Raw genomic sequence first — 63349 nt, 5'->3', positions numbered from 1 at the left:
TTTTCTTTTTTTAAGAAAATTGAGTTATAGTTGACGTATAACATTGCGATAGTTTCAGGCGGAAGCATTTCTTATGAGCTATCAGGCGATGCCGATGCTGCTGGTCTAGGGACCCACTTAGGGTAGCAAGGGTCTAATAAATACACTTAATTGCTCAACTCTGGCCTTCCATTTGTTCGCTCACCTGCTGTTTGTCTATTTGCCCTCCTCCCTCCCCCCTCTTTCTTTCCCTCCCTCCCGCCCTTCTCCTCATTCCCTCACTTACTCATCCCTTACGCCACTGTCCTCCTCCATCCCTTTCCCCCATTGCTGGCCACTTGTCTTCCAGGGCAAAGCCACCAGGCAGGGGATGCACTCTCCACCAGTGACGGCCACCTTCCCAAAGTGACTCCTGTTTGGAAAAGACTTACCTTCACTCCTTTCCCCCTTTGACTCTTTGGAGCAAAAGACGGTCCTAGAATGGCAGCTGTTAGGCTCAGGAGGCACCCTGGGCCCCCGACTTCTTGGAAGGCCGGGCTCCCTTTGAGATCCAAATGGCCTTTGTTGGCATTGACAGCCCTGGTCTCATCATGTGGTGGCTGTGCTGGGGAGAACCGAGCCCTGGTGGCTTTACTGCGGGTGCCGGATGGCAGGCACGGGCTGCCCGGCTTCCTTCCTGAACTCTGCGGCAGGCTCTGCACGGATACTGACCCCTCAGGTGTACTAGCCCAGCCAGACCCTGGCAGATGACAAAGGCTTCAAGGCCTGTATAATTACAGCCTCTCTGGAGCAGTGGTTCTTGACCTTGACGACACACTGTAATCACGGGGGGGGGGGGGGGGTTGCTTTAAAAAGTTCTGAGGTCTGGGTCCACCCCCAGAAGTTCTGATTTAAATGCTCCAGGGTGGGGGTCGCCTGGCTGGCTCAGTCAGTAGAGCATGTGACGCTTGATCTTGGGGTCAGTTTGAGCCCCACGTTGGGTGTAGAGCTTACTTAGAAACAAAACATTTGGGACGCCTGGGTGGCTCAGCCGGTTAAGCGTTTGCCGTTGGCTTGGGTCATGACCTCAGGGTCCTGGGACTGAGTCCTGAGCCTGGCTCCTTGTTCGGGCAGCAGCCTGCTTCTCCCTCTGCCTGCCGCTCCCCCTGCTTGTGCTCTCTCTCTCTCAAATAAATAAAATCTTTAAAAAAGAATTTTTAAAGATAAAGAAATGTTCTACGGTGGGGTCTGGGCAGTGGGGAAAGGGGTAAAAGCTGCCCAGGTGATTCCAAGAGGCAAAGCAAGGTGGGGAAGCACCACCGGCCTGCTTCCCAGCTGCTTCCGGGAGGGGAGCTGGCAGGAAGCGCAAGGAAGAAAGGAAACGCTGAGCACCTCCGTGCGCCTGCGCACTCCGCCCTCCCGCCCTCACGCATCGTCCTGCGCTGACAGCTTGGGTGACGCCTTAGCTGTGGTGAGGCCTAGAATGGACACAGCCACCCTGGACGCCTCTAAGGTCCCTCGAGCCGTGCCATGCAAGCCGTATGGGTGTCTGAGACCACAGGAGACATCAGTAATACTGATCCTGGCTTCAAATTTTGATATTTTGTTCATCATGGATTTTTTTTTTTTTTTGCCTTTATTAAAACAAAACACAACAAAAAAACATTGCATTGATTTCTCTTGATTACTGAGCTCTTTGAGTCCTCCTAATTTTTGTGCCTGAGATTCGGGCCTCGCTGGCCTGACCCTAGCCCTGGCCCTGACTCCAGGCAGGGAGGTGGGAATGAGGACCACTGGCTCTGACTGTCAGAGCTTAGAGGCCCTTGGAGGCATCTGTGGTTTACAAAGGTTTTAAAAGTTCTGTTCAGACAAAAGTTTATGGGAGACCCTGATGTGTAAAAGGGGAAAAGCTGATCTGCCATGACTGAAGTCCGAAGGGTCCTCGGGGGCCGCAGCTAAACCCTCCCCTACATCGAGGTGGCCTCTGAGACCCACCAATCAGCTCTGCAGCTCTAAAGATGGTAGTTACAAAGACCCGGGTAGATCCATGCCCCTCACCCATAGCTAAAGAAACTGAGGCCTAGAGGGGGTGGTGTGCTAGGAAGCTGATGAAGGGAGGGAGGGAGGGAGGGAGGGAGAGAGGAAGGAAGGAAGGAAGGAAGGGAGGGAGGGAGGGAGGGAGGGAGGGAGGGAGAGATGCTCTGATCTGTCACTTGTTGCCAGAGGAAATAAAGGCCTTGATGTGTAGCAGTGGTCAATTTCCTGGGTATAACTACTCCCCCACGTACCACCATGATGTCACTGAGGCAGAGCTGGGAAGAGATGGGAGCACCCGTTTCTGTAAGCTGCGAGTCAGCTGCAGGGAAAAAGACTCGGCCCAGAGTGTGGGGATAGAGGTGGCATAAGAACTCAGTTCACGTGGCTCCCAGCCGTGGGCTCTGCCTACTGGCCCCAGTGGTGCGGTCCTTGGCAAGGCCATCCTGGACCTTCCCGGGACTTCTCCATCTCTAGTCATTCGTCCTAAGGTCATGACATGCAGCCTGTGGGACCGCGCCAGACAGAGATCTCAACATCAGGATCCCGCTGCCTTCCAGGGGGCACCTCTGCTTCTCCAGTGCCCAGCACGCGCCACCAGACTTCGAGTCCGGTGCAAGCTACCCGCAGGACAGCAGGAGGCGGGCCTAATCTGCTCTCACCTTCTCCTCCTGGGAAGACTTTCACAGAAGGAGTGAGTGTAGTATTTGAAGTAATGCATAGGTAGAATTTTATTACTAAATACCATGCGAGTATACAAAATGCATAATTGAATAACAGCTAAAAAAAAAATAGTCCAAGAATGTGCAATACACATTTTTTGAAATGATAAAAATGTATCCATGAAAAATATAAAATGTGGCACGTATATACAATATATACTTTTTTATATATAACATAAATGCAAACTGTAAATAAGAAATGTGCACATCAGCAAGCAGGCACAGAAGTTGTCGTTTTTACAGCAGCCACTTTGTTCCAATCAATCAGCTCGATTATTTACATCTTGTATTGAGGAAATTCGTGTGAAAGAGAGTGTTTCCACTTTGGAAACATTTAAAAATTGTTTACACTGAAAATCAAAAGAGTTGTCCAGCTAATTGACCAAAGGGTCTGAAGTTGATAGAAGAATCCAGAATGAAAGCTGGACAAGAGTCAAGGCAGCTGTGGGAAAGAAGGTCCACTTCCTTCTTTCAGATCACTATTCCCATCTGAATAGTCAACCAGGAGATGGACTGAGAGAACAGTGTCTTCTGAGGAGGAGACAGGCTGTGGGGACGTTAGCCAAGATGGCGCTGTCTCTGGCTGGGCCGGCGCTGGCAGGAAATCCAGCGTGGATTCAAGCACGAGTTGCGGTTCAGGTCAGGACACTTCCCAGGTCCCTTCCTGACCTTGGCATCTGTGGGTTTGCAATGTGAGGGCCTCTTCCCTCAGAGAGGACATTCAAGTAATAGCACTGAGGCATGAGGAGAGGTTGTGTGTGGCTTGGGGCCACTTCCCAGACGGCTCTTTGCCTGGAGCCGACCCCAGGGGGCCCAAGGGGGTGGATGCTTGGGCCTTACAGCTCCTTAAGGATGATCTGAATCTTGCCATCAAGCTCCCCCATGTCCAGCAGGAAGGCGACGTGGTTGCTGTAGTGCTGAATGATGTTGTTGTCCATGTTGACCAAGATTCTGGAAAAGAAGAGGAGATGTGTCTAGAACGTGGCAGGCCCCTCGTTTTCAGGGCCTCTGGGTGACAAGGATGATAGTACTGGTTACTACCTATTGGGTGCCCCCAACATTTCAGGCACCTCATGGACTTTCTCCTGACCGTCATAACAACAAAGGTGGGTACTCACTGTCCCACTTGACAGTAGAGGGCACGATCCCCAAGTGGCCAAGCCACTCCTCCAACCGTGGCCCCTACTGCACCGGACTGACTGGGGAAAACGCAGGGCTCCTTCTTCCCCAGGCCAGGCAGGACTTGGACCCGAAGTGAGAGTTCACGCACAGGAGGTGTGGCGGGGGGACCAGCGAGGTTTGGGTTCAGTAGGAGGCTGCGATGTGTTGCTCAGGTGTGCCTGCCTGAGCCACAGGCAGGTGCCACACGACTCCCCTCTCAGTTGAAACCTCACAGGTGGTGCAGGAGACGTCAGGGGCTCAGCCCCCTCTCCCCCCACTCTTCAGGCAGGGACCTGGGCCAACCCGGGAGGGACCGGACCTCCGTGCCGTGGCCCTCCGCAGAGCGTCAAAGCCACGGTGTAGGCCAGAGGGCGCCCCGCGAGCAGCTGCTTCCCTGAAGAAGAGCCCCCCGGGCCTGACCACGACAGCTTTCCCTTCGCAATGGAGGTGGGCGTCTTCATCCAGCCACCCCACCAGCGTTGACCGAGGCCTCTCCATGTGCAGGGTCTCGCTCCGAACAAAAACGAGGGCCGCACAGAGATCTAGACCCTGCCCTCCGGAGTCTGGAATCTAGCAGCGCCTGAGAAAAGACTCTTAGAACCCTATTACTCCAGTCGGTGGACGGGGAAGCTGAGGTTCAAAGAAGCGGAGTCATTTGCCTGAGGTCACACAGTTAATAGACGACAGAGGGGGACTTGCATCCAGACTTTGTCTCTTTCCACCGCGCCGTTGTTTTAAGAAAGAAAAGCAAAAAGACCCTATAAATACAAGTTAGGAAGTGGCACCTGTGAGAAAGGCAAACGCCAGGCCTGGGGGAGAGTTCAGATGGGGGTGCGGTTATTTCAAGTGGGGCAGGAGTGGGGGGCTGCGGGTCTCAGACTACTGCTCCTGGCAGGTAGCCGTCCGCTTTCCGGGGGACCCCCCCCCCACCCCGAGGAGCCGGTAGCCCTGTCCCTGCCATCCCCCTGGTCCGGAGGATGGAGACCTTGGCGAAGCAGTGACCCTAAGCCTCTGGCCTACATCCTGCCATCTGTGTAGCAGCATTAGGACTGGGCTGCTTTCTGGAAGGAGGGCTCGGCTCAGGCTCCCAAGCCGGGGTGCTGACGGCCATAGTCTAATTACAGGTTCCCACTTCCTCAGATCCTGTCAGCCTTTCCTTCATCTCACAGAGGGATCTCTGTCTGGGGGCTGCAGGCTGGGCCAGAGGGGGGAGCGCCTGGTCAGCGGCCAGGTTTGTTTGGTTTCTGGTAGTGGTGTTTCCGGGTGCTTCTAGGTGCTGGGCACCGAGTGCCTTACCTGCATGAACTCGAAGGCTGCCTCCCACCCACAGCCCCAGCAGGGCTCCCAGCGGGCCCAGAGTGCACACCTCCACATGTCCCAGACAGGCCCCCAGACCTCTCCCTCTCAGAGGTCAGTGACCGGGGCCCTAGAGGCAGGGCTTGCTGGGAACCGCTGCCCCAGAACGTGGGCCTCTTGTCACTTGCCAGCTTCTAGCTGTCTTCTGTCCTGGTTTGCCCGAAACCCTTGGCCAGCTGCCAGCAAAACAAGGTATTTGTTCATCTTTCAAGCACTCAGTGGTGCTTGTAAAGCTGATCGTATCTACCTTTGTCCACAGGACTTTCAGGACGGTTCTGTGAAAATAAACTAGGCCACGGTTGAGAATTTTCTGTTCCTCGGAGGAGGAGCGTCTGACATGGAGGGAGGGCACAGATGAACCTGGCCTCTCCTCTCCCAAAAGGTTTTTTTGCGGACTCCTCTCATTTAAGCATCTCAGATGATCCTAGGCCTGAGGTCTTCGTGGTGCGGGTGTGTATGGAGTGTAGGATGCCTCCGAAGGGCCACTGAGGGATGCCCTGGGCTACGGGGCCAAGCAAGTAAAAGGCCTGGCCACAGCCTTTATTTGCACGTTGCTTAGTGGTCAGAGGAACAAGCAGGAGGCAAGATAAAATACTGGGTGTGTGCACAGGCTGGGATTCCTTCTGCTGGTTACTAACTGTGACCCTGGGACTACTCTGAACGTCTGTTTCCTCATCTGTAGAAATACAGAAAATCATACCAAACTCAAGGCTTCAATGAGTTGATGCCTGGGAGTTATTTAGCCCAGCGCCTGGCACATAGAAAGTACTCCAGACATGGAAGCTACTACAATTAGGGTTTAAATAGCTGGCTGGGGCTTAAGGGGAAGACTTAAACTCTGCCAGCGGGCTGGGGCGTCCTTGTATGAGTACCCCTGCCCCCAAATCACACACACACATTTCCTAGCCCCTCGGCCCAGCCTGCGGCGGGCTCCGTCAGGGAGGCCGGCTGCAGGGGGGCCGCAGCCAGGGGGCACGGGCGCTGGCACCGAAGGGGACGTGGGGCCGGGCTTGTCTGGGCAAAGCAGAGCCTGCCCTCTGCAAGGGGGTGGATTCCGCTCCAGAGAGCATGTGAGCCCCAGTTTGAAACCGAAACTTGGAAAGAAAAAACACAAAACCCCTATCCACTCATACAACCAAAACCAAACGGGTCCTTTCCCAGGGGCTGCAGGGCTGCACACCTTCCCCCCCCCCCCGCCCCCTGCCCTTCTGTGGGAGGCTGGGTGGGAACCAAAGAGGAGGGAGGGCGGGAGGCCAGCCCCTAGGCCTGCCTGGATGGGGCCTTGGCCTGGGTACAAAACCCGCCTGTCTGTGCAAAGCCTTCGGAAAAGGAAAGCCCGCAGAAAGTAGCCACGGGGCAATGCGCAAATACCTTCCAGGGGCCACCAGAAAGTGTAGCTGGAGTTACACTGCCCAGAGCAGGATGGGGTCTGAGCTGCAGGCAGGGGGCTGGCAGTGCGTCCTCTGGGCAGGGAAGGGGGCTGACCATTCCTCACTGCCCGGAGGCCTCACGCTGGGCTGGTTCAAGGACTTGGTTAGCAAGGGCTGTGAGGGTCCAGCTCACTGGCTCTGACCAGGGGACTAAAACCTGGGGGGAGGGGGGCAGCAGTCACCATGTGGCCCTCCGTCTCCCCCCTGCCAACGGCTCTCCTGGGCAGGAAGTAAAGGGTGCTGTGGTGTTTAGCAGTAATCCCCAGGAACCCACAGTAGATGCCACACGGCCCGGCCCTCTGGAAGGCAAAGCTTCCCTCCCTCCTGCCTCATCCAGACCTGAAGGCGGAGGCCCGCGGAGCATCCCTGGCGGCTCCCGCAAAACCACGCCCAATCGCCACACCCTTTCCAGACTCTCCGCCAGCCGCTCCCTCCTTGGGCCCCTGACCCAACCAGTAGCGACGCTCTTGGGCCCTTCCGAGTCTGCACCTTTCCTCTGCTGTTCCTGGCCCCGAATATTGCTTAGCAGCTCTGAGCCTCAGTTCCCCTATCTGTGAGGCGTGGGTCGTGCTGTCCACCTCATAGCGCGGCGGTGAGAGTTAAGTGGGATACGCGTAGCCCAACATCTGACACACGGTATGCGGACGAGGGGATGGTAGTCGCGATCGCCAGCTCTATGATCAAGTGACTGGGCTATCCCGTGGCCCCAGGACTTGGACCTGGGTCTTCTGATCTCTGGGCCTGCCCTGGCCCTCCACCTGTGGTCTCTACAAAGACCCTTCTGTCTGTCTGCCCCTCCTTTCCTTCCCGGGGCTGGTCAATGTCTGGTCTCGGCAGGTGGCCTTGCCTGACTGGGGGCTTTCAGCCCAACTCCGCAGCCAGCCCATTGGGAGCTCCCTGAGCCAACATTTCGGAGGGAAAGGGGCAGCGAAGGGGGGTGGGGGGGAGAGCTGGACTGAGTACTTACCCCCGCTTACATTTCTTGTAGACTTTGTAAATGTTCTCTTCGGGGAAGCCATACTTCTCAGAGATCTGGAAGAGAACAGTAGCGGGTTGTTGTCTGCTGCCCAGACTGGGTCTATTCCAGCCTTTTATACTCTGACTTTTTATTTCCTGATTATAAAATATACGTCCCTACTGTGGAAAAATACAAAGAAGAAAATGACAATTGTCTATAATCCTGTTTCCCAGAGGAACACATCTGGGTGCACTCTTTCCCGTCTGTTGGCCACGGGTGCAGATTTCTTATATGCCACATGGATAGATTATAGAACTTTTCCACGTCACATCGCATGTTATAAGCCTTCCCGCATCACAACAAACCCTTGACAGACTGCACGTTTAGTGGCCGTGATAGACCCCAAAGAGCACCCACCAGGTCCCCAACCCCCCGCCTAAAGCCAGACCACACAGTGCCAGTGCCGAGGGCCCCTCGCTCAGCAGCTGTCGACTCTGGGCAAACTAGCGGCAGAGATGGTCATGCGCCTACCTCGTCGGGCAGGCACAAAACTGGCCCGTGTGAAACACTCGGGGCAGTTCCTGGAGTGGAGAAGACCTCCATAAGTGGTCATTGTTATTCTTTCAGAAGGGGAGCACTGGGGATGCCCTGCCCTGTTGTAAGGGGGGTCATCCAGATAGTGCCCCCTCCGGGCCGGAATTATTAACCCCACCGGACGGGTGAGGACACCGAGCTCCACGAAGATAAACCACGCACCCAGGGCCCAGCCAGATCCTGGGTTTCCTGCCCCATCACATCCCAGAACGTTGGTGCTCCTTCTGCAGACAAGGAACCTGCAGCTCGGGGGCCCGCGAGTGGCCTGCCTGAGCTCAGACAGCCAGAGCCAGCTCACTTCTCCCCAGACAGCCGGAAGTTTCCTCTGGGGCAGACAGACTTGCTCTGGTCCCAGCTCTACCACCTGGAGCGCAGACTCTGAGCAAGTCACCTTACTTTGCCGAGCCTCAGCGTCCTCGTTTGTAAAATGGAGCGAGCATGGGATGTCCTTACAGTGTGGTTCTGCACAGGAACTGAGAAGATGATGTGAAGGGCTCAGCCCAGTGTCTGTGCCCTGGAGCTCAGTCAGATGTTGCTGGCTGGTGTTACTGGCTGCCTTGAAGCAGCAGCAAGCCTCAGACCAAGGGCTTCAGGCTGAGGTGGTCCTCTCTGGGCCTTTTAAGAAGAGGACCAGGTTCGGCTTGTCAGTTATTCTCTGTCCTGACAGAGACCCCTCCAAGCCAGAAAAGTTCTTAGACTATTTATTTTGATGTGATATGGTTGGAAGCTATCAGAAAGAAGATCTCAATTCAATCTAAAGAAGAACTTAGGAACTTTCTAACCATAAGTCGTACAAAGACAGCATAGGCTGCCCTGTGTGGTGGTGAGCTCTCCATCCCTGGAAGTATACAAGTCAAAAGTGGGTACCCGCTTGGAAGAGCTACTGGGAAGAGAGCTCAAATACCAGATGGGCACCCTTTCAGGTACGGTCCAACCCAAAGACTCTGAGTCTATGTTCAAGTGTCATTAATGGCGTTTTGTGAGGCCAGCTTCTGGGGCTGGCGCCAATCAAGCAGGGCCGACGATCTGTGAAGGGACCAGAGGGTACAGCAGAGTGGAGAGGGCTTGGGCTGGACTGCTGCTCTGTCACTTCTAGCCACTTTGGCAAGTCGCCTGACTGCTGGGAGGCCTTTTCCTCATGGAAATGAACAGATAATAATAGTACCCACTTTTCGGGGGTGTTAGGAGAATATGGTGAGCTAGCAAACGTCGCATGCCTGACAAAATGCCTGGCACGTAGTGGGTCTTCAGTAAAAGGTAGTTGGTGTTACCATCGGGTTCATTTTCCCTTCCCCAGCCCGCCATCTTGGAACCCTCTGGCTGTCCTGTGTGGTTCAACCTTTAAGCCCAGCTGGCCCTGGGGGAGGCTCGTGTTGGCTCAGTTTTTAGCTGAGCCACAAAGCTGCTGTGGGTTTCGTTCAAGGCTGCTTCACCCGCTCTCTGGCAGTTGGGGGGGGGGTGGAGATCTCCTTGCCCAGACACCACCTTTCGCCACCCCCGCCAGCGCCCCGCAGCCAACCACAAGCTGGGGGAATGAGGCCCCCCGGAAAAGAAAAAAGAGTGTCTCTGGGGCCTGGCGTTTTTGGGTTTCATTCCCATTAAAACAGAAACAGGTTTGCAAAGCCAACAAAAAGCTCTGGCCTGTCAGACAGCAGCCATCAGATTAAGGAGGATTTATGGTGTGTGTGACTCCCAGGGTGGAGCCAGGGTTCTGGCTGGGAGATAACATCACAGAGGCACGCCCCCACCAGCCAGGCCAGGAGGCCCCCCCCAAATGGGGTGGGACAGGTGGACCATCGGAAAGCCGAGGTTCCAGCATATTCTTCCTCAGAGCCTTCCTGTGGGAAATCAGAACTGTGGCGTGAGGGGTGGGGGACAGGAACACAGAGTGGGGTCTGGCCAGGGCTGGCAGGGGGGTGGTCACAGCGCCTCTTACCGCATTCCTCAGCCCCTTCAGGTCCGGGGTCTTCAACATGAGAGCATCGAACACCTCCTCGGTCTCCCTCCGCACGTACAACAGGACTGAGGGGCACAGGGGTGGGTTTGGGTGGTTAGGGGGGACAAATGAGCCTGGGAATACCTCAGGGGCTGAGGGAATCTTCAAAAATATTATTTTTTCAAAGATTTTATGTATTTATTCGAGAGAGAGAGAAAGCACAGAGGGAGGGGCAGAGGGAGAAGCAGGCTCCCCGCTGAGCAGGGAGCCCGATGGGGGGCTCCATCCCAGGACCCTGAGATCATGACCTGAGCTGAAGGCAGATGCTTCACCGACTGAGCCGCCTGGCTGCCCCTCAAAATATTACTTTTAACATAAAGTTTATTTCTGCAGAAAGGGCAAATCCTTGCTGTGGGTGTGTTCCCAGATGGAGAATACCACCCAGCTCTGCAGGTCCCACTCAGACTGTGCTGATTTGGGCTGGTTCGAATCCCTGCTCTACCGCCTGCCAGCTAGGTGACCTTGAAGACATTTTTTCCATCACTGAGCCTCACTTTATCCAAATGGGAAATGGCGGTGGCTCCACCCTCTATTTCACAGCGTTGTCGGGGAATTAACGACATGACATTTTAAATACCAAGTGCGGTACAAGGCTCAATTCAAGGTTGCCGGAAGCTTTTGATCCTAGCTGCTGGTTGGTTTCTTCTTGATAATCAGCTACAGCCCCCAGAGGTTTGGACATGTCCCCCTCTCCCAGGAAGTCACAGATTTAGGCTGTCCAAGCCAGAAAGCCAGGCATGGAAACCCAAGTCTGCTCCCACCCGCCGCAGAGAAGGTGGGGGGCTTGCCCAACATAAGGAGCCTGTTGCCTTGGCCAGCTGCCGCAGGATGGCCATGTCCAACAAGGCCAGAGGAGGCAGAAGCCCTCCAGCTCCACGGACCTCTCCCCAGACACCCTGGGCGCCCCCAGGCCTCCCGCCCCACCCTCAAGCCTTGGTCCAACTCCAGCTCTGAGGACTAAAGCAGCCCCTTGTGCCCTCTCTGCTGGGACAGGTGTCACCCTAGCCGCCTGGGCCTGGGTAGGTGTTTGAGGCTTTGGGCCGGCCTCCCAGGGAGCTGGGGGCCTCACAGAGGGCTCAGACAATGGAGGGGCCGTGAGGAAATGTACCTCTCTGAAGATCGTCGTCTTTGGCCTTTTTGGAGGGCAGAGGCTCAAACTCCTCAGCGAAGGGTGAGCAGGTGCGCTTCAGAGGCAGCCTGGTGGGGGGAGGGAAGAGAGGGAGGGGCTCGTGAGGAACCCAGGGCATCCCAGAGTCCGAAGGGACCCCAGGGGTGCAGAGCATCCCATGAGGACAGGCCCCAGGCGGTGGGGGGGCAGTCAAAGCAGCAGTTCTAGAGTTGGGACTGCCTGCGCTCAAATCCCACCTGCTAGCTGGGTGACTTGGGGGGGGGGTCCTTAGTCCCCCAGGTCCCCATCTGTATGGGGTGACAAAATAATGACAACTACTTCATAAAGTTGCGAGGCTGCAGGAGAGCACGCCAACTGCTTCTAGCGCCGCGTGCGGTGCGCGGCAGGGCCTCAGTGAACGTGGACTGTTGTTTCACCCTCGACATGATTCTGTTTTGGAAGAATCCACTTGGGTGGGAGGCGGGGAGAGGGGGCAGGGCTGTGGGACTTGGAGTAAGGCCGGCTTGGGTTCCAGCCGGTGCTACCACGCAAGCGCGGTGCGAGCTTGGCCAAGTCACTTCACTTCTCTGAGCCCCTGCTTCGTCATAGGTCAAGTAGACCAATAACCCCTGCCTGCCTGACCCCCTGGGGCTGTGGTGAAGGGATAAGAGACCTAATTTGGCATGGAAGCCCCCCATGAAAAGTAGCCCTTGTTTATGGGGGGTGGACACTGAGATCAACAACAGAGCTTTCCCTTTTACACGCCACCCTCTCATCCCGGCCTCAGGCCCATGCTTCCCCTCGGACAGACCTCTAGGCTGACAGAAGGAAGGACGTCAGGAGGGGCCAAGGCGCCGGGCCCCGCCCTCGCCTCCTGGCGTCTGGGGGTGTGTGTGGACCCCCTGGTCAGTCCTGCAGCACAGCGTCCCCTCCCTGCTCTCCAAATCTGCACTACCATCTCAGAGGCTTCTTCTTTCCCTTTTTACAAGCATGTGTCTCGCCAGAGATTCGCCAACTTTTCACATAAAACAAACCCATAAAAACGTGGGCAGTTTCAGTGAGAAAGGAGCATGAATCTAGCTTGGGGGCTGGGGGCAGAGTCTCAGGGCTGCTTCCTCGGTGCCCAGGCCCTGGCTTGGGGGGCAGCACAAGCAGTAGGGGGCCAGGCAGGGGGGTTGAGGAGGCCCCTAGCTGCTTCTCTCCGTACCTGCTGGAGCTGCTCTGACCCGCCGAGGGCACTGCCTGCAATGAAGAGGAGAGACATTTTCCATCACAGGCAGGAAGATGAGAGGGGCCCTCCCCTGCTGGAGGCTTTCTGGGGGGAGGGGGTCTAATTTGAGGGGGGGAGATGCGGTTGCGATGCATTTCCAGCCCGTTCTGCTCAGATTAAGTTCTTAAGTGTGCTGAGATCTTCAGTCGAAAGGCAGCATCCAGCCCAGGTAGAATGAGTCAGGGACTCAGCGGACACAGGAGGTGCTGAAGAAATATGGCTAACTCCATGAGCCCCCCCGAGCCCCAGCTCGCCCAGAAGGGCCAGGACTGCACACCGTCCTGCAGCTGGGAGCTGGGAAGTGGGAGCAGAGGCACAAGGGGAAAGGGGGGTGGGGGGCACTCTTTGGAACCCTCCTGTGGTTCCTGACACTGTGCTTCTGGCGCAGTCATCACCAGGACCATGACGGGGGGCGCCCAGGACTGCCCGAGAGGGTGGAGAGCCTCTAACACACCCAGTAGGAGGCAGAGTCAGGATTCAGGCCTGGCCCCCCACCAACCCAAGCTCACAGGTGCAAGCCCGGGGGCCTCCCTCTTCCCCACAGAGCAGCTGTCAACCTGGCCACAGGGCCCTTAATCCCAAGAGAGCAGTCATCTCTCAACTTGGGGCCTCTGGCTAGAGAGAGACACTGGGGTCACGCAGCCGCCTAACTACGGGGCCACAGAACCGCTTCGGGGCGGGGGGCAGTGAAGGGAGAATGGCGGACACAGGAAGGGCTTCACGTGTGCGCCACGGGCCGCAGCAGTACTGGCTGCTCTTTCGGTTCCATAATCTCTTATTGTTTGAAGTCAAAGCACTGAACATATCTTGGACAGCAAGAGCAATTTCTGCAAACATTCCCACCTACACGGGGTTGGGGGAGCACCTCGATGGAAGGAAATAGTCAAATTGTTTAATATGGAAGCAAACTACTAGACAGGCTCTGGAAGCCCGATACCACTGACTTGCCGTGTGGCCTTATCAGGAAGGGAGGGAACAACAGTGTCTACCCCGCCTGAGAGGGGTGTAGCTAGGGTTCATGGGCTCAGCTTCTAAAGCCAAGGTGCCTGGGTCCAAACCCTGGCTCTGCCCGTACTGTGTGGTTTGGTCTCTTTGCCTCAAGTCCACCCCACGAATCCGGGAGAACGACAGTATCCGTCTGGTAGGGCGGTAGGGAGGGTGAGAGGCGGTGGCACGTGGGAAGCATTGAGAGCTGTGCCTGGCGCTTAGTGGCCGCTCACAAGCGTGGCCATGACCACCATGATCCACCCAGCTTGGATGCGGCCGCCATCTAATTTGGGGCTCAGAAATTAGAAAGCTCCATGCGTGCTCCAAGCATGAACGCTTCAGTGGTTATGAAGTCCATTGCTTCACCGACCTTCCTCTCTTCAGGAGACAAGGTCACTAACGTTGTATGAACATGTGTATATTTTTCAATCCCGTGGGAGTCAATAGAAGTATTCTCATTTTGATGTAAAAAATATCGGGAACTACCCACGTCTAAACTGGCCCGTAGTGGCCGAGTGGCAGACTGCTCCCCGCTGGTCAGTTCTGATCAGACCCCACCCAGGGGCCGAGACCCTCGCTGGCCCGAGACCCTCACCCCTCCGGGACGCTGCAGGCCAGAGAAATGCACGTTGGGGATGAACAGCACCGGTGGGGTCTCCAGGTCAGCCTCGGGCCGCAGGTACGTGGTCTCGTTGCCCCTGAAGCCAGACAGCAGGCAGCCCTTGATGCCTGATGGGAAAAGGATGGCACTGCGTCTGGGGCCCCGCTGTTCATGCCCCCAGCCTCTGCCCTCCAGTGTCCTTCTGCCCTTCACCCTCGGCCCCCCAGCCCCTGGCCCTTCCCCACTGACCACTGCTGCTGGAGTCAGGGCACTTGACCTTCCTTCGGATCTGCTTCCGCTCATCATCGCGCATTTTCCTTTCTGCTCCCTGCGGGGAGGAAGGCGAAGGGGGTCACCAAGGGTCTTGGGAGGGGCTGGCCGCCTTGCATCTTATCTGTGGGCCAGGCTTCGGGGGCTGCCAGACTTCTAGGGCTGCTTTCTTCCCAGAATGAGACCAGGAAATGGGAAAGTAGCGGCACCCAGCCCGCCGGGCCGAGGCCAGCCCAGCCCTGGCTGAGGTCAGTCCAGGCCATGAGAGACAGGCAGACGTGGAGAGAGAGGAACAGACAGAGAAACAGAGAAGAGGGAAATGGAGTCAGAGAGGGACGAGAAGAAAGAGAAACATGAGAGAGACAAGACACAGAAAGAGACGTGGAGAGATCTTTAGAGAGATCTAGAAGGAGATCTTCAGAAAGAGACAGAGAGGGGAGACAGAAGTGCAGAGACAGAGGAAAAGAGACACAGAGGCCAGGACAGACAATGACGAGCACACGGAGGAGCGAGAGACACAGAGGGAGACAGACACGCCCCGCCTGGCTGGGGGGATGCACTGGTCAGGGCTGGCCCTTCTCCCTCCCAGGGCCCCGCAGAGAGTCTTCGCCCCAACCCCCAGCTACCTTGTCACAAAAGATCTTGATCTGGCAGACGGCTCGGTGCACCAGGCGCTCGGCACCCGAGCCGCAGTCATAGGTGTCGATCTGCAGGTTTAGGGGGACGCCCTTCACCCCCTTCTGTGAGGAGAAGTCTGTGCTGAGGCAGTTGATACCGATGAACACCTGCGGACAGACAGGGGAGCTGGAGAAACAGCCTGCCCTGGGCGCCAGCCCTGCTGTTCCACCAGCGCCCTGCACACTGAGCCTACAGCGCGCCTGGGGAGCGGCACCCCTGGAAGGCGCCCCATCACCATGTCCGTTACAGACTGAACCAGTGCTCCGGGCGGCGAGCCAGCTTCCCCCGGTGACACAGGGCGTGTGGGGGAGCCCAGGCTGGAGCCCAAGCTCTTCAGCAGTGGGCGAGGCAGTTCCCACTAGACTGCCAAGGGCCGCCCCAAGGATCAAGGCCCTGGGAGGGAGATTAGGGGTCCTTCAGGGGCTTTCATGAAAGTCCAGAGCCTCGTTTTTCTGCCACCCAGAGTGAGGAGGTAGAGAAGGGCTATAGACCACTCCCCCCAGCTCCGGAAGCCCACCTTCCTGCTGGCCCTGAGCCACAGGGGTGAGGCCCTGCCCCTCTGCACCCTTGGCCACCAGCTCCAGCCTCTCTGGACTTGTCACCCCCATTTTACAGCCAAGGAAACAGAGGCTTTAAGCAGAGGGGTGACCTGCTGATGTTCCCACATGCCAGCAGAATGAGCCTGGACATGGGGCCACCCAGACTCGGGGTGGGAAGCTGGGCTCTGCCACCCACTGGCCACGTGGCTTTACACAAGTGCTCTAACCTCACAGAGCCTCAGTTTCCTTATCTGCAAAATGGGGATAATTAAACCTACCTCACGCGGCTGTGAGGGCGCGTGGAGCACCTAGTGGGCTTGGCATGTAGGGACCTGTTATGATGAGTGGGACAGCTGGAGTCTCAGCCCCAAGCCTAGGCCCAACCGATGGCAGTCGGGGTGAGTCTCGGCTGGGACTCCCTGGCAGGCTCACCTGGTGATTGTCTACCTGATTGACTCCTCCACGGGGTGCCAGGGCCAGACCCCACTCCAGACTGGCCACTGTTCCTTGGGACATTTCCCTCGGAAATGATCCTGACCTGCACAGGTAGGGGTGGGGTGCGGTGCCTGAGCAGACCCCCTTCCCTCCTTGGCTGTGGGGGCCAGGCCCCCGGGCGCATGCCAGACATACCTCCCCCTCCGCCAACTCGGCCCTAATGCAGCTCCCACCCGGCTCACACCTGAGAAAGACCCACGCCCGGGGGCTTAAGGGGCTGTGAGAAAATCCCAACCGAAACCCACCTCTCCCTTCCTACGAAACTCTTTCCCCGCCTCCCTGCACTGGAGGCCCCAGCTCCTCCTCCAGCCCCTGGCATCTGTTTGAATAATAATAATAATCCCTCACTTTTGTGCCTCCCTTTGTGTTTTCAGAGCCCTTCAGCTCTATTTTCTCCAGGCAGCCTGGACCGCCCTGTGAGGCAAACTCCCCAGCTTGTCCAGGCCAGAAATGCCCTTGCCGTGAGCTGGACCCAACCCTGGTCTGAGAGGGTAGGCCTGGCCCAAGGAGGTAAAGGACAGACCCAAGGTCACCCAGCCCCCAGCTCTCAGACTAGCACCGTTTCCGCAATGCTGGCTCTCCAAACAGAAAACCAAGGCACAGAGAGACCCAGAAGCACACGGCCAGTTGGCCTTGGGCACTAAGGGGTTGGGATGAAAAGAATCACCAGAGGCTCCACTTTCAGGCCTCTCCGATGGGTCTGGCACTGTGCCATCTCCGAGACACCCATGATCCCAGGGAATCTTCACCACAACCCCAGGAGGCAGACTATCGTTCCCTTCTTGTGGACGCAGGAAGTGATGTTACTGGGTTTTCAGCCTCCCCTAGCCGACCCCAAAACATTCCTTCTGCAACCCTGACCGGCCAGCAAGTCAGGAAACCTGGCGTCATTGGCGGCTGGCTGTGTGACCTCGCACGAGGCTCGGTTTTCCCATCTGGTGAATGGGCGGATGGCATTAATAAAGACAGTCCCCACTGCTGAGCCGGGTTGGGCTCTACTCTTTACTAACCGCACGTGATCCTCACGTGTACCCCTCAGTCGGTGCTCTCATTGCACCCCAATTTTACAGCCAGGGCACTGGTCCAAGGTCACAGGGCTGGAACATAGGCCTAGCCTTTCTGGAAGCCTGTGCTTCTCCTCCACTGTCTCCTGCCTCCTCCATGGGCGCTCCCATCAGAGCAGCTGCCCCAATCCTAGATCCCCACCTGGGGACCTCCGAGGGACCCAGCCCCGTCACAGCCATGCACTGACCTTGGCCTCCTCGTTGACATTCCACACGAAGGACAGGGCGTTGTAGGCCACCTCCTCGATGTGCTGCACGGTGTTGAAGTTCTCTTTGCAGTCAGCTGGAACCGCGGGAGACCAGAAGGAGAGTCAGAGGAAAGGGATCTGGGGACATGCTGCTGAAGAGGTATTTAGGAGCCGGGCCTAATTCCCAGCAGGGGTTTGTCCCCTCCCCTCCAAGAACCATGCTTTAATTTGGGGGGTGGGGAACCTGATGGTCGTGCCCTGGGTTACAGATGGGAAAACTGAGGTCCAGCTGAGGAAGCAGATGTGCCCAAACCCCACAGAGGACCCCTAAGTTGGCCAACTAGGCCAGGGCCCTCATCACTTTGGGGTGGAGTTTCCAGTTTTCAGTGGGATTGGGACTTAGGGGGTCGCCCAGGTACAGTCGTCCTAGAAGGAGGAAGAGCAGTGCCGGTGATGGTAAGGGCAGTAGCAAGCGTAGCCACGCTGGGACTCCTCACGCCGAGCTATAGGTCGGACGGCGAGCCGAGCGGACCGTGGGACAGCCACCACTTAACGCGTCAGTACGGGGGCCCTCAGTTAATCCTCACAAGGACGCTATGAATACTCAGTTTACACATGGAAAGAAAATGAAGCTCAGAGAACTTTGGATCTTTGGCCAGGGTCCCACAGCTTAAAAATTTAAAAAGGCACAGCAAGGACTGGAGCTCAGCTTTGGCCCCTGGACACAGGCTCCTACCCACTTGCTATGTGACCTCTCAGACAAGTCATGGGACGGTGCCTAGTGATACCATGTCCTTCAGTGCGTGCGTCTCTTAGGCAGAAGGAGTGGCACCGGAGGCAGGCAGGGCAGCTGGCCTTACTCCGTTTAACAGCTGAAGAAACTGAGGCCCAGAAAGGGGAGGTGACACAGGTCACCCAGTCAGGAAAAGAGTGCTGGAGCCTGAACCTGGAGGCCCAAGGATGGGCAGTGCCTCCCACACAATCCCGGCCTGGGACAGGGATAAGGTGGCACCCCGTGTCCCTTCCCCCGGCCCCCTCCCTGCCGGCAGACAGAGCCCCAGGGTCCCTGCTCCCAAAGCAGAACTGCCCTGCACTGTCCTTCCAACCTTCCAAACCATGACAGCCCACAGCCTGGCTCTCTGTTGACTTAGGCATTTGTGTCTCAATGGGCTGAGCCCCCCCCCTGGGGACACGCAGGCCAGCATCCCAGGGGTCTATTTATCAGACACTGCTGGGGTCTCTAGGGCACTGTTTACCCCAAAGCAACACAGAAAAGAGGCCCCTGCTTCCAGCCCACAGATGCAAATCCCTGCAAACCCTGCAGTGTAGGACCTGGAGACAGGGGCCAGGCAGGCGGCTGGCTGAGAGCTAAGTCCTGCAGAGATCACGGAGGGCTGGGGAAAGGGGGCAGGGCAAGAAAGGCCTGATTGCGGATGCACGTGTGTGTGTGTGTGTGTGTGTGTGTGTGTGTGTGTGTGTGAGAGAGAGAGAGAGAGACAGAGACAGAGACAGAGACAGAGACAGAGAGACAGACAGAGAGACTGGGAGGGGGCCGGGGCGGGGGGGACTCTCACCCACGTCGATGACGCGCTGCTTGGCAGTGGGTTGCCGGGAATGCCAATGCTTCCAGAAGCGCAGCTGCTCCACTGGCACCTTCTCGTTGTCAAAGACAACCATCACCACACTCTGCAAGCACAGCGGCCCCATGACCCCCAGCCTCGGGAGAGGCCCAGGCAGTCGCAGTCCCTTGACAGAGCCCTGGTCCGGGCCCCCTGCCCTTTTGCGTCTGTGTCCCCCACTCCACGGCAGTGGCACCCTCTCCCTAGGGTCCCTGGGCCCAGCCATCCCAGCCCCTTCCCGAGCTGCTCCAGGGACGACGCACCTTGACTTTGTTGGAGGACAAGGCCAGGCCTTTGCCACCTGCTGGGGTCCGCAAGGTGATGGGGTAGAACTGGCCCTTGTTGAGGTAGGCCATCGGCGACTCCCCCGACTTGATGTGGATGGCTTTGGGGGAGCCCAGGGTGTACTCAAAGTCACTGCAGGGAGGAGATGGGGAGGACAGTGAGGCTGAGCTCCCAGGCAGGAGTATCCCAGAGGGCAGTGTGGCCGGAGGCCTGAGGCTGTGCTGTGGGTTTACTGTGGGGCTTTGGGGAATCATTCTACATCTCTGGGCCTCAGTTTCCTCATTTTTGGAGTTTCTATTTAATGGTTTCATTGAGCCACAATCCTTCTGAATAACAAATAATGGAAACCGGAGAGACCCCTGAGGGGTGCCGAAGCCACAGGGGAGATGAAGGGCAGCAGAACCGCAGTTTTTAACGGGGCTCTCAGCTCTGAGCCCCCTGTCACAGCCCAAGAAAGAAACATAGAAATCAATCTCTCTCTTTTCATGTGCCTTCACTCCCCTCTTTTCATTCACTGACAATGCCTGCTCTGGGGACAGTGTGAGGCTCTGTCGTAGCCTACTGTCCAAGTGGCCAAGGTTCCAGAGGGGCTGACTTACCTCTTGGGGCTGGGATAGTCCTCTGGACATGGGGGTTCTGGGGACGTTTTCAGGATATCTGGGAAGAGCAGCGACTGCAGAGAAACACAATTGAGAGAGAATAAATGGCCACATTCAGGCTGCTGGGGCCTCATCCCAGAGCTGTCCCATAGAGCCGTGCAGGTTAGGCAGTGTACAACCGGGACAACAGTACATGGCAGACCTGCCTCTGCTCTAGGACTTTTTATCCCAAGGATTCCAAACCTCTGACCTCCACTGTCTTCTCTCCTTCTGCACATGCATGCACATATCCAGGGATGCTGTGAGGGGTACGGGAGTGGGCCCTCACCTCCTGTGGGTCATCTTTGAAGGTGCTGTCAGGCTGCCAGCGCTGTGTGGGTGGCACCCCGTGAATGCTCTCAAACAAGGAGTTGAGGGAGCTGTTATCATACATATCACTGGTGGGCAGCAGGTAGCTGTCCACAGAGCCAGCTTCCAGCTTGCTGGGGCCTGGGGGGAGGGGAGCTGCCTTGCCGGAAGTGGGCCCGGCCCCCTCCAAGCTCATCAGGTTATTCTTCTTGAGCACATCTGGGTACTCTGGGGTTCCAGACACATTCTCGGTCAGGAATTTCATGAGATGCGTGGGACTTTCAAGGGGAGCGAGGTCCATCTCATATTCCATGCCATGGTAGTACCTGGGGGGAGAGGGGGGCTGAGTGAGTGCACCTCTTCTCTCTGAGGGGCAAGGGGACCCTCAGCTGGACTGGAGGGTGACCATCACGCTGACACACTGACCTTCTTTAATCCCCTGGAATGTTAGATCTTCTCGACGTGCATGAAGCAAGACCCAGTAACAGGCCGGTTTGTCACAGGGGTGAGCAGGGGGGAGGGTGTCAAGAATGGAACAAGGTACAGGCTCGGGGGCGAGGGCAGAAACCCGTGCTTCATCTCTTATAGTACTTGGTAACTTTAAAAACTGGAAGTTCGTGTATTTCTTACCCAGAGCCCATGTCCCCACCTTAAAACAACTGCACTGAGTCATCCACACAGTGTGCGTCGTCGGGGGGACGTGGCTATCGGTTAACACTATGTTGAGAAAAAGGTCTGGAAGGATACACACCAAACTGTTAAGGGGGGCAGGGGAGTAGGATTACAGGAAACTTCTACTTTCTACTTTCTACATTTCTATAGAGTTGGAATATTTTATAACGAACGGGTATTACTTTTGTAATCAGAAAAGCTAACAACATTTTTAAAAACTTAGTTTTCAGAAAAGTCCCATGCACAACCCTACTGTTCCTAGCATGGAGGGGCCCTGAGCCAGCTGCATGAGCCCTAATGCCTGCCTTAGCAGCTTGGATTTTCTAGAAGGCAGAGGGAAGCCCAGAAGGTTTCCTAGCAGAGGCCCTATCTGGTGGGTGGGGAGGGGCGGAGGGGGGGCGGGGTGGGGTGGGGAGAAAGGGCAGGGTCCCTCTAGTGCCCACCTGGCTGTGAGCGTGGCCTGGGCTGCCTCCAGGAGGAAGGGAACATCAGTGCCCCGAGGCGCTAATGTCAGGCAGAAGCCCAAGAGAGCTAGAGGAAAGAAGTACCGGAAGCCAGGAGTCCCCTCCCCCAGGCCAGGTCTCCCTCCCCGTGAGGCTGCAGGGAGGAGGGTTTTGGAGCTAGGACAGAAAAGCTGCCTTTAGGGCTCTTCCTGGACCTTGACTTTGAAGTTTGTTTTCGGTAAACTCCTGCCCACATGGCCCGCAGGCTTTGGGTGCCCACGAGCCTCTCTGGTGGAGCAGGGTCTCCTTTTGACTCGGTGGGCCCTAGTCAGTTGTCCTCACAGACTCCTTCCTCTATAGAAAAGATTTCAAAATACCTTTTACAATTGCATTAGCATAAAGATAGGTGTAATCCAGGTTGGATTATATTCATTGTTTTTTTCTGATTTTAAAATAAATTCTAACACTTCCATGGGCCCCCTGAGAGTCCCGTGGGCCCTAGGCACCGAGCCTTCTGTGCCTGATGGTTAAGGGCCCAGAGATGGAGGTGAGGACGAGGAAAGGGGCTGAGATGGTGGTTGGGCAGACCTACCTCTTTCCTTGGTCGTTCCGGCCCCCAGTGCTGGAGGACAGGATCCGCTTCTCCTTAGGGCCCTAAGTGGAGAGGAAAGAGGGATTTATGCATTTATGGCAAGATCAACCCCCTCTGGTGGACTTGGTCAGAGAGAGGAGCTACCTTGGTCCCTGGGAGAAAACCTGCCAGTCCTTGGGAGTGGGCAGGCCATCATTTAGTCTGAGCCCCAAGTTAGAGAGTGAGAAGTACCCCAAGATTAGCAGTCAGGCATCATGGAATTTGGAGTCAGGCCGATCGGGCTTAAGTTCTAACTTTACCACTTAAAAGTGCTGTGTGACTCTGAATGAATGACTACACCTTTCTGAGGCTCAGTTTCTTCGTGTGGCAAGTGGGGGATGACAATACCTACGTCAAGAGTATTTGAAGATTAACTAGTAAAAATAATGCTTGCTGGTTTTTATTTTTTTAAAAAGATTTATTTATTAATTAGAGAGAGAAAGGGAGAGAGAGAGAGAGAAGGGGGTTGGGGAGAGACAGAAGAGGAGGGAGAGAGAGAATCTCTAGCTGAGTGAGGAACCCGACAGAGGGCTCCAACCCACAACCCCGAGATTGTGACCTGAGCTGAAATCAAGAGTCAGATGCTTAACTGACTGAGCCACGCAGCTGCCCCTTGCTGGTTTCTATTTTTAAGATTTTATGCGTAAGTAATCTCTACACCCAACATGGGGCTCAAACACACAACCCCGAGATCAAGAGTTGCATTTTCTATTGACTGAGTCAGCGAGGCCCCCCTTGCTTGATGTTTTTTGGTCTAGGACTTCTTGTGTGCAAGGCCCCGTACTAAGTGCCTTCTATGTGATTTCTAATTTAACCCCTATACCACTACGTGATAGCTACTAATGTCATCGCCATTATATGGAGGAGGAAACTGAGGCCTGGAGAGGCTCAGTTGTCTCAATGGTTAGGAGCATAGAGTCTGGATCCCGATTTCTTGGGTTCAATTCCCAGATATGTCACATACTGGCTGTGTGACCTGGGGGGCAAGTCCCTTAACCTCTCTGCAGCTCACTGTCCTCATCTGTACAAGGATAATAATAGTAACACCAACACAGGACATTGTTGTGAGTGCTCAGACCAGCACCGAGCACCTGCAGAACACTAGCTAAGTGTGACTGGTCATAATTATAATGTTGTTGCATCTTAGAGCACCCAGGTCATTTCGACCTCTGGTTAATGAAGCCAGAACCAGGTTTCCAACCCAGCCAATGACTCCAATGCCTGGCCTCTTACACCCCATGGGAGAGTGTGCGGGAAGGCGCCTGGCACAGAGCCTGGCATTCAGTAAGAAACCATACTCTGTTACCTTTAGAAGTAGATTGCCCAAAACCGCACTGTCAGTTTGTGGCCAGATCAGGTCTCAAACTCCCAACCGAGTGCTCCCTACGCATCGTGAGACCCTGTTCTGACTATCCATGGGACTGTTCTACACCCAGAGTGTTCTGAAATGGGGAGGTAGGGCATGTGTTTTCACTAAAACCACGACAGGTGTCACTTCCAGGACCTGTCCCCACCATTCTGGCCCTGGGAATGGCCCTTTGCCTGGGAATATGGTACTGGATTTTACATTATGGTCCAACCTCAAGCTGTAAATCCCAGGTTAGGGATTAAATCCAGGCCTAGGATTCTGGCTCCCACCAAGTCTCCAGTCTGAGGCAGGCAATTCAAATTTCTTCTCCATCAGCCTGGGTCAAACACTCTCAGCATGCTATTGGTCTGCTGGGGAGGAAGTAAGGTAGGGTAACCACACCACTCCAGGGTGAGAACCAAAGCCAGAAAGAAAAATTTGGGCCTTTTCGTATGTGAGACCACACTTCCTATCCTTGGCCTGTGAGTTTACACGGAGAGTGTGCCTCCCCCTTGGGGTAAGGTAGATAAAATATTGCTTGGGTCAGTAAATTTGAGGGCTTATTTACAAAGTGGCTTTAAATCTTCAAGTTCAAAGCCAGTTATCTCAATAATTGGCTGTTTATGTTTCCCATTCTCAAATCTGGGCAAGTCTCTTGGAGCAATCACCCAGCCCAGGGAGACCAGGAAAGTTTGCGATGGTGTGACAATTCAGACAGAAAGGTAGGGGCTGCTTGGAGTACTGGCTTGAGAAAGATTCTTCAGCCTTCTGTACCCCGGCGAGAACACAGGCTGGAATTCATGAGCAACAGGCAAGGGAAGGGAGGCCTCTGGCGCTGTATTACGTGTCTGTGATTGCCCACTGGTCAGATGGGGAGGGCTTAATTCCTGTTCTCAGGCGCTGACGGTCTCCCAGCGTCAAGGCCAAGGCCCTGGAAACAATTAGAGAACCATAAGGACCTTCTGGCAGGAGGTGTTACATTCCAGCAAGGGTAGGAAGGATAGTCAGACACTCCGGAGAGCGACAGATGATACGACAGCACAGCCTCCAAGAGAAAGCGGCCTTGGGAAGAAAAGGAAAGGATCAAGAGCAGAAGGTACGTTCTAGGTGGGGGGGTTGGGAAAGGTGGGTGGCGATGACGGAGTAACTGGGATGACCTAAGGGACAGGGCCAGAAAGAAGATGGCAGGCTGGGGGTGCTGCTGGGAGCGGCTGTGTGTGGCCGACGCATCGATCCATTCCATCAGTACGCACTGGGTGCTGAGTATGTGGCAAGCAGTATGGGGGAGGACTGAGTAATGGTCACCGCATGGTTCCTGCCCTCCAAGAGCTCAGTCGTGGGGGGGATGAAGACATAAATGCATGGCCAGCAAGTTTCTAAAGACAGAGGCGAGGATAATGATAGTAGCTGCTGAGGGTACCCGGAGGCACAGAATGGGAAACCCAAGACAGATTTTCCCCTTCTCAGCGAAGGAATGGGGTGAGACCCCATTGAAGCTGAGACCCGGAGCTGAGAGGAGGGTTTACCCAGGGGAAAGGAGAGGGGCTCAGGCAGAGGGAACAGTGTGTGGGAAGAACCAGGGGAGAGAAAATACAATGGCTGTGGGGCCAGGGGTGGGCTGCCGGCGGCCATGAGGCCTGAGAGCACAGGCGTGCGTTCCGTCAGAGGGGGACAGGCCCAGCGGGGGCAAACGTACCATGTAGTAGTCGTAGAGGAAGCTCAGGGCTGCAACACTGTCATCGTCACCATTGACCCTCATCATGGCCTTTGTGGCGGCCATCAACGGGTTTTCCAGGTACGTCTTCCAGGCCTCGTCCTCACTCGTGTAGGGGAACTTCTGGAAGTTGACCGGGTCATTCTTAAGCAGTCGCACAGACCTGAAACTGGAAGGCAAGCAGGGAAGGTCAGATTTAGGCTGTCCCAGGGGAAGGTCCATGTATGGTCAGCCTCAGGCCAATGCCCAGGAATTCAGAGTTACCAGTCTTGAAAACTTGAAACCACTTCTTCTGCCTCCCTTTGGGCAGCTTGGGGCAGTAGAACACACCCGAACTCAAGTATGATTTTGGTCTACACCAAACGTTGTCATGTAGAGGCTGTCGACCTGGGCCCTCGGTCCCCTCATCTACGACACCAAGACCCTATTCTGAACCTTGCAAAGCTTCGCAGAGGGTTCAATAAAATGCTTCCACGTAGATACTTATTCCAGGGGATTTAGCACACATGACAAGCTGCAAGGAACAAAATTTCCAGATAAGGCAGCACAAGAAGTTCCGCTCCAGACCGTGAAAGACACAGAAGGCTGGCCATCGTTTTAAGGTAGGGAGTGTGGCGAGGAAGCCTGTGGGCAGAGCCTGGTCTTGGGAACTGGCATTTCAGACCAGCATGGACTATGGAGGGCCAGGCAGATGTCCAGATGCCAGGAACTTGGGCGGGGGGGGAATGCTGAAGGGCACATGGACCAGGCAGAACCAGGCCTGTGCTGAGAACTCAGACACATACAAAGCAGGCGGCCCAAGAGACAAGCGACACAGGCTCCAAGGCAAGAGATCATGAGAGGCTTTTCGGAGGAAGAAGACGTTTTAGTTGGGGGCACTCAGTACTGGGGATTATATCAGGCAGAAATGTGAAGGGGGGCCATCAGGATAGGGATGTAACACAGAATAATGATGATGTCATTATTAAAAGTAATATCTAATCTTCATTGAGCATCGGCCGTGTATTAGATACTGAGCCAAGCATTTTCCATGAATTCTCTCACTGAATTCTCACAACGACCAAGTAAGGCAGGTACTAGGCTTGTCCGCCTTTTACAGACAAGGAAGCTGAAGCTCGGAGAAGTTAAGGGACTCGCTCACGCTCCTGGTGAGTGGCCCCGAGGGCGATCAAGCTCCAGCAGGATGATGCTGTGATACAGGATAGCGTTCTCAAACTTGAGCTGCATCAGAATGACCTGGAAGGCTTGAGAACACGGATTTCTGGGCTCCACCCTTGGCGTTTCTGATTCAGTAAGTCTGGGGTAGCTGGAATTGGCATTTGTAACAAGTTTCCCAGTAATGCTGATGCTGGTAGTCTGGGGACCACCCTTTGAGAATCACTGGTGTAAAACACGCTCTTGATGGCCAGCAGAGGCACAGAGGTGGGAAAGTTCCAGTGTGTTCATTTTAGAGCAGAGTGTGTGAAGGAGAGTGTGTGAAGCTGAGAAGACGGGAGCGGCTAGACTGGGACAAGAGAACCCCGGTGATGAAGCGGGCACTTCATGGCCCGATGCCCCCCCTTCCTAAGGGAGCCTTCTAGACTCTCTCATGTTAGGGACACAGGAACGATGCCAGCTGCCGTTTACCAGAATATGTATGAATGCTTTCCATCCCTAAGCTCTGCTCCTTATAAGAACACTAAGAGGTAAGGATCACTGGCTTTACTTTACAGATGAGGGAGCCTGAGACTTGGAGAGGGTAAGAAAATGCCCAAGATCACCCAGCTAGTCCATGACACAACCAGGATTTAAACCCAGGCTTGTCTAGTACCAAAGCCATGTGCTTTCCACTGAGCCGCACTGTTTCACCATAATGCAAGAAGGGGTGGCATTTCGGGCTCTGTGGCAGACTCCTGGATGGGCAAGGAAGTGCCCCCCTGCTGGCCTGCAGCTCAGGCCTCCATTCCCAGACAGAGTGGGAATAGCAGCTAGACCACACCCAGGCAGGCAGTGGGCGGCTCTGTTGCCAGGGGCTTCACCGGGGGCCCTGTGCCCCCCCATCTCCCTGGGTCCCGGGGTGCGGGACATCGGCTCTGGGAGGGAGGCAGAGAGAGCTGTCACACAGGAAAAGAGAAATGATAGAAACCTTCCTGCTCTAGGGGTGCGGAAAGGGAGGCACACCCCGAGTTTCTACTGCAATAAATCAAGGGCAGCAAGACGGAGACGTGAGGAGGAGGCCCCTCCTCGCTGCCTCCTGGCCCTGGGGTTAGAAGAACTTACAGAGCAGGCCCAGGGTAGCTGGCCCAGCCCCTCCCAGCCCAGGCCAAAGGAAACTCCCCGACTCGGGTCGTGGGAGAAGCCGGGAAAGGCCAGGCAGACCTCCTCCCTCTAGGTCAGTTGGGATCCCCAGTCCTGAGCACTGTTCCTCGTTTGTAAAATGAGTCTCATAAAAGCACCCACCACGTAGGATTCTGAGGATTGAGGGCATCGCCACAGGAAAAATGATGAGAACTGACCCTGCCATGTAACAAATGCCTAATACAGGAGAGCCACTGTGGGCTCTGGACCCAGCTTGCAGCCACACACCGACGGGCTGCGAAGTGGTTTCGGACGTGGTCAATGGCAGATCTGGGCCTAGAGCCCCAGTCTGCTGACTCTGGTGGAATGACCATTATCAGCTTTGATGAGCTATTAGTTAGGTCTTACCCTACTGAAAAATGAAAGTTTCGTAGACAATGACAAGGTCCCATGAGGAAGAAAAGGTCAGTGTTTGTTGTTCATCTGGGAGGCTTTTCTGGCCTCCGAGGGTTTCCAATCCATCCTGCTGGGATCCTGAGCCTGAGTCCTTGCTACATAGTGGCTGTCGGACCTTCCGTGTTGACCATTGGCAGACACAATGCCAACTGTTTTTCTGCACTATCTCATCACCTCTGGGCCATAGCCCTGAGAGATAGGTCTTGGGGAAATTGAGGCTCACACAGGTAATATTACCGCTCAAGATCTCTCAGCTGGTAGGTGGTGGAAACTCAACTTGAACCTGGACCTGTTGGACTCGAAGATGTTTTTTTACTCCATGCTAGTCCCCTTTCAGGATGCCTTTCTTATTCTGGAAATTCCCCTCCTCTCGATTACATTGAACCAATGGTCCACTGACAGAGAGGCAGGGATTTTCCACCCACGCAAGGCAGGACAGACTGAGTAAGAAAGCGAGAGGACTGGAAGTTTCTGGCCAGGAGCTGGGAGCCCTAGTGTCCTGGTCCCCATGCCTGCTCATGCTACCGATCAACTTCATGTTCCAAAGTTAAGCATTTGGCTTCCAGAAAGTCTTGACTATGGATAAGATTAGCATTGACTCGTGTGCCAAAGCCTGAAATCCAAGAACTTCTGGTACCCTGTTCTCTTAATGCTGGAATTCAGGACTGAGGGCCTGGTGGGTGAGAGATGTGAAGAGTTCCAAGGACTGAGCCCTACTTATGGGTGACAGAGCCAGAACAAGGAGGGGAGACCAAGTGATCCTAGCCAAGGGCCTCCACAAACTGTCTGTTGATGCCCCTGTCCAAGGCAGAACTTCTCAACTACCAGAAGGAAGAAGGAGAATGGGGGGGGGAGGGGATGGCAAGAGGACTTAGCTATGTCCTCATCTGTTAAATGGGTCTATTGAGTGTCTTCTCTGCGCCCAGTCAGGAACTCTTCTAGGCCCTGGGGAATCAGCCAAGAACAAGACAGATAAGGCTCGGCTCCCATGGAACTTACAGTTTAATTGGGGAAGACAGACCATAAACAAGGAGGTAAATGCGTTAATTTTAGTCAGTGATAAGTGCTGTGAAGAAAATTAAAACACAGTCAGGGGATGGAGTCACCGGGGCTGGCTACTTTAGAGAGGGGCTAATCGCAGAGGCTGTTAGGAGAATTAAGCGCATTAACGTAGGAAATGGGCTTAGCCTCGAGCCAGCCAGAGAATAATCACTTAGTAAATAATAGCCATCATCATCAGCATCATCATGACCACCATCATCTCCGAAGCCCCAAATGACAGTCAAGGGGAGACTCTGCCCAAGGTTCTGAAATTAACATCCTCCCTAAGCCTCCCGTCTATGAACACGGTTCTATATCAAAAACAGAAAAGAGACAGTGTAATAACCCCTTGCCTTGACTTTCACGTTCATTATCTCACGGGGCCGCCCAACATACATCATGTGTTATTATCTCTACTTTACAGACCAGGAAATAGACAACAGAGATGTTCGGGGACCTGTTCCAGGCGACTGGCCAAGTGAGTTACCAAGCCAGACCCCTGGGATCTAACTCCACAACCGGTCACTTTTCCACTGACCACTAGTTTCCAAAAAGAAGAGAAGAGGGGCGCCTGGGTGGCACAGCGGTTAAGCGTCTGCCTTCGGCTCAGGGTGTGATCCCGGCGTTATGGGATCGAGCCCCACATCAGGCTCCTCCGCTATGAGCCTGCTTCTTCCTCTCCCATTCCCCCAGCTTGTGTTCCCACTCTCGCTGGCTGTCTCTATCTCTGTCAAATAAATAAATAAAATCTTTAAAAAAAAAAAAAGAGAAGAAAAACCCAATAAACAGGGGTGGCATCCATCCCTCATTTTAACAACTATTTGTCAAGCAACTATTATGTGCCAGGCCTTGTCCTGGGCCAACAAGACGAGAAGGTCATCCCCGCTGTCATACCGGTTACATTTTAGTGGCAGCAAGACAGACATGACCACAAAAACAAACAAACAGCTCATGTCCGATAGGCGAAGAAAGCTATGAAGGAAAGGAAGCAGGAGCCTGACCTGCCTGAACTTTGGGGAGTGACTGGGTGTGGTCAAGAAGAGGGCTGCAGGGGGAAAGGGAGCAGGGAGACAGGTAGGGAGGACCTCAGATCTTCCAGAGGAGAGGGGCCGCAGGATCCAAGGCATAAGCCTAGGACAGCTCCCAGAGCTTGCCCACCTACTGTGTGCCAGGGTTTTTGCATACGTTGCCTCGTTTGAGGAAGGCCAGCCCCCTGAGGAGGAAACTCAAGTCAGAGCTTTGATAATCCCTCACATTTGCATGGCGTGTTGTATTTTTCAACATGCTTCTCATACGTTTGTCATCACCTCTGATCCTGCAACGCCCCTGTAAAGTAGGGAGGGAACGTATGACTCTCCCCTATGTGATAGCAGGAAAAATTGAGCCACAGAGAGGGCCACTGGCTTGGCTAAGGCCAACCAGCTAGTATCTCATGACATCAAGCTTAGAACAGAGGTCTCTGGTTTCTAGCGTCAAGAATCTTCTCAAGGCTGCCTCCTCAGAGCCTCCCTGGCCCAGCTTCTCCTCCCTTTGGGAGAGAGTTGAATACAAGATCCAGAGAGAGGAGCTCGGGCATCTAGCTGATAAGCCTCCCTTCCCGAGGCCCCTGTCTCTAGCGTGTGGGGTTGTGCAGACCGCCCATGCAGGGGCTCTCCTGTGGGTGGGCCCACAGCATGGGAGGGGTGTGGTACCAGCTGTTCCACACCCAGCCAGACTCTTGGCCTCCTGACTCTACCATGCATCATTCTGGGCACCAGGATGGAGGAAGCCCAGGGTGGTAAAGTGGGTTTCATCCCAAGTCCTGTTAGACTCTCGATGCTCACAGCTTTCTGGCTAAGCGCCACTTGAAACTCTCAATGAGACTAAGTAAATGTGTCTCAGCCATTAGTTGAGGACTTTTGGGTTCAATTTAGGGTGCGAAGGGACTTTCAAACTCTAGTTTCTCAGAGAAGGTGTAACTTCGCCTAAGGACACTCAGCATGGAGCAGGATTGAGATTCGAGTCCTTTAGCTTCCTATCTGGTACTAAGTTGAATCACTGCCCTATCTCTAAGGCTCGTCAATAATTCAGAGATGTAAAAGGAAGGACGCGTACTCAATGTTGCTGAAGGGAGAAGGAAACTCACGGGGGGGGGGGGGGGCGGGGGGGAGCTCAAGCCCCAGCAAAGGAGGTGCCTGGCAGAGGATAGGTCTAGTGAGCTGGGTCTCACTTCCCTCCAGCCTGAGGAGGAAGAGTTCCAGGGGCCACCTGGGCTGGGTGTTGACACCCAGATACACCCAATAAGTTGCCAAACCCTGTCATGAGCCACCCAGCGTCCTCAGCAGCGATCAATCACACTCACTAATTACCCACAGGGAGGCCCTGCCACAGCCGCTCGCGGAAGAATCATTTTTCAGTCAGCCCCATGCAAGGTGTTCCCTAGGCATGACAGGGGCGCTCCGGGGTTCTCGTGCTTGCCAGTGGCCCATCTGGTTTCTGGATGTCCAGGTTGTGAAATGTGCCTTGTCGCAGGCTGGGGGCTCTTTGGGGGCCTCCACGGAAACATGGTAGAGTCCATTCTAGGGCATGGCTCGTAGGGCCTCTACTTCGAATGAGGTCATGTGATCTCACGTCTACCAGGTGCACCCCAGAGCTTCACAGACCTGGTGCCAGTTTCAGCTCTGCTACTTACAAGCTGTGTGACTTTATGCAACTCGACCTCTCTGTGCCCCAGCTTTCTTCCCTGTAAAAGAGGGAAAGATGGGAGGACTAACCTCACATAATTCTTAGGATAGCTGCTACGCACTTGAGGGCTTACCAAGCACCAGATGCTGGCCCACGAATTTCTAGTCATTGTTTTACTTCATCTTTACAGCTTTGTGAGGTATTACTGTTGGAAAATGCAATGAGATAATGCAGGTAATCTGCAGAGTGCCAGCACATAATAACGTGAACCATTATTATTATTATTATTACTAAAACTCACTTTGTAGGGTAGCCCCCAGCGAATTGCATGACAACTCACAGCCTCACCTTCTCCCACCTGTAAATGGGACATCTTTTCCAAGCAGCAGCAGGAGACCTGAAGCTTGGAGATTCCCAGATAAGAGGGACAAAGCATTCATCATCTGGCTTGGGGGCGGGGGAGCAGGGGGAGAGCAGTCAGGCCCCAGCCAATGCTTCTAGTTGCATGTAAATTAATTATGTGCCATTTTCTAATTATACCAGAAACTCACTTTCTCCTCTTTGAAAAATTCTGCCCTCTACGGGAATTCTCCTTTACGCTATACTCTTCTTTTGGTTTCCTATCCAATTTTCCTGGGGGGGGGGGGGGGTTTGTTTTGTTTTGTTTCTCTTTCAACTGAGATGTGAAAGAAATTGAAATCCACCTGTAAACCCGGGGTGCCACATCCCTTCATTCATTCACTCACTGATTCATTCAACAAACATTCACTAAGGGTTACTCTATTAATACGCCCTGTGCTGGGTACTAGGACATGAACGTAAATACCACGCTGTCCCTGCCCTCAAGAGTTTTCAATTCTTGCAGCCCAGGTGTTCCACCCACCAAGGAAATAACACCAAATATTGGTGAGATAATTTCCCTTTAGGACATTCGCTAGGTCAGTTGCTCTGACTTTTTACAAGATGAAAGGAATGGAGAGAGGCAGCCAGCCAGGATTATCTTGCTCCATTTTGCAAACGCTGAGCTCCTGAGAGGGGAAGGAAGACAGGGGAAGAAGGGAAAGGAACTGTTATTTAAAAGCATCAGGCCCCTGGCGCCTGGGTGGCTCAGTGGGTTAAGCATCTGCCTTCAGCTCAGGTCATGATTTCAGGGTCCTGGGATAGAGCCCCATGTCAGGCCCCTTGCTCAGTAGGGGGTCTGCTTCTCCCTCTTTCTCTGCCCCTCCCTACCTCGCTCTCACTCTGTCTCAAATAAATAAATAAAATCTTTTATTTAAAAAAATAAATAAGGGGCGCCTGGGTGGCACAGCGGTTGAGCGTCTGCCTTCGGCTCAGGGCGTGATCCCAGCGTTCTGGGATCGAGCCCCACATCAGGCTCCTCTGCTATGAGCCTGCTTCTTCCTCTCCCACTTCCCCTGCTTGTGTTCCCTCTCTCGCTGGCTGTCTCTATCTCTGTCAAATAAATAAATAAAAAATCTTTAAAAATAAAATAAAAATAAAATAAATAAATAAATAAATAAATAAATAAATAAATAAATAAAAGCATCAGGCCCTGTGCCTTTTCATTCTCATACTTGCCCTGTGAGGGGTGTGTGAGTGTGTGGAGGGGGGTGTTAGCGCCAATTTACACACAGCAACTGACACCTAGAGAGGTTAAGGAGCTCATCCAAAAGTCACCTGGTCCATGTGGCAGAGCTAGGCTCAAACACAAGTGTGACGCCCGCAGCTAAACCCTCGGCCTGCTGACCCAGGGACTATGTGGCAGGTCAGAAGAGGATCTGGGAACCTCCTACCTCCCAATCCTCTGCCAGGTCTTCTAGGCCAATGGTTCTTAAACTTGAACATGCATCAGAATCGCCTGGAGGGCCTGTTAAAACACATATTGCTGAGCCCCACCCCCAGAATTTCTGATTCAGTAGGTCTAGGGTGAGGCTGAGAATTTGCATTTCTAACAAGTTCCCAGGTGGGGAAGATGATGATGTTGTCCAGGAACCACATTTCGAGAACACCATTTTTAGGTGAACCAATAATTCTCTCTTTGAAAAATAATGACTCCCTCTCCTTACCCTCCCCATTTCAAAAGTAACATAGGTATGTAAAACAATACATAAAATGTAAAACGGAGAGAAAAATTGGAAGCAGAGCTAGAGTCACCTGCATTCCTCCCCTCAGAGATAACCGCTGTTAGCAGTTTGGCGTATCGCCTCGTCTGTTTTCAGGATCTGCACAGACAGGAGGCAGGCAGACATACTGCTGTGGATCATCCTTTTTCCCCTCCATTAAGACCCAGTTAAGATCACAGCTCTTCCTTGAGATCTTGAGCAAGCCTGGGGCAAGTCTCAGACCCCTCTCCTCCGCAAAACTGAATTTATACTCCCATCCTTGTTGGATCGCTGGGAAGGTTAAAGGAGATAATGTATTTATCAAGTACTGGACACCGAATCTGTTGCGGAGTCAGCTCTCAATCGATGCTTGGCTGTTATTTTTTTTCAACCAACAGGGCCCGACCAGTATATACTATTTGTGTTTCAGCCCTGTGGCCCTTCCTCCGGCTGGCCTTCCTCTGTGTGGACACCCCCTGAAGCTGTCTGTGGCTCCAGGCACCTGACCAGGCCCTCGCTGTGCCAGCCAGTGCAGTAGCAGGAACCTCAGGAGCGTCCTGCACCCCAAGCCTCCGCCGTTAGGGTTGTCTCAGCCCCAGTCCGCCTGTTTTACAGGCGGAGCTTAATGAGGGCTTTTAACTTTTCATTCACCAGCAGCGTAACTCCGACTTTTAATAACACACCTTGTGCACGACAAAAATTTGCTCCTGGCAATCATGGTTTCGACCACAAAACCGCAGCGGGGAGGCGTTCCTGGTTAACTCTTTCAGCGCTCCCGGCAGTCTGGAGCCTGGCGCTCCTGGAGATCAGATGGAGCAGTGACAGAGGCCTGTGGTCACCCACTGGGACGTCCCTTGTCCCCCTCCCACTCAGCCCTGTCTTTCCAAGGCTTTGGGGAGGGAGATTCCAGGTGGCGGGTGGGCTCCCAGTAGGCGGACTGAGCAAGACTGCAGAGGGGAATGCCGGTGCGCCTCGCTCGCTTCTCTCTCTCTCTCTTCCACTCCATAGACCTACTATGTGCTGATCACTTAACCTCCTAACCCCTCATTTCCTCCCAGGCAGAGCGAGCCAGCGCAGGTGCACCTCGCACACAGTCGGCTCTGGGGCACCACTCTACCTATAGCTCCAGAGGGGCCGCGAAGACCCATAGCAACCGGCCTAAGACCCTGGCATGCCAGCGCTGCACCCCCGAGAGCACCCTGGAGGGCAGCGCGCAGGCGCGGGCTGTTTTCCCGCGAGAGGAGAGCCACGGGCAGTGAGCGACTTCCGGTGCCCCCCGCCCAGAATACCTTGCGGGCGGCTCTAGCCCGGGGGCAGCCGAGGCGGGCTGCGTTGGCCCGGAGGCTGGCAGACGCACCCGGCAGGCGCTGGGCCCGACCACATGAAAGGCCGGAGTGCTCCACCCGCCAGCTGCCCCGAGCTGGGTTCTGACGCCGCCGCCATGCAACCCAGGACCCGGCCTTCGAAGGGCCACCTTCCTCCCCAGGCCTAGGGATCGGGCTCACGGTTAAGGAGCTCCAGCCCTGGGGCCGGGTGGCCCACATGTGGGAGCGCATTGTTTCCCCTGCCAGGTAGGTGGGCATATACCCTGTTGGACAGAAGAGGAAACCGAGGGTCAGGGAGGAGAAACAAATTGACCAGGACCCTGCGGTTGCTAAGTGGCAGAATTTAGCCCCATGCCAGCCCGGCTTTTCCCACCACACCAAGGCCTAACAAGATTTCGTCATTCTGTCGGAGGACAAGATGGACGCTAGGACCAGCCCTCTGCGCTCGACACTGTTGGGGGGAATTGGGCAGCCAAGCCAGTGGCCACAGCAGCACCAACAGCAACAGCTCGAAACTTGCAAGCCAAACACATGATCTTCCCACCCCCCACTTCTTAGTGAGGGTAGCTGAGCCCCCAGGCGCTGAGGCTCTGTCATTGTAATCTCAAACGGTGGCTTCAGCGTCTGGCTGCAATTACTGTGCAGGCACAGGTTCCCCTCACCCCACCCCAAACGGAGAAGCCTCAACTGTCAGCGGATCTGACTTCAAAACCCAAATGATTAAGGAGGAGAAAATCAGGAAACTTTCTGTTGGGGTAACCCAGCTTCAGGACGCTTACCCCCTGAGGGGCACCAATGAATAGATTCTGTCTGCAGCCTCTGCAGTTTTAACTGGGGGATGGAAGTGGGATGAAGACACATAGTAAGATTTTTGTCTTGTTTTCAGATTGTGAAAAAATAGAAAGCAAGAGGTTCAGAAATACTGGTTATTTCTGTATGAAGTAACAAGGGTATTATGAGCTTGCTCCTTACCAGGCTTTAAACTAATCACTTTTCTAAAGTGGTCGGATCCCCCAACAACTCCATGAGGTGGGTACCACGATGGCCCATAACCTACAAGTGAGGAAACTGAGACTCAGGTGAAGTGACTTACCCAAGGTCATTCAGCTCATTAGTGGCAGAGCCGGGACTTGAATCCACGTGTTGCTTCCACTGCCCCTGCTCTTATTCCAGTTGTCAACACAGTGTCAACCCCAGGGAATTTGTTCAAGAGAAATCTGATGCCCAGTGATTGTACTATGAACGTAGTTGGCTAACCTAGGAGAATTCAAGAGCTCGCCGGTATCATGGAACACTGTCTGCAGTTAGGACACACCAACTGCCGCCTCCGGTCTCACGTTCTTAAAACAGTCTATTGAGTAGCTAGAAAAAAAGATTATTCAACCCTTGTCTCTGCCCACTCACCTCTGGGCATGGCAAGAGGAGGAGAGTCTGTATTTTAGAAGCTTGGATTCTGCCAGCTCCTGGAGCCCATGCTAAAGCAGCCCCGAATCCCAGCCTATCCCGCCTTCTCTGAGGTTTGGACCCGAAGCAGGGGGTCCATGGTGAAGGAAGCATCAGCCAGTGGGAGTCTAAATCCCAGATATGGGCAGGAAGGCACCTGCATCTTGCCAGGCAATAGAGGTGACCTCACTGAAAACCACATCTCAGCTTCTTCAGCCTTAGAACTGCCTCTGAATAAAAATCAACCGCATTTTATTTAATGCACCTTCAGACTTTGGCTCTGTGCCTAGCATTTTACAGCTTTTATCACACTTAACTCTCTCAAGATTCCAACAAAGCATTCTTATACCCATTTTCTAGATGAGGAAAATGAAGCTCTGGTAAGTTGAGTGACTTGTCCAAGATCACATGCCCCATAAGGAGCAGAGTCTGGATTTGAACTTAGGTCAAGCTGACTACAGAGGGCATATGTTTAAACACCACTCTGTAACCTTCCCACTTGGGACTGTTCCAACCCAACAAACAAGTCCCTTTAGAGAAACCCAACTCTCTGCCTAAGACAGCTCTTAGAAGTACCTCAAAGAAGTTCCGTTTGGCAAGAAGATAGAAAGCCTAGATGGGATTGGGGCTGTCTCTGATTTCCAAGTCCCTTCACAGTATCAGAAAGTAGTGCCGAAAGCCTTCACAGTTTCAGTCCTGTGTTTCCCTACCTGGCTCGAAACTGCTCAGCAGACAGAGGAAAAAAAAAACACTATTTTCCCAGGGAAACATTCAACTCTAGCTTGAGATAGGGCTTGCCTCAACACGCCAAAGTGAAATCGTCAGCCCATTCATTTACCCTTACAAATTGCTCTGTGAATCCTGGCGCCGGCCTCCCTGCGCTTCCCCCTTCTGGAAACCCCATCGAGCCTCCACGCTCGGAGAGCGCCAGGCATCCAGCAGTGTTTACTCACTCAAGTTCATTCGACATCTTCTTGCTCCCAGGCTCCCAGGCTCAAAGACGAAGACGGGCACCAGCTCGGAGACTCTACTGACCGACCGCTTGTCTCTAATTCTTGCCTGACACAGACATTCCTTGCCCAGGGAAGTGTTTGATTTATGTTGAGGTTTGAGTGTCGGGATTTTGCTGACAGGTAGGTTCCCGGCAGCGCTGGTGCTGATTGGCTCTGGGTACAGGTGCCGGCGACAGCAGGTATGCCTCAACAGGTGCAGCTGTTAACTCTTGGCCTGCCGCGTTGGGGGCGGAGCCAAGGGGGCCGGCTGGGTGGAGCTGGCCAATTCCTTCCTAGGTGAGGGGGTGGGAGGTGGAGATGAGGGAGGAGGGAGGGCAGAAAAAAATGTTGGAGAGAAGATAGCTAGAGGAAAAGTACAGAGACAGAAACTTGGCTAAAGGAAATCTCGATTTCTGTTTCTAGTTAGTATCCCGGATACTCAGGAACACCCCCCTCAATTCCCTCGCCCCTTCTTCTGCCTACCATCAAATACTTCACAGCCACTGGGGGATTCTCAAAGAAGAGAGCAGATCTCCCCCTTCTCCACCCCCGGGGCAGGGGGAGAGTTGTTTATGTGTAAGCGTCCTCCCTTTTTTTCAGAGCTTTTCCCTAAAGGTAATAATAGCTTCTTTCTGAATAATGTTTTACAGTTATTCAGGTGAGCTCTTTGATTCTCCCGGTAACCCACTGTGGTAGCCATTATTGTACCCTTTCCTTCCCGACACGCTTCACAGGTGAGGAAATGGAGGCTGGAGAGGTAAATTGACTTGCCCAAGGGCAAAGCTAGTGAGTGTCGGAGCCCAGATCTGAATCTTCAGTCATCTGCAAGTCTGGCTGTCCCTTTGAGCCGAAGTCAGTGGGCTCAATTCAGTAGACATGTATTGAGCACCTGTTGTGTGCCGGGCCTTTCTCTGGGTTCTGAGGAGACAGAGGCCAAGAAGACAAGGGTCACTGTCCCGGAGGAGTCTACAATCTGGAGTGTGTGTGTGTGTTGATGGCAGGGGGGCGGCCGGGGGTAGGGTGGGAGGCAGCCTTTTATTTGGCGTGATACAGATCTGAATGAGACATGAGCAAACCTCATGCCTCTGGCCAACACAGAAGGGACGGAAAAGTTGAAGCTGGCCACCTCCGAAGCCTTAGCTAGCTGATCATTTCACCCTCTAGTAAGTGCTTTCTTCCTCACCGGGAACAGGAGAATCAGATACCTGTCAGACTGAGAAAGCGTGGAATAATTGCTGTGAGCTGCCTCTGTCAAGAACAAGGTTGGTAAACCCAAGAGACCCACAAACACAAGTAGGAGAGCGCTGGGGCTGCTTGTAGAGCTTCCACTAGGGTTAATTTGAAATTAAATCTAAGCCAGAGATCTTGGTATCTGTTTTTTTCCTTCTCTCTTTCTGTTCTCTGCCCACCCCCTCTTCCCTTTTAGCAAATTATCTCTTTGCTCTGTCTTCCCGGGAGCCTCACCTTGGCCCACTCCTTTCTCTCCCAGGGAAGGGCGGGGTTTCACCTACTCCTGCCAATGTGATGGAAGTTTTCAGGGTAAAGTCAGCATCCACTGTAGAGCCCTCTTGAAGGGCAGGCAGGCCTATGGAGAAGGGGCCCGGGGTTTGAGAACCGTCCGAGGTTGGCTTCTCACTGGAGGCTGTGTGTGTGGCAGCCAAGGGTGCCCTGACAAGTAACAGTCAATAGTAATAGTAATTGCTAATAAAGCCACCAGATCAGAGCAGGCCTTCCCAGCTGCCCTTGTTAAAGTAAACACTCAGTTACTGTATCACACCACTTTATGGGGTTCTCTGCAAAGCTCTTACAACTTTCTGCTATTTTTCTAATTGTTCATTGTCTCCCCTTCTTTTGGAATGTGAACTCCACAGGAGTAAAGACCTCGTCTGCCCTGCTCGCTGGTGCATCTCCAGCGCTACTACAGGGGCGGGCAGACAGCCCGGACTCGGTACACTGGGTATCAGGCAGCATGCCACACCTTCACACGCACTGTCTCACGTAATCCTCCCAGCGACCCCGTGAGATAGGCACTTTGCTGATCCCTGTTTTAGAGCTGAGGAAACTGAGGTACAAAGTGATGAAGTGAGTCACTAAACCGCAGAGCTTAGAAGTGGTAGAGCTAGAGCTGGGATTTGATCCAAGAGCAGAGCCTGGTGTCCAACCACTTCACAGATGTTATTGGTGGCAGGAGAGCCACTGGGTGCCAGCTGTGACTGCAAAGCTCACTGCAGCCCCAAGGACGGCACATTTGTCTGCCCGCCTCCTGGAAGGCTGGGAGTTTCTGTCAGCTGTGTTGCAACTCACAGGTAAAGGGCTGTGGAGGTGACTCATGTTGGCTGGGCTCAGATGGAGGCTGGGATTCCAGGCGGCGTGTCTGTGCTCGCTGGACTTTTTTAAATGGGTCCTCTCTCTCTACTTCTGGGTTTTGTCTCTTTAATCACCTGCACCCATCTGCAGAGATCAGCAGAGGCTCAAGTCATGGGGCAGAGGGGTCCCGTGTCTCCAAACACGGGAAGGCACCCTGGATGGGACAGAGGTAGATAAGAACACCGGGAGACTATTTACAAGGTTGCCAGTTGCCAGACCCCTCAGGAGGAGCTAGGCCTCCGGTTCCAGCCCTTCATTAAATGAATGAGAGATGCCAGGGTTTGAGAGAGACACTGCCCAGCTTTGCTCCTACCCCTTTCGTCCTCCTGTATAGCGCGGGCATGGCCCAGGGCTAGGCTAGGCTGCATCTCCTCCCCTCTTTGGATTGGCCCAATTCTTGGTATTTTGGCCGAGGAGTGAAAACAGAGACCGGCTGACGACCTGTGACATAATTATATATTCACGGTAGCAACAGTCATGATGGTGGCTGTTACTTTGCCCTTTGTGTATGGGAAGCACTGTGCTCAGAGTTATCTGCGTTAGCTGGCAGTACCGCTCTGAGTCTGCCAGATCCTGTTTCACATCCCGGCCCAGCCATGTCATGTTGGGCAAATGACTCGGACTTTCTAAGCCTCCGTTTCCTCAGCTGTAGAGTGAGGGTCATGTGAGGATGAAATGAGATGGTGCGTGTGAGGTGCACTGGGCAGTGCCTGGCACGTAGCGCTCCATCGTTGTTAGGAAAGACCTTTTTTTCTCATGTAATTCTCATACTAAACTCTGTGAGGAAGCTGTTCCCTCATTTTACAGATAAAGAAACTGACTCAGATGGGTTAAATGACATCGCAAAAGTGAAAAGCTAGTAAGTAAAAGAGTTGAGATCTGAACCCACATCTTTCTGCCTCCATTCTTGTGAGCTAGATGAATTGAGGGATTGTCCCAGGTTCAGGTTCTGCCTGACCACTTCCTAGCTGTATGACCGGGTAATCTCTCTCAGGGCTTCAGTTTCCCTCCCTCTGAGACAAGATTAATGAATCACTGTAAGGGGGGAGGTGCATATCAGATCATCTAGGTTTCCTTTTCTAGATTACTTCTGGAAAAGAAATGTTCCTCTTCTCGACACACGATCTGCCCCCTCTGGAAGATGGCATGGTCCTTCATCCCTCCTCCTTTCCAGGATTATCTCGAAAAGAGTGTTACACTCTTGGCATGTTAGGGAGGAGTAAAGGTTAGGACTACTGAGCTAAGTATGTGCTAAGAGCAAGGGCTGTTTGTCTGCAAAGGTTGTGCACTGCACAATCACAGTGCCATTGTACGGTACAGGACTTGCGCTTTTGGACACTATGGCCCTGCTAACAGTCCTTTTTTTTTTTTTTTCTAACACATTAAGACTTCATGGTTATCCAAAACTTAAGGAAAAACTGTTGACCTACATAAAAATATCAAAAAGGCAAATTCCAAAATGTTAATAGTACTTTTCTATAGGTGCTAAAATGACAGAATTTTAATTTTTTCCCTATTCCCTCTCCCCTATCAAGTTTCTGCACTGATCTTGCATTGCTTTGTAATTGGAAATGCTATACAAAACCCCAGTTTAGTTTTGTTTTTAATATTTTTGTTTTTTACGTTTTGAAAGTAATCTCTACACCCAACATGGGGCTTGAACTCATGACCCTGAGATCAGGGGTCATACACCCTACTGACCGAGCCCACCAGGCACCCCTACAAAACCCCAGTTATAATGCCCATTAACTAAATGGTCCCCATGTCCCCATTCTTCCTGGAGTGAAAGCAGAGATAGAGTAGTAAAGATTGGGAGTCCTTTCTGAGCTTCCTTGTGAAGTGCTTGAATGGAGAATGGGGGCTGCCCAACTCACAGGCTCTCAGCAGGGAGCTCAGGAATCAGCTCTAATCTTGCCTTCATTCAAATTACTATCATTTATCGAGCACTCACCCCATGATACTTGCTTAAGATGCTTTATCCCATTCCTCCTGTCAAATGGGATCATTTAATCCCCCTGGGAGGACTTGGCTCCTGGAGTATTGCCAAGTTACTAAAGGATATCAACTCTGCAGTCAACTACCCAAGACCTTGGACAAGCAGCTTTCTTCCTTGTTACCTGAGTTTCCGCCTTGCTGAAGTGATCACTGTGAGGACTGAAGGAGGTAGGGTCCTTACTGTGTGCTGTCATTGCTGTCCGGGCCAGGGGCAGGTCGGGGTGCTTCCTGTGCATATCCTGTCATTCTCCTGAGCTCCCCATTTTCCAGAAGAGGAGCTGGCTCCGAGAGGTGAGGTAACTCAGCTAGGGTCACCTGGCTGTCTCCTTAGTGACAGAATCAGACCAAAGTCCGCCTGACCTTAAAGCCACGGAAACCATTCTTTCAGCCTCCTGAGTGCCTTTTTGGAACAAAGCCTTGGATGGAGGGGTGGGTGGAAGGAAAAAGGGAAGGAGGGAAGAAAGGAAGGAAAGTAGATAGGTTGGCTGAATGGATTTGTAAGGTAGGAAGGATTTATAAGCTTCTGGAGTGCAGAAACCATGCCGGGAAAACGAAATCTTACCTGGCACCTGTCCCAGGTCTCAACATGTGTGTTCAATAAATATTTGTTGGATAAATGAGAAGTGGATGAACATGTATAATTTACACAAGATAATTGACATTCTGGCCAAATCAGCTGTTGCCTTCTACCCCTCCCCCATTCCCCAGGGAAGACTTCCAAAGTTTGAATTGCCGTGCTTCCTCTCATTAGCATATACCTTTAGACCAGTGACTGTCTTCTGGAAGTCTCAGTTTCCCCATTATCCCTCAATGGGGTTGACTTGAGGATTAAGTTAAATAAGATCTCAGGGGAAAGCCAATGGCAAGTAAACCATAGGTACCTAATGAAAGATAGCTGGGGGGCGCCTGGGTGGCACAGTGGTTGGGCGTCTGCCTTCGGCTCAGGGCGTGATCCCGGCGTTACGGGATGGAGCCCCACATCAGGCTCCTCCGCTATGAGCCTGCTTCTTCCTCTCCCACTCCCCCTGCTTGTGTTCCCTCTCTCGCTGGCTGTCTCTATCTCTGTCGAATAAATAAATAAAATATTTTTTAAAAAAAGATAGCTGGGGTTATAGGTGAGCACCCAGCTTAGAAAGGGGTCCTCCTCAGGCACCATCTGTTTCCAGCCTCAACGCACAGCTTAGTTCCCAGCACCACTCAGCACTCAACGTCATTTAACAGCCTGTTTGATGAGTGAAGCTCTTTTCAGTTGAGAACGTTTTCCTATTCTTTCCCTCCTCTGGTGAGCCACAGTGGATGGTGGTAGTCAGGGGGTGATGAATTTTTGGCCCCATTTGAGCTCGATGTTCAGAGAAAGCATCTGTATTTAAGCAAAGGAATTTGGATTGGAGCTTCAGATTTTGGATAAAGCATCACCCTGGATACCATTATGGATCCTAATGGGTCCCAAAAGTGCTATCCTGGGCATGCACCTAAAGCTCCGTAAACATCCCATCCTAATCTTCCTCTCTAGCCCATCGCTGGACTTAAGTAGAGGGATGGGCCACACACCCTACACGGAGAATATAGCCCACATTTAAAAGCAAGGGAGGACCTGAAGTTGCGCTTGTGGAGGGTCGGGGTGGGCAGCACCCAGACCCATTTGTGTTTTGTACTTGAGATTTTTATCACAGTTCTGCCATTAACACCACCTATATTCCTTCCTAGAAGCGCTTTGGACAAGAAGAATCATTATGGGGTCTAAAGTTGTCCTCAAAGCACCCCTTAAAATAAACCCAGAGAAAGTCTCTGAATACCTGGAAAACAAGTTGGGGTGTGTGTGTGTGTGTGTGTGTGTGTGTGTGTGTGTTCACTTAGCAAGTTGATAAAGATGAAAGAAAATGCCAAACCCCAGTGTTGGCAAGGGTGAGGGAAAACAGGCTCCCTCCTTGCTGGAGGGAGTGTGAATCAGTCCAAACGTGGGCTTTAGATTTTCACTCATCTTTGATCTAGCAATTTCATTCTTAGGAATTTAGTCTAAGCAAGCAATCTCTGTGTGCAAAGAGTTATCTGCAAGGATATGCATCAGAGCATTGTTTATAATCCTGAAAAATTAGAGTTAATATAAATACTCTTCAACAGAAGCTCAGTAAGATAAATAAGATACCCAAATATAGTTGCATACTGAGCCACAGTTTGCAAGGTGCTGCAGAAAGCCCCTTCGTGCCCTGGAAGTTATTACCGAGTTTACAGCACAGTTGTTAGCATTTATGAGTCCTTACTATCTGCAGGGCCCCAGGCTCAGTGTTTAATCTCATTTAATCCTTACACCAACCCTATGAAGTAACTACTGTTATCCTTTTACAAATGAGAAGAAGGAGGCCCATTCATGAAACAACTTACCCAGGGTCACTCCAGGGAGCCTCTGGGTCTCGAAGCTGGGTCTGAGTTCCTACTTTTGAGTTTTGAGTCTCAAACTCTACTTTTAGTAAATTAGTCCATTCCTCTTTTTTTTTTTTTTTTTTTTAGTGTAGACGCCATACCCAACATGGAGCCCAACGTGGGGCTTGAACTCATGACCCAGACATTGAGGCCTGAGCTGAGATCAAGAGTCGGATGCTTAAATCGACGGAGCCAGCCAGGCGCCCCTAATCCATTCTTGTTTTTAACGTCCATTTATATGACTAGAAAGAGAGTATCATGGCTAACGGGATCAAGGGTCATTTATATTTTATTCTTTTGGCTTATCTCTGGGCATTATTTCTTCTGTTAATAAAAGAAAGAAACTACAGTTAGTAAAAAGTGACAAATCCGAGAAGGCTTGTCCCTGAGCTGGGAAGGAAGAAGCAGCCGGAGTACTATCTGGGGATTTGTTCTGTGTTGCCAGGAACTGGTCAGAGCGGAAGGCAGCCAGGGAAGGTAGCCTCCATCCTAGAAGGAGAGGGCCCAGCCCTGGAGGCCCACTCTTTCCAGGGACCTGGACCCACCCTCATTGCAGACCATCACCAGCCTGCATCTTAAAAGGGCCATTAAACAAGATACTGCCCACTTCCAAATAAAAGGAGCTTCGCTGAGGAACGCCTGTGAATCCCCATCATCCCCGCAGCTAAAAATGTACTTCCCCCTCTCATCTATCTGCAGGGGTCAAACTGGGGGCTTGGAGGGTTCAGTTGGGGGTTTCCTGGAGGAACTACAAGGAAAGTGTCCGAAGCCTGGCGTGGACACAGCCCTGGTACGTCCGTGCTGAACACATATCTGGGGTCCACGATGCCTTTCTAGGTTAAAGTGGGGGTGGGGGGAGAGGTTCAAGTACGCAGGATTAACCAACCCATAAGGTCCGTTGTTGCTGTTCTTACAGTTTTCCTTCACGGCCTGCCTGTGGTGTGCGCTGAGCTCTGGTCTCACTGGAGAAGGGGGCAGGGAGGGACAGGCTCGGGTCTCCTGGGCGCCGCACCTTCTCAGGAAGACAGAGGCCATGTAGTCCCAGGGTAAGTGCTCAACCTCGGACCCCAAATGTTCAGGTTTGGATTTTTCTGAATCTGTGACTGCCCAGAAGATTTTTAAGGCCCGCAGTTTGGTGGCAGGTGGTCAAGCAGTGGGGAGTAGGAAGGGGAAGGGCTTCTGTGACCTCCTGTGTGCCCTAGGAAGTCAGCTACTCAGAAGCCCTCTTCACTCACCACTCCCCCTTGCCCCTGCTCAGCATTCCAGCCTGTGCTCGGGACAGGCTACCCACCCTGCCCGGGCCCATGCCGCACTGGGCCCAGCTTTCCCTCCCTGACCAGGTTCATTTATTTGGTTCTCTCACACCCCCCCCCCCACTTCAATCTTCCAGTTGCTCTGGAATCATCTCCACCTCAGCACCTGCCATCTAGATGTGTGCATTATTCATTTAATGAATATGAAGGTGTATTTAATCATTAAAAAGTATCATGGGAGCTCTTATTTTTTGGGTACTTAAGTATATGCCAGACTGTGATAAACACTTTCCCTGCCCTGTTTCACTCAATCCTTACAACTGCCCAAAGACTTAGACACAATCACCACCTTTCTCTTACGGATGTGGAACCCGAGGCGTGAAGAGGCCAGGGAACTCGATGGAGTCCTACAGCCCGACTGACCAGGCTGGGATTCGAACCCGGGACGTTTGGCTCTAAAGCTCAAGACCTGCACCTCCAATCCCCTCCCCCCCGCCCCGCCCCGGTCCAGGTGACGTAGAATGTGTACTGCATCGCACCTGCCCCAAATGCGCATGCGCACACATGCGCGCATGGTAGGGCGCCTCTAGCTGAGATCTTGGATGCTGGAGCCAAACTACTGGAGTTCGAATCTTGGCTCTATCATTTCCTACTTGTGTGACCTTGGGCAAGTTCTTTGATCTCTCTGAGCCTCGGTTTTTTCATCTTTAAAGTAGGCATAACTCCTACCTTGGAGGGATTTAAGGGATTTCACACGCGCAAAGCATTTCGCACGGCTCTCGTGCACGAAGTCCCGGGAACGTGGGCTGTTGCTGCTGTCCTTACGGATGGCTCGCCTCGCCTCCCAGGGAAACAGTGAGTTCCTTGTCTTGTCTCTGCTTCTGCTCCGGCCACCACGGCACTCGGCCCAGGGCAGATGCGCCTGGCGGTGGACGTTAGTCACCAGGCTCCTCCTCCTCAGAGGGGATGTGAGCATGAGTGTTCTCTCTGCCCAGACTCTGTCGAAATCTGAGTCATGCCTTGACAGCTGTCCCTGAGCCTCAGCCCCCTCCCCTTTCACAATGAGCTCCGTCATTCACACCCTCCTCAGTCATGAGCAGACACCCCCAGGATTACCCGTTAATGGGCCTTGAGGACACCTCCAGGAGGAAGATGACAGGGACCTGACTCTTTAGCCAGTGGCTTTGGCTGTTTGGCCATATTTCAGAACTATCAGCAGCCTCCGAATTGATTGACGACCCAGTACAGGGCTGTGGTATTTCATCTGGTCGCCCTTGGATAACTGACAACTGAGGACTTACGCTTGGCTCCATCTGGACGGGTCAAGTTTGGGAGGCTTTTGTTTTACTCTTGTCGGCTCTCCAGGCTCCCAGAAGCCTGTGAGGTGGTTTGGGGGAAAGTTAAGGTCCTCAACTTAAAGACTTATTGTGCCTTAGATAGTTTCGTGTTAATGATGATAAGCTCCACATCTCTAGCCAGACCTCAGTTCGAAACCCGACTCTGCTTTTCGTTAGCTGTGACTCTGAGCTTCTGAGTTTGTCTGCGTCTGTTTCTTCATCTGTAAAACGGCAATAGCGGCAGTACTGACTCCATAGGATGGTTGTGGGGATTAAGTGCATGTGAAGCCCTTAATATAGTACCTGGCACATCGCTGTCATCCATGCCTTTGTTAAGCAGTGGGGAAGAGAGTACTGGACCAAGAGTCAAAAGGGCAAGGGTTGACTTCCAGTTCTGCTGCTCATTGGCTGTCTTAACTCCCTTCTCTGAACCGGTTTCTTCCACTGTGAAATGAAAAGTTTCTTTTGAAGGTCATTCAAGTTCTTTTTGGCTAAGGTTTGTGATCTGTGATTTTGAAGGTGCCCCCCCCAAAAGAAAACAGAGTGGAAGAAAGAATTAGTACCAGATGTCTTTATCTGCCAGGATCACATTTCACAAGCCCCAGCCACTTGGCACCATCTTCAAAAGTCCTCCATCCCCCATGCATCTAGCAGCCATTACTCTGAAATTTCTCATCCCCCAAGAACGGTTTGCAAGACCCCAAGAGGCTTGGGAGCCTCCCTGAGACCCAAGGGAAGGCACGGGGCTAGAAATCGAAGTCTGCATCACAATGACGGGCCAGCCTCAAACATCACACCCCAGAATATTACCCTCAGTGCCTCCGGCAGCAGTCACTCTTCACTTCCTCAGAATGGATTAGTTTATGGCAAGGGAGGGATGTTTCCCCTGGAGCCTGGGGGTGTAGTGATCTGTTATACAACAGGCCCCGCCAGGGAAATGCAAGGGTTTTCTTTTTCTTTTCTTTTCTTTTCTTTTTTTTTTTTTGGTGTAGTGACCTCTGACACCGCCCCCCCCCCCCAGCCCCTGGCCTCTCAAGCAGTCTGAGTCACCCCCAGCAGGGGGACAAATCTGGGGATAGAGGAGGCGTCTGGCATCCCCGGGAATGAGAGCCCTTCCCCACAGGAGTGTCCGTTAGTGCAGAGTCCTACTGAGTTATTCTTATGCCCTGTTTGACCCCAGGGGGATGAGATCGGTGGGATTTACAGAAAATAAAAAGCAATTGGTTTCAACTAGTTCTACCAGTTTTCCCCCCTACAGTAAAACATCACTTAACCATTTTAACGTAACAGATTTCCTTTTACAAAGAGAATGGGCTTTGGAGGAATTTATCGTGGTAACAAACAGAGGCACTTTTTACAAAGCCCTTAGTGCCCAACACATGCCAAATATTTTATACCCATTATTTTATTATTTACAAAAAAATTACTAGTTTCACCGTGAGGAAAAAATACGACCATTTTCATTTTTCAGGTGGGCAAACTGAGGCCCAGAGAAGTAAAGTGATTTGCTCAAGGTGAGTGGTGGAGCTGGAACTTGAACCTGGGCCGGAATGATCCCAGAACATCTGGCAGCCACAACTTCATATGCACACTTGCTGGAAGCCTTGTTGGGGAAGCCCTGCCTAGACGGTGGTGAGACCCAGATCTGCCCATCTTTCGTGACATCTCAGATTCTTTTCTGGAAGGCCCACCTGATCATCTTGTAGTCCTCCAGCAGCTGGGACAGCTGCCACGCAGTGAGTATGGGTGACTTGTCTGAGCCGGTGCGGGAAAGGGCAGAGCTCAGCCTCTTGCTCCTCTGTCTCTGGGAAAGAGGCCAGTTCTAGCAGTAGAGATTCTGATGGGGGACTCGGTTTCCCAATCACTGTCATGTCCAATGGCCGGTAGCCATGAACCCTTTCCTCCTTTTCCTTCCGTCCAGCAAATGCAGCATCCAGACGCAGCCAGTTGTGAAGAGAACGTTTCCATAGGAATTGTGCAATATGGCTATCGTCTCCAGGCCCCAGTCCAGCCCAAGCCACTACCCCTTCTGGCTGGGAAGTTTCTTTCCTCTTCCCTCTTGCATGAAACTGTTAGGCTCAGCTCAAGCCCACTCCCTTCCCCCTTTCTCTCCTCTCTTCCTCAGGAAGTAGCTCTCTCTCCTTCCCAGCGCCTGGCTCTGCCCTGCTCCGGCTCACCCTTCCCCGGGCAGTGGGTTCCGTGCCTCTCCTGGACCCCAATCGTTTATGAATTCTCTAAAGTCATGACAGGGAATCCCACAGATGCGTCCTGGACAACACAGGGATGCCGAAGATGTCCCAGGCAGAAAAGGTTCTGGGAGCAAACCAGGTGGGCCAAGCTGCACACCAGACCCTCTTCTTAAAAATGAACAATGCATAGGCCAGTCTCTGAAGTCCAGCAAGTCCAGCAGCCAGGAAACCTGTTTGTTTGCTTTTTCAACTCAGGGTTTCCCAAACTGAGGTGGCTACATAATCATCTTCCCTGTCCCTGCCGCATGCCTGTGATAACAGGAGAACCAGTGACTGCGGAACACACTTTGGGAAGTTCTACCCCCAGCCTTCCACCCAAGTTTGCAGTTCATCTTGCTTTCATTGATTTAAGCCTTTCCTGTTTCTTGGGGCTAATCTCACAAACTAATCTAAGGTGGTGTCTGCCCAGTAGGGTCTTCAAGAAACATATACTTGATGGGAATGAAGGTTTTCTTAAGACGTGATGATGTGATGCCCAGAATAGATCAAGGAATTTCTAGAATGTGGGAGGAGGGGGAGTAGAAGTTGAAACAACAGCAGACAGCATTTACCAAATCTTTATTTGTTCCCTAGTCAGAGGACCAAAGCCAGGGATAGAATGTAATGGAGGATAATCAAACCAGACCTCGGTCACAGATAAATAGTTTTTGAGTGAATGAGTGAACAGACTTCCGGACTGGTCAGAAGGTTGGGAGACTGTGAATGAATGCCTGCATGCATGCATGAATGAATGAATGAAAATCAAGCAGCTGGTACCCAGATTAGAACCAGCCACCCATGATCAATGGAAGAAGCAAGATATAAAAAGAGGACACTATGAATGATTCCATTTATGCGAAGGTCGGCAACAGATCAGGCTACTCCACTATGACGAGAACAGAGCTGTGGTTGCCTTTGGGGAGTAGGCATTGCCTGGAAGGGGCACAAAAGGGCTTTTGGGGGAATAGAAATAGTCTTGATCTTGATTCCGGTGGTAGTTGCACGAGTGTATACTTTCATCAAAATTCACCAAATCGTACATTTAAGATCTGTGCACTTACCTGTATTGTACATTTAATCTAAAAATAAAAATCTTACCACTTAGGTCTCCCTGGCAATAATTCACTCCCTTGTCCATCATTTTCTCAAAGCACTTTGTCTACACAGGCAAGGAGAAGCCCAAGAAAGTGATGTGGGGTGTAGTAATAGTGACCATCTCCTGGTGTTTTAAGGGAGGGTTCAGTGAGAGAAAGCACGTAAGCCTCTCAGCACGTGTAAGTTCTCAGTAAATGTTTGTTGAGTTTATTACTATCATTTTGCTATTTTCAGTAGGATTACAACTCCCTGCCTTCCCCCTGACCCCCAACCCCTTCAAACAATTCTTTGGCCTGCTCTCAGCCTCTCCCTTTCTTCAGAGGGTGGGAGCGAGGACACTCTACGAGCAGTTGACAGATAGTTTGAATCAGGAACAGTTGTGACAGCAGCCAGTCAGCTCAGGGAGTAGAAAGAGTCAGCTAACTCCCTGGTGGATAGTGACTAGGGGATCCCCAGCTGATTTGAGAAAAACATGAATCCTTGGTTTTTTAAGAATCCTGCCACCTGCTTTGGGCTTCTCCTTGCCTAGTTCATGCTGAAATGAGGCAGTTGGAAGCCTTACAACGTGAGGAATGGGGCCACGGTGACCCGAGTGGCCACTTTTGAATTGCACCTCCAGGCCTCGGCGGTCAGGGGCTGGTTGGGAAGACTGGACCCCTTTGGCTGGAACCTTGCCCTTTGGGATCCTGCGTGAGGGCGGCTGGCTGCGGATGAGGTTCCCCTAGTTGTAGTTCTGTAGGCGTGGCAGAGAAAAAACCCTCTTGACAGTTCAAGCGTTTGGTGGTTTTGATTTGTACAGTCAATAGGCCAGTGTTATTTGAAATAAAGTAACAACCCGTGCTCGTGGAGAGAGAAAAAAAGCCATGAAAATGCAGATAAATATCACGAAGAATAAAACAATAATACATTTAATAAATAAATAACGGGTAATTTTTCATCCGAAGAGAACCGTGGTGTTCTTCCCTGCCTTTTTCTCTGCTTACAGGAAGGCCTTGGCCCTGGGGTTGAATGCAAGGCTGTCTGAGCTGGGCTCTAATCCTAGCTGTACCCGTGTGGGCTAGTCTCCTAAGCTGTCTTAACCTCATTTCCTCAACTGTAAAATGAAATTGAAAAAAGCATCAAAGAAATTAAAAAGTTTATTTAAAATATTTTTTAAAGATAGGGTTGTAATAGTGCCCATGACAACAAATGTTAGCTGATATCATAGCAAATACATATTCTTACCAGAAAAATGACACCATTCCATAGATACTGTTTATTCCCTGCTTTTTTTCTCCCATTAAGCAACAATGTGAATCTCTTTCCAGCATTAACTATTACGTAAAGACCTTTGTAGGGAAGACCTGGTCTCATCCACCAGTCCCCCGTGGATGGATTCAGGTTACATCCGATATTTCATTATTATAATCAATGCTGCATAAATAGAACTACGGCTAAACTTTGCAGCCAGCCACAATTATTTCCTTGGGGAGCCAATCTCAAGAAATCGAATTGCAGGATTTTAGGGTAGGCACAATTTTGGGATTTTTGATACCTGTTACCAAACTGCCCTCCAGAAAGACTGTACCAAGTGCCTTTCCCACCAGCAGGGAATGAGAGTGACTGTTTCTCTGCACCATCACCAACACTGGCTTTTATCATTTTTGTCCATCTTTAAGCAATTATTCTTGAGCAAGGGATTTTCTTTTATCTGTCTGATTCAACTGGGAACTCCCGGAGGGCAGGGCAGGGAGGGAGTTCCTTCATCTCTGTGTAGGTCCTGTGCCTAGTCTATGTTCTACCCCCAGTAAACACTCAAGAAATACTTGAACTGAGGCTCAGAAGCCAAGAGCGATTTTTGCAGTGCCCTGGGCAGACAACTCTTATTAAATGCAAGACCTAACAACGGAAGGATTCTACCTAGATGAAATTCAGGAACTATACACAGAGGAAGACAAAGGCATTTCCAGAAGCACTGCCCTGATATTCAGATGTTAATCAGCCAAGTGATAAGTTCTGAGATCAGCCTGGGTTGGGGCCACTGATCTGCCAGCAGATTTGCATGCGTAACTTGAGATCCACTCCAGTTTCAAATACTTTGGGGAGCTCTGAGCCAGGCTACTTGGGTTTCGCACTGTCACCATTTTGGCGGTGGCCCAGGACACGTCACTTTATCCTTCTGGGCTTGGTGTCCCTATCTATTCAGTGGGGAGCTCAATAGTGTTTCCACTGAAGTGTATCAGCAATCGTGGGGTTCTGCCTCCCTCTCCCTTCTAGCACCTACTGACGATTTATTAGGGCTCCTGTCCGTGCTGGCGGTGGGTTAGCATGATGCAGAAGGAACTCTGGACAGCCTGGGTTTGAAACCCTTGCTCTGAAACACTGTCACTGTATGCACTTGGCAATGGAACTAGTAAGACCTGCCTTGGAGGGTTTCGTGAGGAGATTAAATACCCTCTTCTGTGCAAAGCACTTAGCACAGTACTTGGTACCTAGTAAGCACTAAGTGTCAGCAACCACTATCTGATTTAAACCTCACAGTAACGCTGGGAGGGAACTATTTGCTATTGACTCCGTTTTAAAGATGGAGAAATCCAGAGCAGAGAAGTTACACGAATGGTAAGGAGAAAGCCAGGATTGCTCTCACGTCTGTTTGACTCTGGACTTTTTCATTTGCAATATGAAAGATTCATATTTAATATAATCTTAAATTTATATTAAGTATTTTAAAATATATTCAATATTAAATAATATTAAAGTTATATTAAATATTAAAGCTGGAAAACAGTCCAGATCATCTAATCCAATTCCCTCACCTGACAAGGCCTGGAGTGGAAGGGACTTGCCCAAGGACACCCAGTAGGGTAGGGACAGCGCGGGGCCGGGCTCCAGCCCCCCAATGGCCGCTCAGGAGCCAGGGGCCTCGTGCCAGGGGCAAGGAAGCCTCTCCTGTTGCTGCCCTTGTTCCCGGGCTCCGCTCACTAGCCCAGCTTGTGGGGACATGAGCAACTCTGCAGCCCAGCCCAGGCCAGGTGCCAGGAGAAGCCGCTGTTGCCATTGGCCACTACAATTACTCCTTTTGTCCCTAATTCTAGGTCCAGGTCCCCTCCCAGGGGGGAAATGATCTACCAACTCCTGCCTGGACTTGTCGTCTCTGCAGCTGCCCTCGGCGCCGAGGCAGGGTGACCAAGAGCGGCTGCTCTGGCTGCCCGGCCAACCCTGCACTCACTTCAGCTCGGCCACTGCACCCGCTGAGCAGAGGATGAGAAGCTGGCCTCGTCCTCGGCAGCTCACGCCTCCCCTGCCTTGTTTGCAGCCTAGTCTCTTTTGCAGGATATGTTTTATTTAACCCAACAGATAAAAAATATGATTTCAACATACAGTCAATTTCATGAAGTAGTAACGAGATATTTTATATTCTTTTTTTGTACAAGTCTTCAAAATTTGGAATCTATTTTACACTTACCACACATCTCAATTTGGATGCTACATTTTTTTTTAGATTTATTTATTTATTTATTTATTTATTTATTTGACAGAGAGAGAGAGAGCGCGCGCGCGTGCACAAGCAGGGGGAGTGGCAGACAGAGGGAGAAGCAGACTTCCCGCCAAGCAGGGAGCTGGACATGGGGCTCGATCCCAGGACTCTGCGATCATGACCCGAGCCAAAGGCAGATGCTTAACTGGCTGAGCCACCCTGGTGCCCCCCAACAACTCTATCTTACAGATGAGGAAATCCATAGCATGTCAAACCCAGGAGAAATTCTCAAGATAGTCCATTTCTAAAAATTTACACGAGGTACGATTCCTTCTGTGGTGTGTAGTTCCGCGGGCTTCAACAAATACACAATATCGCGTGTGTGCCACTACAATCAAGATACAGAACTTCTCTTTCACTCCCCAAGTCCCTGCATACAAGGCGCATCTCTGTACTGCATGTGAGCTTTCTTACCTAATCCCCTCAAAAATCCTACGCAGTGATCATTCGGTGGAATGTGAACCCAGATCCACCAGCTCCGAAGTCCACATTCTTAACCACTGCCTCATGGGATTCATTTACTGAGTGCCCAGTGTGGACCCCATTTCACCCAGTGCTCCACCTGCCACGAGCCTTGCTGAGGGGTGGGGGTACATAATCTCCTGGGAGGTGGGCCCCCTCTGAAGCTCGAAGCTATCTGCAATAGCAGCTTTGGGGGTGGCAGGCCCAAGGGAGCCCCGGGCCCCTCGGACAGTGCTCCTTGCCAGCCGTGCCTGGGAGAAGGGTGGCTCCTCGGACTTGCCTGGGGTGGGGGGCTCAGGTGTTTCTCCCCATCCCTGGGAAACTACCACCTGGGTGTTCAAAGTCGGTTTTGAGGCTTCATCAGCCAAAAAATGTTGTTTCACTCCCAAATGGCCTGTTGTCATCTTCCCGAACTTCCAGATCATTTTTATAAACCCCTCTCTCTCTTTCCTCCAGGTAGGGGGGACGCCAAGGCTCTCCAGGCTTAACTGCAGGTGGGGAGGGAATCAGGCTGTTTTTGAGGAGGCCGAAGAGGGTACCAGAAGCCTCTCTCTGAGGCCTTATGCACCCTAGCTCCTGCTGAGGCCACCGCCCCCCACCCCCCAAAAGGCTGAGAAAGAAGCTAGTTCCACACTCGAGGCTCTGGTCACCCCAACCCAGGTTAAACCAGCAAATTTCTGTAAACACCCCCGCCTCCCCTCCTGGGAGAACCATACAGCGGTTCTAACCCCCCGGCCTTCGGGATAAAGCAGAGGCCAGGAGAAACCCAACATTTGAGGTCTGTGGAAAGACAGCTGCGTACTTTGTGACAGCTCTCACTGTGGGGAGAAGCCAGGACTAGGGGGAAGAGGTGCTACAGGGGCAAACACTAACGATGAACGACAACTTCCCATTAGCTTCAACTCCTGGGCTGAATCGAGGAAGGGGGCATAAAAGCAGAGATAAGCTACGGCGTCCAGACTTTTTGTCTGAGTCGGGGAGATCATTTGAGCCAAGGTTCAGGTTGATTTACCAGGGATATCCTGGGGGTTACTTTTTTCTTGAACCTCCAGTGTCATGGATGTGTGTTGAAGGAATATATCAAAATCTCCAAAGGCAATAAATAACTAGGAGTTTTAAAATCGCATTACCCCCCCCCCCCCCATTCAATGCTGACATTTTCAACCTTCCGCACGATTTTCCTGTCCGGAGGTGGACTCTTTCCCACAAAATCGGGATTGCACGCAAGGTGCTATGTTTTATAAACTTGCTTTTTTCAAAAGAACCGGACGAACGGTTTTTCTGGGTGGTGGTGGTTTTCAAGGACCGTCTCAACAGTTCGTAGGCACGGCAGGAAAATGGTTACTGTAACCAGTAAGGACCCCCCCTCCAAGCCTCCCGGGAGAGGAACATGGTTAAGCACCGCGACTCGAGGCTGGCGCGTATTAAGGAGATAAATTCCATTTCTTCTCGGTAAGCGCGGCTCTGAGACACTCCCGGCCCGAGATGAAAGGAAGGGGACGTGGCTGACTCAGCACTTTGCGTTCACCCGGCCGGCCACCTGTTTTATTACGCGTGCCCGGTGTCAAGCACCACAGAACGAAAAGAAAGGTGTTTTGTGGACTGGGCCTGTATCTCCTCACGCTGGCCCTTCGCCTGCCCCCCTCAGCCTGAGAGAGCTTGAGGCGGCGGCTGAAAGCACCTCGCCGATCAACCTCAGAAATCTGGAAGCTGGCAAAAGCAGCGACTACGACTCTGCTGGAGACCAGTTTCTAGCCCTCTGAATTTTATTTTATTTTATTTTATAAGATTTTTTTTATTTATTTGAGAGAGAGAGAGAGCACAAGCAGGGGTGGAGGGGCAGACGGAGAGGGAGAAGCAGGCTCCCTGCCAAGCAAGGACCCCAGTGAGGGGCTCGATCCCAGGACCCTGAGATCATGACCCGACTGAGCCACCCAGGCGCCCTAGCCCTCTGAATTTTAAAAGAATGTATGTCCAAAATCTCCTCAGTTCCATGCTAGCTGTATGTGGTGGGTTTGCCCCCCCGGTGACGGGAAATGGGGCGCCTCTGGCCCTTGGGCATTAAAAGCCACCCCAACCCCAGCTGAAGCAGCCCCCCCCCCCCGCCCACCGGAAGGAGCCAGCCGTTTCTGTTCCTCGACCTGTCCCTTGTCCTTCCTAGTGAAGAAACTGAGTTGCCTGGGACAATGTTAAACTTTGCAAGGCCGTAACTGACCTATAAAAATCCTAAGACAGAACGCTCGGGAAGGAGGAAACACTCATGAAGGAAATCCTGAATGTCCTAAGCCTGCTCATTAATACCAGGGACATAATAACAGGCAAAACGGAGAAGCTCATAAATTAGGACGAAGCCTCAGCCTCGTTGCCGGTGGGACCTGGCAGAGGGGAACCCGGGGTTCGTCTCCGGTTAATGGAATCGTGCCTGGTCCTTGGGAGTGCCTCCTGCTAGGCACCGTGTCTCCTTCCTGCCTCCCTGGGAGAGGTGAGTAAGTCGGAGAGAAGGGATCAGAGCAGAGTCACGGGCCGATCGGAGTGATACTTGCTCTGGGCCACAGAGGGAAGTGGGTCACCCGAGACGATTAGAACTGCAAGCTTTGTCTTCGAGAGGTGCTCCCAGGTCAGTAAATGACATTCCCCTCCCTTCCCCCCCTCCCTATTGCGCATCTTCCCCTCCCAGTCATTTATCACCGGAAACCAGGGACAGGAAACAGGAAACAAGGACAGGACTACCCAGGGCTTCCGAAAATCCTTTCCCTCCCAGAGCTCCAGGCTCTCCACTGTGGTCGGGACGAGCCTCCTGGCAAAAGATCAGCACATTCAGCTGGAGAGAAACTCATGGAACAGAGAGGTTCATTGATCGGAATCCCCTCACACAGCAACCCAGGGGATCTGCTTCATTTGCTTTCCACTGGAGATTCTGTGGCTTACTAGAGATCCCACAACCTGATGGCTCAGTAGAAGCAAAATGGAAACCTCGTGACTCAGGCCACACTTTCATGAGTCAGAATCTGGAGAAAATTGGAAATGTCACATTTGGCACGTCCAAGACCAAGAGCTTTCCTCACGCCCTGGTGACTGTATCTAGGTAGACGGTGATTTCGGGACATGTGTATGGTATCTGACCCTTACTGGACTCTTCTCTAGCCCAGGCATTTACGGATACTTCCGTATCTGTATATTTTCTGACACAGTCCTCACAACAAACCCGGGGGGACATCCAGGCTCAGGGAGGTGGTGTGACTGCCCAGGATCACACAAGGTCAGAGCCCAGAATCAAACCCAGGGCTATTGGGTTCTAGAGCCCAGGCTCCCAGCTGTCCGGTGACAACCAGATTTGGGTGCTGTTTGGGACACAAGCTGGGGCGGAGGTTAAGCTCACAGGACTTGAGCCAGAAAGACCTGGGAGAGGGTCTTGCCCACTTGCTTTGGGGTGAGTCACATTGCCTCATTGAGCCTCAGTTTCCTCATCTGTAAAATGGGAGAAATAACAGCCTTTGTGAGGATTAAATGAGATACTTCAAGTAAAGTGCTTAGCTCCCCGGGCTGGGAGTGCCTGCTCCTGGCAGCGCCCAGGTGGGCGGGGCTGGGGAGGCCCAGGCAGAGCTCTTAGAGGAGCCATGGAAAGCGGAGATCATCAGAGCCCCAATTTCGATGAAACCCATAATTATAACCCCTCCTGTCAGCCCTGGCCCTGGGGCAGTGATAGGATCTTTGCAGCTCTCCAGGGTTAGGTCTGATCACCACATGGACGGGCAGACACAGGGTGCCGCGGGAGAGGGGTGGGGAACAGGTGGGAGGGGGCGCTTTTCTCTGAGTCAGGCGGCGGGCCACACCCAGAACCGCACCGTGGGACACCCACCCAGACGGAGACGCTGCCGCTGCCCCTGTCACAAGCGGTTGCGAGGGAGATCTAAAGCCCTGGAGTTTCTGCCCATCTTCTGGTTTTTGTTTTTTGGGTTTTTTTGTTTTATTTTCCCCCCAAAGCTTATATGCCGTATGCTGAGTTTGAGCTGAATTCATATTAAATACAGCTCCTGCCAATGAAATTTTATCATATCGCAGGCTCTGGGCTAGGCACAGTTTAAGTATGAATTCATTTAATCCTCACAACCGCTCCATGCTGGGGGGTACCCATTGCTCACACGTATGTAGCAGTTACTATGTGCCAGGCACTGTTCTAAGCATTTCGTGTTAGTTAATTTCTCCAATCCCATGAAGCGAGCACTATTATTATCCCCTTTGTACAGATGGGGAAACTGAGGCTCACACAGGTTAAGTAACCTAACCCACTCAAGGTCACAGGGCTAGGAGGTGAGGGAGACAGGCCTCAAAGTAGAGCATTCCTTTTTTTTTTTTTTTTTTTTTTTTTAAAGTAGAGCATTCTGGACCTGGACACATAGTTACTGCTACCCTATGAGCTATCATTATTATCCCCATTTGGCAGATGAGTAAACTGAGGCTCAGCATGTTAGTCAATGTCGGAACCAGGATCTGGTGCCAAAGCCCAGGCTCAACTGTTTATTCCAGGCTGGCCTACATCCTGACTGCAGCCGGTCTTCTTTCAGTGGACAAGAATGATGTTGAGGGGGTGTGGGGGGACTGGGTGTAGACAGCCCTGCCGCTAGGAATAATCGCAAACCCGGAGCCCCGTTGAGGTGCTTTCATTCTCATTTTATAGATGAGAAAAATGAGGTCCAGAGAGGTGAGGTCCCTGCCAAGCCAGACAGCAATGGAGCTCGGACTTGAACCCCTGGCTCCTGACCCAAAGCCCGAGTGCACCCCTCCTTGCAGTCAAGGTGTCTGAAATTCTACTCTAAGGAATCCATTCTTTGGGTCGTGAAAGTTTGGTCTTCAAATCGTTTAAAAGGTATTTGTTGGGCAGTGACCTTGTGCCCCGAGTTGTGCTGGGTCAGGGGCTTTCAGATGTTTGGAGAGACACAGGAGCTCCAAGGGAGGGTGGCAGGCAGGTTCCGAGGTGACCACATGGGCTGGGGTACCTACTCATCCCCCCTTCAAGACTTGTTTTCCTTGTATCTGTTTTATCTCAAGATGCTCACAGATTTCTCTTTTGGAGAAAGAGGTCCACCCCAAAGAATGCTTGAAAATTACCATGTTTGATCCTGAGGACACACAGATGGTATGATATGTCCCTGGCTTCCAAAAGCCATCAGGGGACAGACATACAGACAAATCCACCGTAGTAAAGCAGCAGGCCTAGCAACCCCCCAGGTAGGCGTGAAGTGTGTAGGCAACTCAAAAGAAGTGGTTAGCTCTGGGGCAAAAGAGGGTGCTGAGTGGTCAGGGAAGGCTTCTCTGAGGAGGGGGCATTGAACCAAGTTTGCAAGGCTTGGATTCTCTGAGCAACTGTGGTGGGGAAAAGCATTCCAGGTAGAGGGAACAGGATGGCAAAGGCACAGAGGTGTATGAGATGAGAAATGGTGTATATTGAGGGAGCCCTAAGGACCCCTAAGGAGCTCTAGAATTGAAGGTCTGGGGACACCATCATGCTATTATCCACCTAATGGATGAGATAACTCATGGAACAGATAACTTTTAAACTGTCACTGACTTTTACTGTCAAGATATTATCGTAACTGCAGGGTCAGAAGTATTTTTGTTTACTATGCCAAATACCAGGTTAGGTTGCGGGGACAAAGACAGGAACTTCATGAAGCTCCTTGCTGCGTCCTGCTCTCCAGCATCCCAGCATCTGCGGTGGGAAGGGGTGTGAACGTGCAGCCCAGGCTGCTGGTCAGGGAGAATTTCCTAGGGTAGTTTACAGGGGTGGGGAGCAGGGGTTGGGGGTGATCAAGAATTAGCTATTAAAGCCCAGAGGCTGGCAAGGTGTGATGTATTCCAACAGGGACAGCCAGGGAGGGGCTCACGAGCAAAGTGGCATCAAAGTTCGACTTGGGACGTGGGGAGGATTGCGGTGGACAGAGGTGGGAGAACACGTTCTGGGCCAAGGAGGGCACAGCAGCAGGAAAAGCCTGGAGACAGGAATGCACAGGGTGTGACTAGGGAACAGGGAGCATCGGGGCTGGGCTGGGCTGGGGCCCAGAGTCGGTGCAAGAAAGGAAGGGGAAGGAGATAAGACCAGAAAGGTGTGTTGGAACAGGCTGCAGAGAAATGGGAAAGGGGCAAGAAAGGGAGTCTGGACCTAGTGATTTGGGCAGTAGAATCTGGGCATGGTACTGAACAAGGCACAACCCCACCCTGTTGTTATCATCGCGCTATGGGATGTGGGATGTCCACAACCTGGAAGTGCCTCTGAGGGACAAGAGCCATCACAGCCCAGTGGGACAGTGTCTCATAGTGAGTAAGAGGGCAGCTTCTAGGACCAGCTGTGTGGGTTCAAGTTCAGCTGCCTGCTAACTGGCCCTGTGACCTTGGGCAGTTTACTTGGCTTCTTTGGAGCCTCAGTTTGCTCATCTGTAAAATGGGGCCAGTAATATTTAATTTCCTAGGATTGGCGCGGGGCTTAAATTAGTTAATACACTCAAAAGCCACAGCACAGACCCAATCGCATGGCACTTGCACTGTTATGCTAACGCCTGTTCATATCCCCTGGCTCATTTCATCTCTTGCCCTTTCCAGCCACGGTCAGAGGAGAGCTACACATTCCCATCTAATTCACGTGTTGGTTCACCCGATTGTTGGTTGTTTGTCAGGCATTCTGCTTCCTCCTCCCCTGTCCCTTTTCCCAAATACATAACGAGTGCTACCACTGTTCATTGCTTCCTTCGTTTTCCCCCTATTACTGTGTTTATTCTCTTCCATATTAACAATTTCTTAAAATTTAAAATTTAAGTTCCCATTACTCTCCCAGGCTGTATATTCATAGTTTTATTAGAGTGAAAAGGGTATTTGGGGCGACTTCGGATTTTAAATACACTCCATTAAGCTGAAAATGTCAGTAGCATTGGATACCACTTATGAAGCCAATTGCTACGTTGTATCTACTCGCCACAAGTTCATGGCTTTCTACTTGCGTTAGGGGAGGTTTGTGGTAGGAAGCCCCGTTCACTCTTGGTCCCTGTTTTTTCAACTCAGCTTTTACAGGGTACCGGTCTGTGCGGGGCCCTGTGCTGAGCCCGGGAGCATTAATGAGATGCAGCCCTGCCCAGGGTGAGTTGCTATTCTGGCCCGGAGCCTGAGTATCCTGACCGTTACCCATCATCACCCAGTGGGATCTATGCTGAGCAGTCTCATGGGAACCCCAAGGAGCGAGCCGAGCCCCAGGGCCACCCCAGAGGTGATGGGAGAAGAAAGAAGATGGCATCGCTTCAGAGGGGAAACTTCCTGATTTGTCCTGGTGTCATGAAATCATTTTATTGACTACAATTTTCAACATTCAGATTGTCGTCTGGCATTGTAGGTATAGCCAGGGGTTGGGAGGGGTGGAGGATGGGGCAAAGAGTATGTGGAAAGGATGCCAGCCTGGTGGTCTGGTGCAGAGGAACTTCTCCAAACCTCTGGTGAGCCCCCCAGTGCACAGATGCAGACACCTAGGATGATGGTGATTATAGCAACAGCGGCCGGTTTTGGAATACCTACTCTACTATCAGGCTCTGTGCCAGGTAGGAAGAGAAAACAGCTCAGACATGGACACAGCCAAGATCGCACAGCCCCGCAGTGGCCCGGCACGGGCACCAGGGAACTTGCCCAATGCCACACGGAGCCTTAAAGCGAAAGATGAGAATGATCCTGGGAATAGGGAGAAGGTGGACGTACATGCATTCAATCCTCATTATTCACAGATTCTGTATTTGTGAACGTGCCGACTTGCTAAAATTTATTTGTAATCCCCAAATCAATACTTTGAGGCACCTCTTTGAGGCATGTCATTTTTGGACATGCATAGTGCAGGAGGAAATAGGAGTTGCCCAACACGCACTTTCCCAGCTGAGGACGAACAAGGTGATACCCTGCCTTCTTGTTTCAGTTTTTATGCTATAAATAAGAGTCTTTCTTGAGGTCAGTTGAGTGCCACACTTTTCACATTTCTGTGCCTTTTCTTGGTCATTTCGCTGCTTCAGATGGACCCGAAGTGTGGTGCCGAAGAGCTGTCCAGGGTTCCTAGAAACACCAAGGCTCTGATGCGCTTTACAGGAAAATACGCGTGTCAGAGAAGCTTCATTTCGTCTTGAGTTACAGTGCTGTTGGCTGTGAGGTCAGCGGGAATAAATCAACAATTTAAATTAACTAAGGTGCATTGACACAGAAACACATAAAGCAAGATTATGGTTTGATCAGAGTCTGGCGGGAACGTGCGCCTGTGTGTCCCGTAGGAGCGGGGGCTCCGTGTTCGCTGACGCTGTGTGTGTGGTGATTTTACAGAAGAGAATAATGAAGTTGTACTGTATGTAACAAAATAGGAGTGCTTCCCCCCCACGGAGATATGCATATCCATAAATACATACGTATACGTATAGTCTCCTTCTTTAAAAATGTTTTAACAGGGGGCGCCTGGGTGGCACAGCGGTTAAGCGTCTGCCTTCTGCTCAGGGCGTGATCCCGGCGTTCCGCGATCGAATCCCACATCGGGCTCCTCCGCTATGAGCCTGCTTCTTCCTCTCCCACTCCCCCTGCTGTGTTCCCTCTCTCGCTGGCTGTCTCTCTGTCAAATAAATAAATAAAATCTTAAAAAAATAATAAAAATAAAAAAATAAATAAAAATGTTTTAACAATTCAGAAGAAAATTCGGCGAAACACTGCAAGTCCACCTTTATTTTCCCATCGAGACCCCTGGCCAATCTCTCTTTCCCCATTGATAGCTTTTTTGATGGTTTTTTTCAGACTCTTTAAAAGAAAAAGTTTACAAGCTATATCTATGATTTTTCTGACCAAAGTGCAATGATTGCTAAATCTTTTCCAGCAGACTCTTAGATGTGTTTACAATCATATCCAAGGACATACACACTTATTTGGGGTTGTTTTTCAATGAACCCAAATGGGATGCTACTGTCTATATAATTTTGCAGTTTCCTTCTCTCACGTGACAGTGGGCCTTTTTTCTTTCTTTTTTTCTTTCCTTCTCTCTCTTTTTTTTAAGATTGATTTGTTTATTTGAGAGAAAAAGAGAGAGAGAGAGAGAGAGAGAGACATAGGTGGGGGGAGGGGCAGAGAGAGACATAGGTGGGGGAGGGACAGAGAGAGACATAGGTGGGGGGAGGGGCAGAGAGAGAGGGAGAGGGAGACTCTCCAGCAGACTCCCTGCTCAGCAAGGAGCTCACTACCACGACCCTGAGATCATGACCTGAGCTGAAATCAAGAGTCGGACCCCTCACCGACTAAGCCCCCCCG

The 63349-nt window shown here is 52.2% G+C and overlaps 1 protein-coding gene and 1 long non-coding RNA gene across 3 annotated transcripts; one reads left to right on the top strand and one right to left on the bottom strand.

The window, feature by feature from the left end:
* Window positions 1-2705: 2705 nt before the first annotated feature.
* Window positions 2706-46441, bottom strand: GRHL3 (grainyhead like transcription factor 3). Of its 2 annotated transcripts, none has more exons than XM_057305441.1 (16): window positions 46134-46441; window positions 25051-25237; window positions 21968-22029; window positions 20241-20586; window positions 19913-19986; window positions 19292-19445; window positions 18984-19095; window positions 17410-17504; window positions 15072-15230; window positions 14425-14503; window positions 14170-14303; window positions 12525-12559; window positions 11318-11406; window positions 10150-10235; window positions 7629-7693; window positions 2706-3665 (listed from the first exon to the last, which is right to left on the bottom strand). In XM_057305441.1, the coding sequence occupies exons 2-16, from the start codon at window positions 25132-25134 to the stop codon at window positions 3551-3553; spliced, it is 1689 nt and encodes a 562-aa protein (XP_057161424.1). In that variant the 5' UTR covers window positions 25135-25237; window positions 46134-46441; the 3' UTR covers window positions 2706-3550. The 2 variants fall into 2 exon arrangements, with proteins under 2 accessions (XP_057161424.1, XP_044246550.2); XM_044390615.3 differs by lacking the exon at window positions 46134-46441 and adding an exon at window positions 37330-37592.
* Window positions 44858-49982, top strand: LOC125283065 (uncharacterized). The gene is made up of 5 exons (XR_007190605.2): window positions 44858-44941; window positions 45068-45197; window positions 48213-48477; window positions 48867-49069; window positions 49186-49982. It is a non-coding gene; the product is annotated as an uncharacterized LOC125283065 (long non-coding RNA).
* The last annotated feature ends 13367 nt before the right edge of the window (window positions 49983-63349 follow it).

This window comes from Ursus arctos, unplaced genomic scaffold, assembly GCF_023065955.2.
Source record: "Ursus arctos isolate Adak ecotype North America unplaced genomic scaffold, UrsArc2.0 scaffold_32, whole genome shotgun sequence".
NCBI lineage: Eukaryota > Metazoa > Chordata > Mammalia > Carnivora > Ursidae > Ursus > Ursus arctos.
The sequence above is the reverse complement of the archived record's forward strand: the minus strand, read 5'-3'. Positions and strand labels throughout refer to the sequence as shown.

Excerpts from the sequence above, each read along its gene's own strand:
- GRHL3 (XM_044390615.3), bottom strand. Across the intron at positions 19,987-20,240 it reads TCAAAGATGACCCACAGGAG|TCGCTGCTCTTCCCAGATAT; the intron begins GTGAGGGCCCAC and ends GTTTCTCTGCAG. Across the intron at positions 14,504-15,071 it reads TCAAGATCTTTTGTGACAAG|GGAGCAGAAAGGAAAATGCG; the intron begins GTAGCTGGGGGT and ends TCCTCCCCGCAG.